General features: G+C 29.9%; 18 protein-coding genes across 19 annotated transcripts; 13 read left to right on the top strand and 5 right to left on the bottom strand.

The window, feature by feature from the left end:
* Positions 1 to 5,730: 5,730 nt before the first annotated feature.
* OCT59_006748 (uncharacterized protein) lies at positions 5,731 to 6,773 on the top strand. Its single transcript, XM_025322966.2, has one exon. The coding sequence runs from the start codon at positions 5,808 to 5,810 to the stop codon at positions 6,324 to 6,326; it is 519 nt and encodes a 172-aa protein (XP_025164862.1). The 5' UTR covers positions 5,731 to 5,807; the 3' UTR covers positions 6,327 to 6,773.
* Positions 6,774 to 7,253: 480 nt separating this feature from the next.
* Positions 7,254 to 9,204, bottom strand: OCT59_006749 (uncharacterized protein). The gene is made up of 3 exons (XM_066141482.1): positions 8,714 to 9,204; positions 7,812 to 8,614; positions 7,254 to 7,736 (listed from the first exon to the last, which is right to left on the bottom strand). The coding sequence occupies exons 2-3, from the start codon at positions 8,601 to 8,603 to the stop codon at positions 7,311 to 7,313; spliced, it is 1,218 nt and encodes a 405-aa protein (XP_065998263.1). The 5' UTR covers positions 8,604 to 8,614; positions 8,714 to 9,204; the 3' UTR covers positions 7,254 to 7,310.
* A 1,193-nt stretch (positions 9,205 to 10,397) lies between these two features.
* On the top strand, positions 10,398 to 10,721 carry OCT59_006750 (uncharacterized protein; the record flags this gene model as incomplete). The annotated part of the gene is made up of 1 exon (XM_066141483.1): positions 10,398 to 10,721. The coding sequence occupies one exon, from the start codon at positions 10,398 to 10,400 to the stop codon at positions 10,719 to 10,721; it is 324 nt and encodes a 107-aa protein (XP_065998264.1).
* A 677-nt stretch (positions 10,722 to 11,398) lies between these two features.
* On the top strand, positions 11,399 to 12,059 carry OCT59_006751 (uncharacterized protein; the record flags this gene model as incomplete). Its single annotated transcript, XM_025312144.2, has 2 exons — positions 11,399 to 11,586; positions 11,657 to 12,059. The coding sequence occupies 2 exons, from the start codon at positions 11,399 to 11,401 to the stop codon at positions 12,057 to 12,059; spliced, it is 591 nt and encodes a 196-aa protein (XP_025164864.2).
* Positions 12,060 to 16,815: 4,756 nt separating this feature from the next.
* On the top strand, positions 16,816 to 17,175 carry OCT59_006752 (uncharacterized protein; the record flags this gene model as incomplete). Its single annotated transcript, XM_025312145.1, has 1 exon — positions 16,816 to 17,175. One exon carries the CDS (start codon positions 16,816 to 16,818, stop codon positions 17,173 to 17,175), a length of 360 nt encoding a protein of 119 aa, XP_025164866.1.
* Positions 17,176 to 29,346: 12,171 nt separating this feature from the next.
* OCT59_006753 (uncharacterized protein) lies at positions 29,347 to 31,228 on the bottom strand (the record flags this gene model as incomplete). Its single annotated transcript, XM_066141485.1, has 9 exons — positions 29,347 to 29,431; positions 29,509 to 29,551; positions 29,997 to 30,024; positions 30,104 to 30,135; positions 30,216 to 30,257; positions 30,614 to 30,633; positions 30,703 to 30,772; positions 31,026 to 31,073; positions 31,210 to 31,228. 9 exons carry the CDS (start codon positions 31,226 to 31,228, stop codon positions 29,347 to 29,349), a joined length of 387 nt encoding a protein of 128 aa, XP_065998265.1.
* Positions 31,229 to 32,131: 903 nt separating this feature from the next.
* OCT59_006754 (uncharacterized protein) lies at positions 32,132 to 33,064 on the top strand (the record flags this gene model as incomplete). The annotated part of the gene is made up of 4 exons (XM_025322969.2): positions 32,132 to 32,190; positions 32,274 to 32,302; positions 32,396 to 32,578; positions 32,655 to 33,064. 4 exons carry the CDS (start codon positions 32,132 to 32,134, stop codon positions 33,062 to 33,064), a joined length of 681 nt encoding a protein of 226 aa, XP_025164868.2.
* Positions 33,065 to 34,640: 1,576 nt separating this feature from the next.
* OCT59_006755 (uncharacterized protein) lies at positions 34,641 to 35,356 on the top strand (the record flags this gene model as incomplete). The annotated part of the gene is made up of 5 exons (XM_066141486.1): positions 34,641 to 34,659; positions 34,756 to 34,786; positions 34,906 to 35,056; positions 35,142 to 35,161; positions 35,242 to 35,356. The coding sequence occupies 5 exons, from the start codon at positions 34,641 to 34,643 to the stop codon at positions 35,354 to 35,356; spliced, it is 336 nt and encodes a 111-aa protein (XP_065998266.1).
* Positions 35,357 to 37,199: 1,843 nt separating this feature from the next.
* OCT59_006756 (uncharacterized protein) lies at positions 37,200 to 38,689 on the bottom strand (the record flags this gene model as incomplete). The annotated part of the gene is made up of 13 exons (XM_066141487.1): positions 37,200 to 37,206; positions 37,287 to 37,318; positions 37,396 to 37,418; positions 37,462 to 37,482; positions 37,569 to 37,621; positions 37,686 to 37,716; positions 37,789 to 37,864; positions 37,954 to 38,021; positions 38,101 to 38,164; positions 38,240 to 38,262; positions 38,419 to 38,451; positions 38,534 to 38,597; positions 38,672 to 38,689. 13 exons carry the CDS (start codon positions 38,687 to 38,689, stop codon positions 37,200 to 37,202), a joined length of 513 nt encoding a protein of 170 aa, XP_065998267.1.
* Positions 38,690 to 38,773: 84 nt separating this feature from the next.
* On the top strand, positions 38,774 to 39,741 carry OCT59_006757 (uncharacterized protein; the record flags this gene model as incomplete). The annotated part of the gene is made up of 7 exons (XM_066141488.1): positions 38,774 to 38,799; positions 38,941 to 38,973; positions 39,052 to 39,091; positions 39,175 to 39,344; positions 39,416 to 39,422; positions 39,496 to 39,527; positions 39,615 to 39,741. 7 exons carry the CDS (start codon positions 38,774 to 38,776, stop codon positions 39,739 to 39,741), a joined length of 435 nt encoding a protein of 144 aa, XP_065998268.1.
* Positions 39,742 to 39,884: 143 nt separating this feature from the next.
* On the top strand, positions 39,885 to 41,102 carry OCT59_006758 (uncharacterized protein; the record flags this gene model as incomplete). The annotated part of the gene is made up of 8 exons (XM_066141489.1): positions 39,885 to 39,889; positions 40,170 to 40,210; positions 40,278 to 40,316; positions 40,387 to 40,427; positions 40,528 to 40,540; positions 40,604 to 40,632; positions 40,707 to 40,715; positions 41,073 to 41,102. The coding sequence occupies 8 exons, from the start codon at positions 39,885 to 39,887 to the stop codon at positions 41,100 to 41,102; spliced, it is 207 nt and encodes a 68-aa protein (XP_065998269.1).
* A 570-nt stretch (positions 41,103 to 41,672) lies between these two features.
* Positions 41,673 to 43,191, top strand: OCT59_006759 (uncharacterized protein; the record flags this gene model as incomplete). 2 transcript variants are annotated; one of them, XM_066141491.1, is made up of 3 exons in its annotated part: positions 41,673 to 41,786; positions 42,213 to 42,321; positions 42,420 to 43,191. In XM_066141491.1, the coding sequence occupies 3 exons, from the start codon at positions 41,673 to 41,675 to the stop codon at positions 42,995 to 42,997; spliced, it is 801 nt and encodes a 266-aa protein (XP_065998271.1). In that variant the 3' UTR covers positions 42,998 to 43,191. The 2 variants fall into 2 exon arrangements, with proteins under 2 accessions (XP_065998271.1, XP_065998270.1); XM_066141490.1 differs by lacking the exon at positions 41,673 to 41,786 and adding an exon at positions 42,111 to 42,125.
* A 3,889-nt stretch (positions 43,192 to 47,080) lies between these two features.
* OCT59_006760 (uncharacterized protein) lies at positions 47,081 to 47,600 on the bottom strand (the record flags this gene model as incomplete). The annotated part of the gene is made up of 2 exons (XM_066141493.1): positions 47,081 to 47,095; positions 47,205 to 47,600. 2 exons carry the CDS (start codon positions 47,598 to 47,600, stop codon positions 47,081 to 47,083), a joined length of 411 nt encoding a protein of 136 aa, XP_065998272.1.
* Positions 47,601 to 48,065: 465 nt separating this feature from the next.
* Positions 48,066 to 50,111, top strand: OCT59_006761 (uncharacterized protein; the record flags this gene model as incomplete). The annotated part of the gene is made up of 7 exons (XM_066141494.1): positions 48,066 to 48,200; positions 48,300 to 48,313; positions 48,387 to 48,499; positions 48,570 to 49,221; positions 49,377 to 49,629; positions 49,693 to 49,872; positions 49,938 to 50,111. The coding sequence occupies 7 exons, from the start codon at positions 48,066 to 48,068 to the stop codon at positions 50,109 to 50,111; spliced, it is 1,521 nt and encodes a 506-aa protein (XP_065998273.1).
* A 7,979-nt stretch (positions 50,112 to 58,090) lies between these two features.
* On the top strand, positions 58,091 to 59,660 carry OCT59_006762 (uncharacterized protein; the record flags this gene model as incomplete). The annotated part of the gene is made up of 5 exons (XM_066141495.1): positions 58,091 to 58,165; positions 58,436 to 58,672; positions 58,747 to 58,758; positions 59,450 to 59,569; positions 59,646 to 59,660. The coding sequence occupies 5 exons, from the start codon at positions 58,091 to 58,093 to the stop codon at positions 59,658 to 59,660; spliced, it is 459 nt and encodes a 152-aa protein (XP_065998274.1).
* Positions 59,661 to 60,223: 563 nt separating this feature from the next.
* Positions 60,224 to 60,704, top strand: OCT59_006763 (uncharacterized protein; the record flags this gene model as incomplete). Its single annotated transcript, XM_066141496.1, has 4 exons — positions 60,224 to 60,275; positions 60,337 to 60,557; positions 60,609 to 60,625; positions 60,695 to 60,704. 4 exons carry the CDS (start codon positions 60,224 to 60,226, stop codon positions 60,702 to 60,704), a joined length of 300 nt encoding a protein of 99 aa, XP_065998275.1.
* Positions 60,705 to 62,079: 1,375 nt separating this feature from the next.
* OCT59_006764 (uncharacterized protein) lies at positions 62,080 to 62,298 on the top strand (the record flags this gene model as incomplete). The annotated part of the gene is made up of 1 exon (XM_066141497.1): positions 62,080 to 62,298. One exon carries the CDS (start codon positions 62,080 to 62,082, stop codon positions 62,296 to 62,298), a length of 219 nt encoding a protein of 72 aa, XP_065998276.1.
* A 1,362-nt stretch (positions 62,299 to 63,660) lies between these two features.
* On the bottom strand, positions 63,661 to 64,733 carry OCT59_006765 (uncharacterized protein; the record flags this gene model as incomplete). Its single annotated transcript, XM_066141498.1, has 3 exons — positions 63,661 to 64,103; positions 64,186 to 64,308; positions 64,613 to 64,733. 3 exons carry the CDS (start codon positions 64,731 to 64,733, stop codon positions 63,661 to 63,663), a joined length of 687 nt encoding a protein of 228 aa, XP_065998277.1.
* Between the last annotated feature and the right edge of the window lie 6,060 nt (positions 64,734 to 70,793).

Genomic DNA, 70,793 nt, shown 5'->3' on the forward strand with positions numbered 1-70,793 from the left:
TACAAAATCGCTGCTAATTTGTCTATAACATTATAATATGAAAGAATTTCAATAATTATTTTCAGAAATTTCTCTTTAAATTTCGTGAGGTTGAATCTAACATTGAGTTTAGCTTAAATGATTTTTTATTTTGCAATTACCTCCACCATTCTGTAAAAACTTTCATGTTTAGGATGTATAGATAATTATTTTCATTCATGATATGGTAGCCCATATAATAAAGTAAAGTCCACAGTATATCATTTACATTTTGAAATAATAAGTCATATATAATCAAGATCTTCTATAATCTCTATATTAATCAGTATTTAGAAATGATCTGGCTATTTGACCTTTTAAATAATTTATGAAATCATTTGTCATTATTCATAATTATTTGTCATTTGGTCATTTCAATTATTTGATTTTGATTGGCTAATATTTATCACATAAATAATCATGTGATTATAATTAAAAAATAAACAAAAATTATAATGTTAGCTAAAATTACATTCAGATAACCAAGATTATTTATCATTAGTTTAAGCATTGAAATGACATGTCATTTGTTATTTGTTATTTGAATCATTTGGTCATTTCAAATCTTTTGCCAAATACTGATATCAATTGTCTTATTTTTACTTAAAAATACCAACTTTTCTTTAAAGTTTTCAGATAAATACCAATCTGTTCTAATGAATTTATTGATCAACCATGAATTGTATAAATGAATTCTACCTTTTGAAGCCATATAACTATTATACTATTCTTTGTTTGAATATTCTTGATCATACATTGGGAACACATCCAAATTATTAAGCCCTAATAAATATCCTGATTTGGCAATATAAGAAATACTAATAAAGAGGATTTTCTCCAAATTTTCACATTGATAAATTTAATTATTTGTTAAGTCATAATTTACACGATACTATGAAAACAATTTAAAATAAATGCTTACTTTGAGAAGCACTTTAAATAGAAAGTCAAAAAAACTGCAAATTTTTTTGTAATATTAATATTAGTTCAGAAAGTAGTCATACTCATCAATCAGGATAATACACTTATTTCTGTAATAGTCTTTCAAATGTCCAGAAAGATTAACTAGAGCATTTTTCGTCATTTTATATTTTAGAATACCAGAATATATCTGATCAAAATTGTTTTTCCTATATTTATTGAGTCTTTCATAAACATATTCATGCACTTCATACAGTTCTACCAATTTTTTGCAAGTTTTACCATCACAATCCTAGTAAAGGAACATAAAAAATAAACAAATTAGCAGAATAGTTAGAATAGTTTACAGGCAGTAATATAATGTTTAAAAAAATTTTAAATTATTGTAAAATACTTTATTTAATAATTAAATATTTTTTAAAGAAAATTTAGGTCTTTAAAAATTTAAAGTAAAATTCAATATAATTTTAAAAGGTCATACTATATATAAGGTAAAATTATGAGACAAAAAGGGTTGGTAAAATTACTAGTAAATCTGAAATTTTGTAAGGAGACTTCTATTAGAAGTAAGTGGGTCCTATCTAAATATTTAAAAATTTGATGCAAAAAATACTAAGTTTTGCAGTTTATAATTTTGCAGAATCAAACCAAAATGAACTTAGCTGACATTATATTAAACTCAGCTAGTCAAGTAGATTCAATTGTAATATTTAGTTACCAACCTATTTAAAAATCATAAAAATTATTTTAATTCATTATTTTATTTTATAAATTTTATAATAATAAATTTTTAAAAATTTTCAAAATTAAAAATTATATATATAATATATTATGTATTTTGCATTTTTGTACAGATATATATAGTATTCTTTACAAGTTGAATCAAGTTAAGTTTTTTGAATTAATTTTTTATATGATAAAATTTGTTTTATGCTAATTTTTATAATACTTTAACTATATTATTTATATTATATGAGTCTATGCAAGTCATTTCAAATCACATATGTGGAACACTAAATATATAAAAAAACCTTTTATATAAATAATTGAACTTACTTATCCTATTTATTAATATTAAAATATTAAGTTTAATTTAAAATAATTTTTTTATAAAACATATAAAACATAGGATTAATTTTACATTCACCTTCAGTGAATTTCACTGGGGTGAATTTCACCTTGATTTGCAATGCATTAATTTTAAATTTACCCCAGTGAAATTCACCAGGTGATTTCATATTACACAAATGTGTGACGCATATTTTGTTTTTTGCTTTCTTGTAGTATTATTTTCAAAATGACCAGCTTTTACTGGAACTTCTTAAGGCAAGATTTTTTTATTTTCTTATTACTTCGCTAGTTTAATGTTCTTTTTCTCTTATGCTAACTTGTTAACTTGTTTTTCAGAAAACAACAATTTCAAATAACTTCAAGAAGTTAAGGTAAGACTCACTTTTATTGCTAGTATTTTTATTTTTCTACCATTCTCTTTGCTTCCACTTTGTTTTTAATTATCCTTTTCATTTATCATTGTCCCTTTCGCTCCTATATCATTTTTCATCACTCCATATTACTTCATATCAGTTTTTATCACTCCATATCGCTTCATATTGGTTTTCATTACTCCATATTGCTCCATATCACTTTTCATCACTCCATACCGCTTCATATCACTCCATATCGTTTTTTATCATTCTATATCACTTCATATCATTTTTATTACTCCATATTGCTTCATATCAGTTTTCATCACTTCATATTGCTCCATGTCGCTTTTCATTACTCCATATCATTCCATATCGCTTCATATCAGTTTTCATCACTCCATATCACTTCATATCAGTTTTCATCACTCCATATTGCTCCATATCACTTTTCATCACTCCATATCGCTTCATATCATTTTTCATCACTCCATATTGCTCCATATCGTTTTTTATCACTCTATATCGCTTCATATCGTTTCATATCAGTTTTCATCACTCCATTTTGTTTTGCAACATTCCACTTTATTTTTCATCATCTCAATTCACTTTGTATTGTTTCATTTTGTTTTACCTCATCCCATTTCTGTTTTCATCAACCTATTTCACTTTCATTTCATTTTTCATTAATAGTTTAATTGAAGTTATGTTAATTTAAAAAGAAACTTTTTGTCAATAAAACTTTAAAAATTTATGCTTAAATGGTCAATAGAAAAAATTTTTTTTACATGTTTATTCAAACACAAAAAAAATTTGATGCGATGAATTTTACTAAATTTTAATATAATAATAAATATCACGTGATATGATGAATTTCACCTCCGGTGAGTGTTAAAATGATCCTAAAACATATGCAATTATTAAAATAATTTTAGTAAATTTTTAAATTTTATTTTGATTTAATTTTTACTAAATTTTGTTGTAATTACTTTTTTAATTTTTCTTTTTATCAATTATTCAATTTTCAATTTTATTTTTTATTAATATTACAGTATTTGGATTTATCAGATATTAATATAATATCATAATTTATAAGTTGTTTTGATTTAAACTTTAGCTTTATTTTTTAATTATTTTAATTTACTTTATTTTGGCTTTAAATTAGTTTTTTTTGTAAATTAATTTAATTTTTCTTAGACTTTTAAATTCAAATTTTCTTAAATTTCTTTTATATATTGCTTTAATTTAATTTTACTTAAAATTTTGTACTTTAGTTAAATTTTAGCTAAAATTTTTTGATATTCTTAATTAATATATATTTATGGTACATCTCGCCAAAATCCATCCCACTGACATTTATTTCACCAAATCGTCCATATTAACATTTATGAAAATATTCATTGCGCAATGAAATAAAAAAATAAAATTTTAAGGGTCTTTTTTTTCCAGGATATTATCGCTTTAACTTTCAAGTAACTGATATTAATTTCTAAGCAATAAATAAATAACTTTAGAATCCCAAAACATTTATTCACAAAAAAATAAGTAAAAAAAGTTTAATGTATTATAAACAACGAGATAAATTTAATAAAAATCATCTAATTTAAAAAATTTTTCTAGAAAAGATTCTTTATAATTATACTATTTTAGTATAAAACAATTAAAATAACCAAATGGAATAAATAATTTTTTGGTGGAATGTTCATTCAGCAAAATATACATTTGGCAAAATGTCCATTTGGTCAGTGAGATGGAATTCAGCGAAATGGGGTTTTAGTGAAATAGTATTTCAGTGAAACATCCCATTGGCGAAGTACCCTTCAGCGAAACATCCCTTTGGTGAAATGGCTTCGGTGAGATAAGTTTCGGCAAAATGGATATCGGTGAAAAGGGGAAATCCTGACCCCCATAATAGCAAATCCCGATTGAATCAAAATCCTGACAGACTGTCGATTTTATGGTTGGCAGGATTTTGTGGTAAACCCGACATTTAACTGAAGTGAACTATTTTGACTAGTATAAGTGCAAAACAGGGATTGTGTATATATATATATACAGTAAATAATATAGAATAAATTTATTTTTTTAAAGTAGACTAGTCAATAGAAGTTTATGCAAATGATCAAAACCATATAAAAAATTTTGTCCGTTATTTCTGTAAAAACCCGTAAAAATGCCATTCACGGAAAATGAAATTATTCAATAAATTCCATGATATAAAGTTACTAATTCCAGAAATATGAGCCTTTTACAGAAAAAAGATGGAATATATAAAACACGAATTGACTTTTTTATAGGGAAAAATGAGATGTAGGTTAAATTTGAAAAAAACAATTCTCAAAACAATTAATACTTGTCATTTTTTATAACAGTATCCCACATGGATTTATGGTAATTATGTAAAATCTATGTTGGTTTTATCTGTTATGGAGTTTTTTTTTAGAATAAAATGGTATATAACTATACTTATGAGCAATGTTGTCATGGAACCGGACAGTCTGGTCCATGTCCGCTATAATTTCATGTCCGGGACATTTTGTCCGCATTATTGCCAGCATTTTTCTTGTTTATTCCAGTCAAAAGATTTTTAAGGTTGGTTAACAGCTTGTCTGTGTCCGCAGAATTCGCGGACTATGGACGCGGACATATTATTTGGGACAAAAAAAATCGCCGGACATACAATGTCCCATGTACAACACTGCTATTTTTATTTTGTATCCTAATTACAAAAATTCACAAAATTATTGGCAGATGTAGGTAATTGGTTATGAGATTTACGTAAGTGTATTATCAGGTAAGGTAGCTTTATGAAATCTGAAATTAACTAAAGATTTATTGGTGGTAACGATTTCATGAACCTTTTCACAAAAATGTATTTAATTTTATTTGTAAAATTATTTACTAAAAATAACAACATTAAATGCATAAAATTTGCTAAAAAATTTACGTAAGATTTTTAACAAAGTCTTGGCAATTTTTACGCACATCAATGCAAGTAATCGATAACATTTAACTTTATTTTGAAGATCAGCAATTGAAATAGTGCAAGAAAATGAATATCCAGACCAAAATTATCTATTTTCATTTTCGTAAACAGATTATTTTATATTATTGTATTATTTTTCTGTATTATAATTAGGAAAATTCAGATATAAAATTAGAACAAGTTGTGCGAACATAAAGTTCCTTATAAATCATAAAATGCTCAGAGATCTTAATTCGTCAAAATGCATACACTAATTAACTAAATATAGAAAACATACGGATGCAATTAATATCAACAAAAAAAAGATCTTGTCCAAAAATATTCTAATTCCTTTTGACGGTAAATTCTCTATATATACTTCCTCGAAAATTCGAAAAAAAAAGAATTAAAGCTAATCTTATTAAAATTTATTTTAATAAAGTTAATTCAATTCTGCTTTAATCAATTCATTAATACAAATGGCTAAATTATCCACACTTATTATTATTCTTGCGATCGTTGCATCTGCCCATGCCGCCGCTATATGGTTAAGTCGCGCAACACCTAAAACCGTAACGGTGGAAAGTAATGATGTATTCTGCTCGTTCCTTCCAAAAACGCCTGGGGAAGAAATCGGGGATAGTGAAGACGATGCTATACCATTTTGCACTCAGGCTAACCCTACCAATGCACCTGGAGCCAAAAAATTTCCCACCGGTTTCATTAAGTCTGCTCACTTTACTAAAGGAACAGGTTTTGTTCAAATAACCGGTACCATTGACAGAACTAAGTACAAATTGAAAAAAAGTGATGGAGGCGGTCAATATGATACTAAAGCACCTTCTGGTGCAGTATGCAAAGGATTTAAAAATTTCGTGAACTTGGTTGAACCTGATATTAACAGATTCTGCATTCGCTGCTGCACTGACACCAAAAAGTGCAATACCGGAAAGAGTACTGAAGGTTGCGCTGTTGTCGTCCCTGGTAATTACAGTTAAAATCAGATATTTTTAATATAATAGTTATTATTACACTTAGTTTAATTATACCATTAGTTAACAATTTATACCTTTACATTAATTAATTTTATAAATTAAAATTATGTGTTTAAGAAAAAAAAAATTAATAATTTTTTTTAGATTTTTAAACTTTGCAAAAATAATGTCAAATGCACTAGTTACATGAATTATCATTAGACTTTATTATTAGACCTTAATAAAAAATTTTTTTACTAATAAAAAAAATAATATTTCGATATTTAATATTTTGCATTTGCATTGTTATATATTGTATGTTTTCTATGTACTTTTTTATTTTTCTGATATTCACTCACATATGCATACATCGGTAAACTTTTATAGTATTATATCAAGATCAATTACCTTATAATCACGTGATGAAATTATGCAGCGACTAAATAAAACATGACAACTGTTCGAAAGTAAAATTACCTAATGCAAAATTAAAAACTATTGTTGTTAATGCTAATTTTAAAGGGCAAAAATGAAGCACTAGCTTGAAGTTGGAAATCACATTTGCGTATCGAAAAGTTTTTTACAAGTTTCATTATTAAATTGCTGCAAAAGAAGTTAGTACCTACTACAGCTTCGTCATTGACAATTGTCGTTATCTTGTTTAATAACACGAATAACAAATTTTGCCTTATCTTGTTAAGCTCAAGTTTATTAATTCTTTTACAAGAATGTATGAAATTAAAATTCTCATATAGACGCGTATTATAATGCAATGTCTCAACATCATTGCTAAAAGTTTGTCTTTGTATTTGTCAGTACATAGACATTATGGAGAGCTTAATATAAATATAGAACAAGTTTATAGATGATTGATTACTTGGGATCAAAGGCTGTAATTGCGGAAATTTAGAATCAAATCAAGCATTATCAATTGCATTATCAATGATCAGTAAATTTATAAAAAAAAATTCATTTTATTTATCATTATTAATAACTTTGTCCGTCCGCTTAACGAATTGTACATCCGCCAAAGACAGATCCTGTATTTTCTTTATCACTGTTTTTAGATTTTTCATTTTTTCTTGCGTTTTGAAATACCCTCCAAAATTTCAAATTCTCATCACTTGCTGCCGTGGCAACTACTTGATTATCAGGACTGATAGTCGAGTGTAAGATACGAGATTCATGAGCTGGAATGTCGGCAGTTTTATTTAGAGTAGGATAAGACCAAATCGTCATATTATGATTCGGAAATCCATGAGTTGATAAAAGTTCTTTAAAATCTTTGGACCAAATGATCGAAGTCACTTGAGATCCTGTATCAATAGATTTTACACGAGCGCCAGAGCTCACGTTCCAGAAATGAATATGCCGATCATAAGAACCTCCTCCTGAAGCAAGAATATGACTTTGCCAAGGGCACCATGCTAAAGCCTTATTAAGTCCAAAATAGCAAGGAAATTAAATTATAATTACTTTTAAATTAGAAGTTGTAAATCATAATCTTACCTTTACAGCAGCAACATGATTGTTTTTTGTTAATCTTGGAGTGCTTGCTCTTGCGTCCCAAATATTCACCCGATTGTCGTTACCCCCGCTCGCCAATTGATCGCCGTTAGAGTTCCATTTTAATCCACAAACTTCACTAGTATGGTCAATCAACTCAGCTACTTTATGTTGAGCAACTCTGGTATCATGATGCCAAATATTTCCATCTTTACATCCAGAAGAGATGATATGTTTATTCCATGTTATTACTCCTACACGTGCTGTATGTCCCAACATAGATCTAATTTTTTGCTCTTTTAAAACATCCCAAATTTGAATATCACCATCGCTTGTTCCTACAGCTAAATAATCACCATTGTAAGACCATGATAAACTAGCGATGTAATCGCTTGGATTAGTTCGTTCAAGACTTGTTACGCCTCCAGTATCAGCGTTCCAAATATAAACGCATTGATCCAGTCCAATTGCAACCATGTTTTTGATACTCCAATCTAATAAATTCAAATAATAATCATCCAATAAGCCTGGCGCATCAAGAACACGTTCCGGTGATGTCAATATACGTCTTTTAAATTGAATTGTAGAAAGTTTCATTGGTTGGTTATACAACTGACGTAGATCATCTTTTTGGCTCGACGGAGGTTGGAGATTGAATGCTAAAATACGTTTTTCGAGAGAAACACCACATGCTTCTGCTAATTTTTCCTGATATTCAAGTTCATTACTGTTCAAATATTGTTCCTTGCCAGATTCTCTTTGGGGTATTCTTAATTGTTCCGATGGTTCTCCCATTGTTTCACGTACTGGAATAAATCGATCGCACTAATAAATATTTTTGCTAATATCGTTAGAACTCGTATTGAAGTTATTAACATATTTAAATATCAATCCTAGAAATAAACCTGAAATTTGTTCTTTTTTCCCTTCGATGGAGTAGCCGGACAAATCCAATCGTTTGCAATCACGTCCAATTTCAAAATCTCTTTTTTGATGATACTTTTAGGGCTTTTCTTTTTACACGATTTGAATATTTTGAACAAATCACTCTGTGAAGCAATAGGGGTTTTAGGCGACCCACCAACGGACTTTGCCGACTTTGCACGAGAAGGTGGCGATGTCAGCCTCGAATGTGTAGGAGTAGTTAGACGCGAACGTGGTGACCGTTTTCGAGGGGGTGTTGTTATTTGTTTAGGGGAAGACGGTTGAAAATGTTGAGGGTTTGAAGTCGCCAGCTTGACAGAATATTTTATTTTATACGGTAATGGGAGAAGACGTTAAATAATGAAAGAATAAATCTTCATTAAAAAAAAATTCAGATGAGTATCGTCGTATTTTTTAAGTATAATATTTCTGCCAAGCGATTAATGTTCGCGTTAACATGCAGAATAAAGATGATGGTAAACTAGTTTATTTTGATTTGTTTATAAACTGATCTAACTACCCAAGTACACCCAAAAAATTTTCGGTAACGTGACTTGTTGAATTTTATTGGTCAGATTTATTTTGTACTCGCAGTTCGGATGATATTTTAACACCCCTATTTACTTTATTATTTACTGTAAGTCGTGGAAAAATAATAATATTTTTTATTGGGCCCAAAATTTTCACTCCACGTGACTTTTAATTTTTGGCCTGAATTATCAAATGTTTAATTGACCAAGATTTTGGAGTTAAATTACATTTAAATATAATTTGTATAACTTTTCAAGATTCTGATATACTTCTTCATTATACCAATCTTTGAAATCTGCCATTTTTTCATTATAAGCTTTCTTATTTGGAACTTATTGCTTAGGGATGTTAATTTGCTAAAAAAAATGAGTTGAGCAATTGAGCTTAATTATAAGTTAAGCATAGCTGTTAGACTAGATTTTCTTAAATGGCTTAAATGATTTATTAAATTCTAATATTGATTTATCTTCTTTATTCACCATATGTATAATGTTTTATTAGAAATGTATGATACATTATTTATTTATATGTTATACATTAATAATTAAAATAAACTTGTAAATACATATTAGTCCTGTTCAAAATAGGGATGTTAACAGTTTATGATTGGATGGTTCGAACCGCAGTTTGATCATAGGACCGATTTCAGTTCAGTTCAAACGTTAAACCAAACTGAAACTGAACCGATAAAAACCAGTTTAGTGAACCAGTTTTAGATCGGTTCAATTAACGGTTACGTGTATCTGCACGCATAACTTTTTACAATAAGAATAACGGATTTTACATTCTTACATTTTTTTATATCACCTTGCATTATTACAACTACAGTCGACTCTGGATATAACGAACCTGTATATACCGAAATTTTGATATACTGAACCAAATATCACAGACCCGAATTTTTTATAATTAATTATTCTGGATATAACGAAACTATATAATAAAATGCTATATACCGCATCCGAACCTATTTTAACCGAACGGTTATATTAATCTATATATTTGATATACTGAAATATCACGTGATAAATTAGTTACACCAATCATGCATAAGACACGGAAAATCTATTTTACCAAGACGCAGATAATCTTTTCTTATCAGAACATAGAAAAAATTTGTTTAAAAATTCCGATATGTCAAGAAAGAGAGTTATCCTTTCTGCTACACAAAAACGTGAACTTTGTGAGACAAAGGAAAAAAATCCTAACCTTTCTAACATTAGTCTTGCACAACAATACCGTGTTGGAAAGTCAACAATAACTGATATTTTGAAAGAAAAAGAGCGATGGCTTTCAATTACGGAAAGTCAAGGAAGTATTAAAAAATTTCGTGGTCCAAAGTGGCCACAACTTGAAAATGCACTCAGTCTTTGGGTTGACAATGCACTTAATACGAAACAGGATATTGATGGTAATATTTTAAAGACAAAGGCGAGTTACTTTGCTAACCAGTTTTAATAGAAGATTTTCATCAATCAGACGGGTGGTTAACTGGCTTTAAAAAACGCTATGGTTTATGCCAATACAAGAAGCAAGGTGAAGCCGCAAGTGCACCTTCTGCTGAATCAATAGAACATGACCGACTTGCTTTACAACAGATTCTTGTACCTTACAAGCTTGAGGATATCTGGAATGGCGATGAAACTGGCCTTTTCTGGAAAATGAAACCTTCTAGGGTATTAGCACGTGGTCCCTTATCAGGATATAAGAAAGAAAAATCTCGAGTTACAATTTTTTGTGCGACAAATGCAACTGGGACAGAAAAAATGGCTCTTTCATTTATTCATAAATACAAAGCTCCACGCGTTATAAAAAATATTAATTATAAGAACCTCCCAGTTTATTATTTTTGAAACAATAAAGCTTGGATGTAAGTTAGTATTTTTAATATGGTTCTTCTTAAACTTAATGAAATAATGAAAAAAAAAAATAGAAGGATCATTCTATTAATTGATAATGCACCAGTGCATCTTATTTTAGACGAAACTCGGGAAAAATTAGATAGTGTAAAAGTGAAATTTTTACCACCAAATACCACCACTGAACTTCAACCATGTGATGCAGGCATAATTCATTCATTTAAATGTCATTATAAACGACTTTTTATTCAAAATCGGATTAATGCATATGATAATATGCAGGATGGTATTGTAGAAAAACTTGATGATTATACAATTTATGATGCTTTGCAAAATGCAGCTGAAGCATGGTCAATGGTATCATCCCAAACAATCTCAAATTGCTGGAAAAAAACAGGTATTCTTCCACCAAATAATGAAATTGAAGAAATTCCTGAAGATTATGATTCAGTAATTTCTGATAGGTATGATATAACAAAGTGTATATGTAGAAATTATTACGAAATTTTATTAATGCACATGTTAAATTTTTAGTATACTAGATAGAGAAATTGAGGAACTCGATATGCTAATTGCTCAACTTCCAAAAAGTAATCTTAATGCATATGAGTATCTTCATATAGAAGATGAAATGCCAGAAGGAGGACTTACTGATCGTGAAATAATTAATACTATATTAAATGCAGATAATGAAGAAGAGCTTTTAATTGATGAAGATGAATCTTTACCTGTATTGGAAAAAGTTAGTTTAGCAGAAGCAGATGATGCTGCAAATAAAATAATGAGATTTTTATATGAACAAGGACCAGAATTTGGTGAAGTAAACAACGAATTAAAAGTTTTAAGAGGGCTGCATAAGCGAATTAAATTGCTAATTGTGGAAAATTTAAAACAAGCTGATATTCATAATTACTTTCACAATAATACTGAACAATAATTCCTGTATATAATATACTTTACATATAATATAATAATAAATAAAATATCGTAAATATCGTATAATAAATAAATTATTGCGAACTGTCACATGTTTATATTTTTATTGGTTAATTTTATATACCGAACAGTTCGGTATAAAAATGTGTATATTATATAACGAACTCATCCTATACCGAACCAAATCTCCTGGAACGGAAGGTTCGTTATATCCAGAGTCGACTGTATGTTGGGAGTTTTTGAAAATGACGATAATAATTTATCAGATGATTCCTTAGCATCTGATGATGAAAGAATTATAAATAAGAAATTGTCAGCAGATGTTTGGGAGTTTTTTCAAAAAATTCAAGATGAGGAAAGTTGGTTAATTACAAACTATAAGTGTATTTTGTGTGCAAAACTTTATTCACCTGGTAATCCAACATCTATACTTCGACGTCATTTAACTAAAAAACATCCATCACATTATAAAAAACCTGAAACCCACCAAACTACTTTACGTTTTAAACCTTACTTTCCATTAAAATCTAAACCTATCACAGATTCTTTGGTTGATTTTGTTGCAACTGATTTGCAACCTTTTACCATTGTTGAAAATCCTGAATTCAAATTATTAATTAATAAATTGAATCCCCACTATATTTTACCTTGCAGACAAACCTTAAAGGAAAAATTCATAGAAAATTATAAAATGAGAAAAAATGTGTTAATTAATGAAGTCTCACAAATTAACTCAAAAATCTCTCTTACTACTGATATTTGAACTTCAGAAATCTCAAAAGATTGTTATCTTGGAGTAACAATGCATTATATTAACAACAATTGGGAATTAAAAAATCTCTTACTTGATTTAATTCCTGTAAATGGTTCTTATATAGCTGGGTTAATTACTAGCAAGCTTTTACAAATTCTTGAAGAGTTTAGTATCAGTAATAATATTCTTGCATTAACTACAGACAATGGAAGCAACATGATAGCATGTGGTAATCAACTAGCAACTGAATTAGATCAGGAGTTTAATAATATGGCTTTTACTCATTACAGATGTGCTGCACATATTATAAATTTAGCAGTAAAAGCAGGAATGAGTCATAAGTGTAGTTTATAATACACTAATGTTGGAAATGAAATAAAAAAACTTTGTCAATTTGTTGTTAAAATCAAGAATTCACCATTATTTTTGGATAAATTATCAGAAATTTGTACCCTTAAAAAAGTTAAATTTCTTAAACCAATTTTAGATATAGACATTCGTTGGAATTCCACATATTTTATGATTAATAGACAAATCTTAATGCAGGGTGTTTCAGAATTACTTGCAACAACAAATGTTGAAGAACTTGGAGATTTATTTTCAACAATATCTGAATAGCGACATATTAAGGTATTTTTTATTTTATAAATTATTATTTATTTTATTTTATAATTATATATTTATTAATTATTATTTTTTTTTTTACAGGAATTAGCAAACCTATGTATGAAGCAACCAATTTATTATCATCATCAAAAAATCCTACACAAGGTGATAGATATAAGATTGGTTTTTAATGGAATGTTTAAAAAATTGGATCATTATCAAAGAGGAAATCACCATACATAAAAGGCAATAGCATCAGCAATTTGTAATAAATTGAAAGCCTATTGGGACAAATATTTGAATCAATCTTCCATTACTTCTTCAATATTAGATCCACGTTATAAAACCACATTATTTAGTCATAATGATATAACTGAAATTATTAGTAAATTACAAGAATTATATTTGTCATATTTACCCTTAAATAATCAAACCATACCATCAGCACCAGCACGATCATCTCGTGATTATTTTCTTAATTTACTTAATCCAAATAATATTCGTCAAGAAGTATCCTTAAATTCTCCATGCCAGTAGATAGTAATACAGGTTCTTTAATTTGGTGAAAAACTTATGAAAAGGATTACCCAGTACTATCTCAAATAGCGAAGGATTATTTAACAATCCAAGCAATGTCAGTTCTATCAGAAAGGGCATTTTCAATTTCGGGATTAACTATTTCAAAAACTAGAAATAGGTTAGATCCTGAAACGGCAAGGGTAATTATATGCATGAAAAATTGGATATCAGAAAAAGAAAGAATGGAAAATTGAATCAATACTTGCAATATGTCTTTTTTTTTCCTTTTTTTTTACATTATGTGAAATTTTGTTGGTAATTTTTTTTCTTATAATAAAAAATTTTTTGACGATATACGATATATTTAAATTCATGATCTGCATTACACAATTTTGTATAAAATACTATAAATATCCAGTCTAAACTTCGGTCTAAACTTCGGTCTAAACTTCGGTTCAAACTCTGGTTCTAAACCTATAACGGTTCAGTTTTGTACTCAAACCACCAGTTTTTGGACCGAAAACTGGATGGACCGAACCATTAATATCTCTAGTTCAAAATCGTTCAGTTGTATTTTTCGATTAGTTTGTATTGTACAAAATTTATCCAATAAAATTTCTTTATTTTTGATCACAAATTGAACATTTTAGTTCAAAATTTAGTTCAAATTTTATTGAAGGGTTAAACAATTTAATATATTAGTATACATATATTTTTTCAAATATCACGTATACGCAAAGAATTACAACAAGCAATAGAAGAAAAACTTATTGAAAATATATTATTAGAATTAGATGAAAACAATACAGATTCAAATGATAAACAGAAAGAAGAATATAAAGAAATTTCAGAATTTTTTATGCTTGATTTGTTAGCTTTAAATGAAGTTTATTATTTAAAACCACGTTTATATAATATAACTGTGTGAAAAGATAAGAAATATGAGGAAATTTTCAAGTCAGTTATGCAAACAATTAAACATAAAATGTGACTTTCCAGCAACTGCCATGACAACATTCTTCTCCAAACTCAGTACAAGGCAAATTAAAAAACCTGTAAAGAAACCAAATAGCAACGCAAATAACAGAATTCCTAGTCACCATCAACTCACAATTGAAACAAGCAGACATAGTTAAAATGAGATTAAAAAAGGCGCAACTAATATTCAATATATCATCTTGCATTTTATTGATGGAACTAGACGGCACAGTTCCTAACAAAATGCTGAACAATCACGCCTACAATGTAATGAGAAAAGCACATAATTACTTATTTAAATTTTAACCATTAACAGACAATGAAGAATGAAATATACCGTTAATAGGATTAAACGTAAGAAACTTTATATATCAATAAGGGGATCCTTTTGAAATCCCGACAACCATAATCCCGATATAATAAAATCTTGACACTCCTATTCCCGACTAAGATAATATTCTGAATGATTAAAATACCGAAAGTATTATATCCTGAATAGTCCAAAATCTGGAATTCAAAATTCCCGAAAGTTCAAGTTACTGATGAGTCAAAATTCTGACACAATAATAACTTCTTAAGAAAAAAAAATTTTTTCATGTAACCATTTATGTAATAATATCGTAGTGATTGCACAATTGCAAGGAGTTATTATGTCAATTACTACTGCGTGATCTCACTATTAATCTGATCAGAATTAACTTTTAATCCTGATCATAAAGTCTCCTTTGTTTTAGACAAAAACTTTCCTCATTGTAAAACACTTTTCATAAACCTTAATTTTCTTCATTATAATTTAACCATATAACTTCTTGTAATAATGGATGAGGTTTGTGATATTGTACCTTCAAATAAGGGAAATAATAAAATCAATGTTCGAGGTTATTTGATGGTAAAGGAACGGAACCGTGAGGCAATATTTTACTGGTGTTGTGCAAAAAGAAAATCAGAAGGGTGTAAAGGCCATGCTATAACAACCTTATGTAATAACTTGCATTATCTTCGAAGTTGTACTGATCATAATCACGCACCTCAAGCAAGTGATGCTGGAGTCGCAAAACTTACTGCTCAGATCAAGCGTCAAGCTTCTGAAACAAGAGATAAACCCGCAAAAATAATTCAAGATAATATTATTAGTATTCCAGAAGAAATTCATCCTTACATCCCATCACCTAATGCTCTTCGTAGAACAATTAGCCGTGTTAGAAAATCAGAAATGCCACCTCAGCCACAAAATATTACTGAAATAAACATACCAGAATCACTTTGTCATACATTGTATGGAAATATTTTCCTAGTTAAAGATTATATGGTTGGTCAAGAACGAATCCTTCTATTTACTACAAGAGAAAATATCCAGCACTTAGCTAATGCATTATTTTGGATTATGGACGGAACATTTAAGACTGTTCCTACCATATTCCATCAAATGTACACAATACACGCACCTGTTAGTGCTGAAGACAATTCTAGGATTCTTCCACTGGTGTATGCACTTATGACTCGTAAATCTGAGGTGCTATACAGGTGGTTATTTGAAAATTTAATTGAGTTTGCCGAAGATAATGATATTGAATTAAAGCCACAAAGTATCATTACTGATTTTGAGTTGGCAGCAATTAATGTATCACGTAGTAAATTTCCTGATACCAATAATAAAGGATGTTTTTTTCATCTTTGTCAAAATGGGTGGCGGCAAATACAAAGATGTGGATTAGCGATTCAATATGGAAATGATGAGCATTTTAGCATTATGGTATGACATTTATTTGCTCTAGCCTTTTTACCCTCTCAAGAAATACCCGCAGTTTTTAATATTTTAAAACCACAAATGCCTCAAGAGGCCAATGATTTGGTGTAATGGTTTGAAGACAATTATGTTCTTGGGAGAATTCGCTGAGAAATGCGAAATGGCCATGTGGTTCGTTCTGCAGTTCCTTTTCCACCACAATTGTGGTCGGTATATGACTCTATCCAATTGGGGATTTCAAGAACCCAAAATGTAGTTGAGGCTTGGCATCGTAGATGGGAAGTTCTGGTTGGTGAATCCCATGTAGGACTTTTTACTATTATTAATGAGATTCAAAGAGAACAGCAGCAGGTTGAGCTTCAAATTGAATGTATTATATGTGGAGAACAAAGAAAGAAGCAGAAAAAAGTTTGGATTGAAAGAGAAAATAGGATTATGTCAATTATTAATGAGCGAAGTAACCGTTCACTTATGAAATTTCTTCGTGGTATTGCCCACAATCTTTCTTTTTAATTTTAAGATGAATTATTTTAGAATTTATATTAGTGAATGGAATTTTACATAGTTATATGTAATATGAGTAGTAATAGTCTGTATTGTTAGATTAATTTATGCTAGATTAGCTTATGCAAATAAATATACTGTAACATGTAAGTCATAAATCAAAATTGCAATTTTTATAAATTTTATTCATTAAATTTATTAATTTAAATTTGAAATCAAAGTGCATATGTATGATTGTATTAATTGCCGCAAATTATATAATCAGTAGGAAATGATCTTCCTAGTAAACAAAAATCAAACAGATATTTAAAATATAATATTGTGTCAGGATTTTGACTCATCAGTAACTTGAACTTTCAGGAAATTTAAATACTGGATTTTAGACCATTCGGGATATGATACTTTCGGGATTTTGATCGTTCAGTATATTGTCTTAGTCGGGAATATGTGCCTCAGGATTTTATTATATTGGGATTGTGCTTATCGGGATTTCGTGGTAAACCCATCAATAAGTGTTAAAGATGCATAGAAAAAATAAAGAATTTATTATAAGAAAAGCTGCATTTATGTCGATCTACAGTGCATTACAATTAGTTAATCAGGATGCTTCATATACAGTCATATATATGGCAACAAATCTGTGACATCAATAAAAGACCAGCAAGAAGAAGGACTCCACAATGGTTCATCTTCATTACTAACAGATATCATACAAAAGACATCCAGCCTAAAAAACTATTATATGATGGATAAAGTACCCTTTGACTTAGAAAATCGATTAGAAAATGATGGAATATATTTAAAAAATGCGCAGACGTTTAGAATGCCAAAAAAACTACCATCTATATATAGATAATAGAAAAAAAGAATTCATTTATATGCAACAAGATCATATGTTAACATTCGGATAAATTAACAAAAAGCATCAAATAGATAAACATACGATACAATACTGGATCACAGCTGACAGTGAGCAGAGAAAGGACAACGAAGTATTATACAAACTAATTAAGCGATGTGAAGGTTACTCACTAAATGACAGAAGGGTCAACAAAGAAATCCGTGGTTGTTGCTTCAATAAAGACTGCACATTATTAACATGTATAAATAGAGTATCCAAATACCAAACTGATTCAGATACTAGAATAATCAAGGACATTATAGAAACCAGAAGCTACCCACAATTATAACAAAATATAGAGCATGGTCCCAGTTACATACAAGTGGCACGGCTCTAATACAAAATATGTTGGTGAACAATGAAGCCATGACACAGCATATAGCGTTACTACAACAAATAAGATCAACTTTTAATCCATCTGACATGATTAATATATATACAGATGGCTCATTAACAAACCACTTTAACAATAGTTCTAACACTTTTACAAAATACATGGGTACAGGCTGGGTGATACTAAATAGTAAAGACGAAGTAATACTAGAGTGTAGTAGTTCAATCACAAACTGGCCTTCATCTATACATGTAGAACTAGGAGCTATCTTGTCAGCTACATTGGTTTTACAAACAGGTCAGAAAGTAAATATCCTTACTGACTCACAAGTTGCTATAGATAGTATCAACTACATAAGAACAAATTTAACAAATGAAAAAAACAAAACACGAATTTGATGCAAATGTAACAACTACAGTATAGTAAGTTGCATAATTAACCTTATCGATAGCAAACGCTTAGAAATAAAGTTAGTAAAAGTCAAAAGTCATTCAGGAGTCAAAGGCAATGAAGAAGCAGATAGGGTGGTGAAAAATGATACTAAGAAAGTAACTTGCATCAAAATTAAAGATTCATAACAAAAGGATCTAATATATGACATTTATTGGGATGGTAAAAGAGTTGACAGACACATCAGAAAATTCATAGATAATTTGTGTAAATCCACATTGGATGCAGCTTGGTCCCTCAATCGTATATACAGATCGGTATTTTCAGACATAACTGACACAATAGAAGAAGAAGTCACCTGAACATTATTTAAAAAAAACACAGGATCTAATTGCATAACATCAATGATAAATGATAGATTTATCAAACACTTGAAACTTTTAAATTATTTGCTTCCAACTTTAAAAATTATGAAAGAAAGAAGATATGACTTATATGGAGATGTAATAAAGTGCAGGTTATGTCTTGAAGAAAATGAAAATGATGATTATATGATATACTGCAAACAATTCAGTGACAAATGGATAACTATAACTAATAATACTGTGTGTAAATGTAATCAAACAATCAAGAACTTTTTATTATAGGAAAAACATATTTAATTAAGTCAGGAAGATATACAACAATTACTTATATGAAATAGAAATTTCTTTACCCATACTATTGATGTTAACCTTAATAATTTACTCATTTCACATATTCACTTAATGATAAGAAGTTTCTTTTTAAAAAAAAAATACAGGGAGCTCAAAATTATTGTCAAGACAAAAAGAATAGCATTAACTATTGCAGCTCTCTTTCTAGAAGTATTTGTCAACAAATTCTACAATATTATTTGGCAACCATGTTGTAAGGTAATATCAGAATGGGAGCATACCAAAGGTATAAAAAAACAAGACTTAAGAAAAAGACCATTAGCACATCAACATATTGTATATAAACGGATTCTAACTTTATAGACAAAGGATAGCATATATGATTTGGAAAAAAGGAAAATATTAAAACATAATGAATAATGGTCAATAGTATTAGAAAAAGCAAGACAATATATAAACCAATTTATTAGAAAGAGAAATAGGGTATTTTGGAAAGTATATAATAACAAAAAAGTAATATAATATAACCCTTTTTTTTTTCTTTGTTTAGAGGGTAGTGAAAGCATATACTGAAATCTTATAATATGGTGATCCTATATAATTCAATAGTAACTATAGAAGGATATAGGTGAATTTTATAAGGTGATGGTAGGACATAGGAGCAATCTCATGGATGGGAAACTGATTTGGAGTTTTAATAAATTAGTTATATAATAGATGCTTTTGTATTCTTATATATAATTAATAAACTCACAAATTGCACTACCTTGCAAAAAAAAAAAAAATATACAGTAAATTGGGAATGAGTATTAAAAAATTTTTATTTAATGTTATTATACTATAATTTAGTAAATATTTCTTTTAAATTAATTGCCAATTCGTCTAAAATCAGCACTGCGTTACTAATAAAATTCAGGGATATTAATGATAATAAAAAAATCCATTTTTTACATCTCACGTGTAGGATAAACTTTCACCCATTTCACCCATTTCACAAATAAAAGTACCCTTCAATTTTTTAATAATTCTATAAAGAAAAATATTTAAAAAAAGTCTTTAAAAAAAGCTTAGAAAGCCAAAAAATATATGTTTGTAATGTAAATAACATAATATAGTAAAATAAAATATTGAAATTTCTTACATTTTAAGGTGTAAATCTGATGCGCGTACATATTATTTTGCATATGAATGTATAATTTTTTTTTGCAAATTCTTTTTTTTCAAGTATTTTTTCAGTATATCATATGACTTTTATTTATAGTTAATATGTCGTCTATAAAAATATCCTTTTCTGAAGATTGTGTTCTAGCACAAAATCAGCAAATTTAACCCCAAATTTTATTAGTAACGCAGTGCCATTCTTAGACGAATCAGCAATTAATATAATTCTTAGCACTTACTATATATGTTAAAAATTTATATCTCAACTTAAAACGTAAATATCTCCAGATCCAGTAATCCAATCGGCAAGCTCTTTCTTTGTTCATATAGACCAGATCAAGGGCTTTCCAAAGAGCCTAAATTTATAAAAAACGGATTAGTGGATCCCAAGATATTTGCATTTAAGCATGTTAAAAAGTTTGTACCTCAACTTTAAATGTAAATATCTCTGGATCTAATGATTCAATCGGCGAGCTTTTTTTCGCCTATAAAGTCCTGAACAAGGGCTTTCCAACGAGCCTAAAATTATAGAAAACGGATCAGTAAATCTTGATATATTTGCGTCTAAAGATGGTAATATAAATTCTGACATAAAATAATTATTTTTATTGTTTGAAAATATCTATTATGATACCATCTTTTATATGATATTTTTATTATACTTTTATAAACATTTATAGCTACTAAGACTATATAAATTTTTATTTTACTTTATATTTTATTAAAATATACTTACTTTTTAATAATATATGTTAAAAATTCCATATATATGAGAAATGGATTTTTTATTAGTGAAATGGGTTTTTTCACACCTCTTTTACATTTAATAATTTAAGTTCGCAAATGTAAATTTTTGTTCAACTTATTATTTAGTTAAGTGATTATCAATCAGATGATTTTTTGGTATTACAAAACAATTTTGAGTAACAAAAATTGTGAAAATCAATAACTCTTTTTAATGCAGAGTTAAAAAATAAAAATAAAAATAAAAAAAAACTCTTTTCCAAAAAATTTTTCATAAATATTTAATAATACAACAAAAATGTTTCTTGTTAACGAACAAGGCACTGATAAGATAGAGATATTTATTTATTATAGAATATAACAATATCAATGATATACAACCAACTTTTACATTTATTTTTATTATTTATATACATTTTATTTTACTTTTATTAATTTTTTTTTGAATAATGTAAAAGGGAAAGATATTCCATTTAAAGAATTAAAATTTTCAAAATACTTCATTAAGACGTTCTAGTTTGGTCTGGTCCGGTCAATTATCTGGTCCTCTATTTACTTTAGTTTTATTGTTGACCATTATTTGAATAAAATATTTAAAAATTTTTTTTAGAGGTATGCTAGTAGACTGAGGGACTTTACTTGAAAATATTTTTGTAGTTTTTTTGAGGTTTTTTTTTCTTTTGTTTTTGGGAATTAAATGGTTAGTTTTCTTTTCATCTTGGCTTTACCCTGCAGCTAAAGTTGCTTGTCGAAATTAGTAAATTTCGTCATGTCGAAATTGTCAAAATTATTTTTCCATTTCGTCATTTGCATTTTGGTCAATTTTAATAATAAAATAATTTCATTATTTCATCATGTCGAAATGTTGAAATTATTTTTACCATTTCAACAATGGCCTTTTTATTTTCGGCAAGCAACTTTACCTGCAGTTAAGGATGGGCCCGCAAATAATTTCCAAAATCCGCAATATTGCGGATTTTGGAGCTGAATTGCGGTTAGTAACCCACAATTCCGCAATTCTGATTGGCTGATAATTAAATTTTTTTCTAATGATAATTTAATAAAAAACACACCGGTTTTATAAATATAAATTTAATCAAAAAAAATTTTTTAATAAATTTATTTATTTATTATTTATTAGAAACAATAAACCATAATTTCTGAAATGGCGCAACTGCACCAAAAACTAAATCAAACACAGACAACAATGGCGAACTTAATAATACTAATCAAAGTTCTGGGCTGAAATCTACAAAAAAAAGTGAAAAAACGTTAATAAACGTTCTTACATAAAAAAAACATAAAAAACCCTGCTTCCCCCTCTAAAAACACCTACCGGTCTCTATTTCCAAGTTCCAGGCCGGAATCTACAAAAAAAAAGAAGTAAAGAACGTTAATAAACGTTCTTACATAAAAATAAAAAAACCCCGCTCCCCCTTTAAAATACTCACCGGTCTCCATTTCCAAGTTCCAGGCCGGAATCTACAAAAAAAAAAGAAGTAAAAGAACGTTAATAAACGTTCTTACATAAAAAAACCAAAAAAAAACCACTCCCCTTTTAAAATACTCACCGGTCTCAAGTTCCAAGTTCCAGGCCGGGATCTACAAAAAAAAGAAGTAAAAGAACGTTAATAAACGTTCTTACATAAAAAAAAACAAAAAAAACGGCTTCCCCTCCCTTTAAAATACTCACCGGTCTTCATTTCCAAGTTCCAGGCCGGAATCTACAAAAAAAAAAGAAGTAAAAGAACGTTAATAAACGTTCTTACATAAAAAATAAAAAAACTCACTCCCCCCTTTAAAATACTCACCGGTCTCAAGTTCCAAGTTCCAGGCCGGAATCTACAAAAAAAAAGTAAAAGAACGTTAATAAACGTTCTTACATAAAAAAAAACAAAAAAAATTGCTTCCCCTCCCTTTAAAATACTCACCGGTCTCCATTTCCAAGTTCCAGGCCGGAATCTACAAAAAAAAGAAGTAAAAGAACGTTAATAAACGTTCTTACATAAAAAACAAAAAAAAAACCCTCCCGCTTCCCCCCTTAAAATACTCACCGGTCTCCATTTCCAAGTTCCAGGCTGGAATTTACAAAAAAAAGAACGGTGTTGTTTTTTTTAAAATGAAAAAAAAAAATTTAAAATTGCGTAACGCAATTCTTATTTGATTTGTACTATGCTATCCGATAATCTAATCCAGATCATTAACTATTAATATCAATAACCGTCGAATTAACTGGCCGGTATATTTTTTCTAAAAAATAAATGACTTTTTTTAAAAAATTTTATTAATGAAAAACCGAATTTTTTTTACTTTTAGTAATAAGAAGAAATCGGTTTCTTTATTAGTTAATTAAAAAAATTACATTTATTAAAAAAATTGTTCTTTTTTTTGCGGGCAATCCGCAATTCCGCAAATAATCTGCAATTCCACAGTTAATTACGAAATTGCGGATCATTTGCGGAATTGCGGAAAAATTGCAGAATTGCGTCTAATTACAGATTGCGGAATTGCGGATATATAGACTTCAAAATCCGCAATATTCCGCAATACCGCATATCGCAAATATTCCGCAATTACTTATTTGCGGCACCATCTTTACCTGCAGTCTAAGATAAGATTGAACGAATTATACAAAATTTTTTTGTTAAGAGGCTTATTGGTCGTATTTTATATTTTCTTCCTTTAAACTCTGGGAAATTCAAAGAATATTGCAATATACCTGAACAAAACACTTTATTGTGTAATGTTACATTTACCTTCTTTTGGAACTTTTCACTTGCATTGGCATTTTAGTTGAACTAATTATTATATCCTATTTTATTTACACCTTTTTGCAATGATCAACATTTTTATTTGTTTTCGTATTTTTTTTTGAAATTTTGGTGTATACAGAGCAGCATCAATTATTCTTTATAGATGTTCGTTTACTTTTTTTAGGATTTTAATGTATTACGCTATAGAATCGAATGTTATATAATTGATCAAATTTATATATGTTCTAATTTTTTTTTTATATATAGCGTTAGTCATGTTTTGTTTTAGAAATCATCAAATTATTTTTTTTTAATGTTTTAGGAGGGTGTTAGATGGGTAAAAAAAAAAGAAACCGTATTTTTTGTCCTGTAGAATGGGTTTAGATTAGAGCAGATCATTCAGTTGTTTTAAGTCTGAAGTATATCTTTGGACTAACTTACTGATTATGTTAGATTAATAGATTAGACTTTAGGAACTAGTTGGTTTAGTATCTGTGTGTCTTTATATCTTTATCTTTTTTAACTTATGTCTCATATTATTTATATATAATTGCCCTTTGTATTGAGATTATTTAACACTAATAAAAAATAAAAAATAAAAATAAAAATAAAAATAAATTAGCTCGATTAACATATCATAAGGCAGGACCCCGGATATCTAATATAAATGTCATAATGGACTTTTGGCCAAAAATACCCCTTTTTACTGAAACTCAAAAAATCGTTTTTGCAAATATCTCAGCATCCAGTAATTCAATTTTAATGAACGTTTTTTTATTTTGTAACCCTCATTTAGCTCTACAATTTAAAAAAAAGTTCATCAAAATTGGACTACTAGATGTTGAGATATTTACAAAAAATGATTTTTTGAACACCTGAAAAATGGGCCAATCTGCCAAAAGTGTGACTTGGATCTCGATCTGCCAACTCTTTCTTGTAAATCCTTGGTCAAAAATTTCGCGGAAGAAATTTTTTATTCTTCATATTAACACATCTCTTATTTTACTATTAAAATGCCTCCCAAAGGTAACAAAAAGGCTGGCAATAACCCTAACGGGGACCTGCCAAGCGACAAGACAAACGAAACAAAAATAAAGACTCTGGCTCTGACGTTTCGAACTCTGATAATGAACAAATAAACAATAAAAACAACCCTTCCAAACGTACCCGTACGATCCCAGATAATCCTATGGAAGAAGACTACGTCGCCGACTCAGCGGCTGATGCTAGAGATAGCAATACTACTTCTCCTCAACAAAATAATACTGACAATTTTTCGTCTTCTCCTCCTAAAGATACTACTGCGCCTTCTGCGCCTGGTTCTGTCACGTCTGATACTGGCATGTCTATGCATGCTCCAAAAGACAAAGAAACTTCCCTTTAGACGTGTCTCCTAATAAGGATATTATGGATACCAATGATACTTCTCCTCTTTCCCTTGACACGCCCACTATTTCCATTCTTAGGCGTGATTATCAGGCTGCTGCGGTGCCTAATACTTCCCCTGAATTTGTCAAAAAATATCTTACCAATCGGGCTATGATTGACGCTGTTAATAATTTCCTTTTGGAAACTTATTACTCTTACACTGGCCGTGCTCGCATGTCTGGTTCTGATGATCTCAAAAGATTAGTCATTCATTTTAATTCAACTACTGAACGTGATGTGATGCCTGCCTTTCTCTCCGACATGATGATCTTGCCAATCTCCAATTTTCACTCACCTGACACGCAAGCTCCGGGCGATGAAGATCTCCGGCAAATTTATTCAAGTTACTGACATCCCTTTTTTCATCAAAAAAGATGATATCATTGCTCTTTTCAAAAAGTATGGTAATATACAATCCTGTCATCTTCATACACGTGCAAATGCTAAAGTCCAACAAGCTCGTATCGTTTATGATGATGCTTTCTCCATCCAACATTTCATGGATAAACAGTGAGCGATCTATTGTTATTCCACTTGTTTACGCATTACGCCATGCTCTCTCACTCTCGATTAAAAGAAATCATGACATAAAATTGTCGCTGTTTTATCTCAGCTCCCTTCTAACACAAACGGAATAAGGAATAATATGTCAAAATGTCAAAATATTAGCATTTTTCTTTATTATTTACTGTGTCACTTAGGATTTTTAAGATATTATCTCCAAAATTAAGTTAATATCGATTTTTAAAATAATCAAAATGGATAAAATTAATTTGATCTTAACTCTCAAAAGTCAAAATAGTTGAATTAAGCCAAATTAAAATGTTAAATGACTATCTTCAATTATCATAAAAATAACAAAAGTGTTTGAGAATATTTCAACTTCTAATCATCCAATTTTAATGATCTATAGCTCATTTGAAAGATTTATTTAAGATGATTCAAATGATGATAAGATCATATCGATAGCATTAATATTGACAGTGCTATCATTATTTAAAGATATAGATGTTTTGCTTATTAGGCCGTTCCAATTTGATTATTTGTTTAATGTCTTTCATCTCCCTCTATTTTTCAAAAAATTTGAGATTTAATAAACATATATTATTAAATACCTCCTTTATTTTTAAAAAAATTTAAAAGCAAATAAACATATAGTAATAAATATTCCCTTTAAATTTTGCCTAAAATTTTCAAATTTTCCTATGTTTATTTATTTAGTTTGTTTTAGAGTTCTGAACAGGTTGACCAAATTCAGGTAACCTGACAGGTTGACCTAAATTTATCAGGTCAGATTTAGCAATTGCAATTCAGTATCAGTTCAGGTTGTAACATAAATTTATCACCTGGCTACTAATTGGTATATAGGATTTTTTCTGCCAGTTATAAACTGGCGGACCAATTAGTATATCCAGGATGATAAAAAAGTTATTTACTGATCTAGTTTAATATATAAATGGGTCATCATCCTTCAGATGATAACCCGCCCATTTATATACTACTAGATTAGTAAATAACTAATACATAACCTGAATGACCTGTTGATCTGAAACTATAATTTTATATAAGTGAGTTATGGTATTATAATTCACTTTCCCAGTAAAAAGTCATCATATGGAAATTGTACAATTTTTGTTTAGTTTTTGTAATTATTGTCCAATTTTCATTCAGTATTTGTATAGTTAAATCAAATTTTATTTTTTTGTAAAATTTAAATGTACAATTATTGTAAGATTTATTACATTTAATAAACAGAAATTGTACAATTTTTATATTTTAAATTTATAACTATTATTATTATATTCATTTAAACAAAATTTGTACAATTTTTTCAATTTATTAAATTCATATGAAACTTATAAATTTGTATAATTAATTATTCATCGCTTTCACTATTTTGTGTAGTTGAAAAAATACTCTTCAGACTACTTTTGTAATGATTTTCACGTTATAAAAATATGTATCACGTGTATGTCAGTATGTGATATAATTTGCAGTTCGATGACTTCAATCAACTTTTTTCTTTTAAACTTTTTTTTTAAAACTTTTTTTTTGCTTTTTTTTCACATTCTTCCCTTTTCCTTCAGTTCGTTCACCCTTTCACTTCCCTTTGTACTTTCCTTCATCTCTCCCTCATTCTTTCCTTTTCCTTTCATCCCTTTTCCCTTTACTTAGCTATTCATTCTCTTCCAGACCCAATTCAAAATCCCCGCCCAACCAAACGTACCAAAAGAACAACCCATATAGAGGTATGCTCTGAATCCGGTCAATCCGGATATCCGGTCATCCATCCGAAATTTGACCGGATTCGGATTGATCCGGATGATTCATCGGATTGACCGGATGGATCATCGGATATCCGGTCAATACTTGCTCACCAATTTGACTGGATGGTTGACCGGATATCTGAATAATCCGGTCAATCCGGTGAATCCGGTGAATCTGAATTCAGTTTTTTCTACTTAATACTTTTTATTAATATTAATTAACAATTAGAATTTTATAATAATAAACATAGTATTTATTTTTACATTATTACAAATGATTTTTAACAAATTAGTTGACACAATATTTATAAAAAGTTTAAGATTTAGAGGTCCAAGAAGGTGTCTCCCTAAAAAAAGAAGCAAAAGGAACGTTAATTACGTTCCTAAAAACAAAAAAACAAAAATACCTTTCCCCCAACTTACCTTTATAACCCATGCCGAAATAGGACCCCGAACAATACATATAACACTGGGATCCAGTTTTGTATAAACTTATTATATAATTTTCCAATAAGTCATATGTTTGATTTTGTATAGCCTGTTAGTAATTTTTCGGTAAGTCAGATATGTATTTGTATAACAGTGATAATCTTTAGATCTTTATTTTGTATAACGATACTTGTGTAAATAAATTATATATACGTATATAAAAAATTTTTCTTTAAAAAAATTTTAAAACTTTGTAAATTTACAAATTAGCACATATTAAATACTTTTGTCTCAGTTTTTATTACCTGTATTTTATGAAGATATAGGTATTTTATATAATTCATAATATATTTATTCCTAAATTTTTTCTTTTTACTTTCGTCAAACTTTGGAGTGTAATTTTACCACTTTAGCCAAATGAAATCGACTTCTTTATTAAGAGAAAGTTGTTTAGCGATGCCAAAACTACTAGAATATAAATTTTCATAGTAATTGGAGTAATACTTATGGAGTACGCGCATATTTTTATAATTATATTAATTTTAAATTTGCTTTTTTCGTTTATTAATTTTGGAGCGTAATTACGGCATTTTAGTCAAATGAAATCGACTTCCATTATTAAGAGAAAATTGTTCGCGAAGGTCAGAACTACCTATACCTAAATATTTATAGTAATCGGAGTAATTCTTATGGAATACGAGCAATTTTTGCACTCTCAATTTTTTTTCGATCACCCGATCAGTAACTTCAGAGCGTAATTTCGGCACCTTTATCAAATGAAATCGACTATCTTTATTAATTGAAAGTTGTTCAGCAGGGTCGAAACTACCTAGATTTAAATTTTCGTAATTATTAGTATAATACTTGTGGAAACATTTGTATTTTTCACAACAGTACTAATTTTTGAATAATGACAAGTAAGTTTTTTTAAAATTTTTCTTAAATTATGAATTTTTGAATTGATAAATCATTAGTGAAATAATAGTTACATAAAATTAATAAATAAAATAATTTTTGTTTTATATAAACTCAGATTTGAAATTGTATAATTTGTAGTAAAATTTGAACTTATATGATGATTTTGTATAAAGCTTTTAATAAAATTAAGTGTATAAAGTTATATTAAAATTTTTGACTTTAGATCTGAGTTATATATATAATGTTCGGGGTCCTGCCGAAATCCAGGTCCAAGAGGCGTCCTCCTAAAGAAAGAAGCAAAAGGAACGTTAGTTACGTTCCTAAAGACAAAAAAAAGATAAAAAACCCTTCCCCAACTTACTTTAATAGCCCAAGCCGAAATCCAGGTCCAGGAAGGGCGTCACCTAAAGAAAAGAAGCAAAAGGAACGTTAATTACGTTCCCAAAGACAAAAAAAACTCAAAAATAACCTCCCCAACTTACCTTTATGAAATCCAAATCCGGGAGGGCGTCACCTAAAGAAAAGAAGCAAAAGGAACGTTAATGACGTTCCTAAAGACAAAAAAAAAACAAAAATTAACTTCCCCAACTTACTTTAATAGCCCAAGCCGAAATCAAGGTCCAGGAAGGGCGTCACCTAGAGAAAAGAAGCAAAAGGAACGTTAATTACGTTCCCAAAGACAAAAAAAAACTCAAAAATAACCTCCCCAACTTACTTTAATAGCCCAAGCCGAAATCCAGGTTAGGAAGGGTGTCACCTAAAGAAAAGAAGCAAAAGGAACGTTAATGACGTTCCTAAAGACAAAAAAAAACAAAAATTAATTTCCCAACTTACTTTAATAGCCCAAACCGAAATCCAGGTCTAGGAAGGGCGTCACCTAAAGAAAAAAGCAAAAGGAACGTTAATGACGTTCCCAAAGACAAAAAAAAACCCGAAAATACCCTCCCCCAACTTACCTTTATGAAATCCAAATCCGGGAGGGCGTCTCCTAAAGAAAAAAAGCAAAAGGAACGTTAATGACGTTCCCAAAGACAAACAAAAAATCAAAATTACCCTCCCCCAACTTACCTTTATAGCCCAAGCCGAAATTGAGTTCCAGGCAGGCGTCCCCTAAAGAAATGAAGTAAAGGAACGTTTAGTGACGTTCCCAAGACAAAAGAAAAAGAAATTTACACTTACTTTTCGAAATTCAAGCCGTCCAAGTCGTTCCGAAGTCCAAGTTCAAGTCCGTCCTAAAGAAAAAAAGGTGTTTTTTTTTAAAAAAAAATATTTATGTTAAAAAAAAAAAAAAAGTTATGAATTTGACCAGATTATCTGATCAATCCGGTCAATCCGGTCATCCGTGTAACATCCGATCAATCCGATGTTATCCAACGGATCCATCCGGATTATCCGCAATCCGTTCATTCTTAATCTGGATGATCCGTTTTTTGATCAGATCGGATGACGGATTGAACGGATTTCACCGGAGCACCCATACACAACCCTATAAAAATATTGTCCAAACACTGTTCGGTTTTTTGTTCAGAAAATCGACCCCGTTCCGAACATTTACTTGACATTTATTGGACATTCATCATGATATTGTACGTTTTTTATGTGGTTAAAATTCTCAATCTCCGCATCTTGTATTAAATTGTAACAAATATTGTATAATAGCGTGCGAGTGTACGGAAAATTGACCCCATTCCGAATATTTATCGGACAAACATTTTTTATAGGGCAAGAATTATCATTTTTAGAACCATTAGTGAATGATACAAGCGAAGAAAATATTAGTAATGCTATTCAACAATTGAATAATTGGAATATAGCAAATAATCAAACTGAAAATATGTGGGATAGACAACACGTAATAAAATGGGTACAAACACGAACCCGTAATGATAGGTTGACAAGAGAGAAACGAGAACGAAATAATTAAGTCTAAAAATAAATTATTAGTATCAATATATTGTATTAATATAGAAACATTGTAATATTTACCGTTATTAATAAAGAATTTTTATATTATCCAACAAATATACATATAAACTTCTGACCAAATTTTACAATAATGCACCTATATTAACGGTTGACATTTCGTGTAAAAAACTTTGCGAAAGAACTTATATTGGCAGAAGGATCTCAGTTTAAAGGTCAAAAAGTCATAGAAAAGCCTTATATATTGAAATATTTAAGGGAGTGAGGTATTTTAATGAAATTAGTGCCATTTGAAAGTTTCATACGTTTTTACTTTAAGTCAAATGAAGATATGTAGTACAAAATTTTTAATTAGTGATTGCCGCTGCGCTGGAAATGTCCAGTGACTAAGCACATCGAAACCTTGGTATTGAGCTTAATATCCTTCTTAATAACTTCCAAGCATAAATCGATAATACTCGAAGGTAAACGTCTTGAAAAAGGCTTTGGAGGTTAGTGCCTCTCTTTGTTTTATTATAGATACACATTATCATGCCCTGCAATCATGTTCTGACACAATTTTAATAAATCCGATATATCAGATGTCTTGATATATCAGACTGATCCGATTTATCGAGATTGCCTGTGTACTATAAATTAACCATACATATATACATAGGAATCCAACAATACTTGTTTTCTTCTTCACGGGTCCATTCACTTGGTGTACGTCATATATGGTCACGTGTTGGCCATTCGTCTGTTGATTGTTAAACATATTTATGAAGAGTTTGAGGGGGCAATACATAATAGAAAATTCAGCAAATTCTGGAAAATCGTAATTTAAATTTAGAGGGGGTATTTAAACATATTTATTATTATATGTTTAATAGAATTCAGATTTTTGAAAAAATAGAGGGGGTTTAAACAAATAATTAAATTGGAGCGGCTTAAATTATATGATAAAATCAAATCTTAAATCTCTTAGAGTTGAGACTACTATTATCTATAACAATAATAAATTTGTTTATATATCAGACTCGATATACCAGATTTTTGAAAAGTTTACCATTGGAACTAGTATGTTGAATTTTATTGTACAATATTTTTTTCACCCTTTATCTACAGCTTCAAATTCAAAGTTCCAATTCAATTCAATTTTTAGTTAGGGGAGTTAAATACATCAATCATTGGTTAATTATTAAGATTTTTTAACAATGGTAGCCTTTGTACTGCATCAAGAAGACAATTAGGTGAGTATCAGAAATGCCATATATTACAATACGAGTGATATTATCTTCTTTATTACAGTATTTACTTTGACAAAATTATGGCCACTTATCTAGAAAAAAACGGTGCTTGCTATGAAAGAAAAACCAATTTACAGGTTCATCCCGAAGACAGAATCTCTATATTTGACCATGTAAATATTGTTCCTATGACTAAACGGTCAAATGTAAATGAAACAACTTGGCAAAATGCCATTTCAAACAACCGATCATTAATAGTCGTAGAAAAAAATGTACCTGGTGAGTATATCTTGATCTATGTCTTGGTCTAGTAAAGATACTTAGATATGTTAAATGTGTCAAATGATTATTGCAGGTCCATGCACAGGCGCAAAGTTTCTTCAAAATACCAATGACATATGCCATGTCATTGGCATGATGTATGAGAAACTTTTAACGGACTATAATACGGACCTAACGAACGAACAATGTTTTAGGTCTATTTCCAGATTACGTACTGCTGCTTTTCATGATGGTTATATTTGGACACGATTTACCAACAAATTGGCAGTTTATGGGATGGAAATGTGGCACATTTCTTTATTAGTAACATATAAATCTAGTCGAAACATTCAAGTTCATAGGCCGTATTGGAATATTAGACCAGATGTGCCGAGGCTAGAACAGCGGCAAAACGCTCTTGCACTTTTAAATACCGCTAATCAGAATAGTCGTTTTGCCGAGGCATTTCAATTATGCACATCTTGTGTGTATGATACTCAATAGGACAAAAGCTTATAAACAAAAATAAATAATAACTTGTGCAAATCAATAAAAATATTTATTATTTTATTTCTCTGATTTAAATTTGAGGAGTATATAAGAAATAAAATCTTTGCTGTAAAGAATCTCATTAAAACAGATTTCACGCTCAAATTTCCATTCCTAACATTTCGCGAGCTTTAGTTAACATCATGATAGCATCTGTCCCTTTATATACATCATAAATTGTTTCCCAAAAAAGTTTTTCCTCTTCTTCCTCGGTTAAATGATCTTTTGGTGCTGCAGGCAAATTATCAGTGTTATTAGGATCATAATTGGCAAGGTTTTCCTCTATCCTTTTCTCCGCCATGTTTGAAATAGCAATTAACCCTTCATGTAATAATTTCAAACCTTCTTCTCTCTGGTCATAACTTATATAAAAAGGGTACTTTGTATCCGGGCTACTTTTCTTAGAAGTATTGGTGACATCATTATTAACGCTTCCTTTGATGAGAACATCACGATAGGATAATTTTGCAGTATGGCTTGTTGGGGAGACTTTGACTTTTCCATCAATAAGAAAGTTAGCTTCATCTCTATCAACTTTTTCTTTCACAAGGACATCGACTTTATCTTTGGAAAGAAAATATGTTAAGGTAACTATGCTAAATTTTAAATAAAGGAAAGAATTATGATAACAATACCTGAATTCAATTCTTCTATTTCATCATCACTTGTAAAGTCCGTAAAACTATCTTTATGGTTGTTGATCAAGTGTTGGCCTAGTGCAACAGGAGTATCAAATCGGGTATTACAAACTGAACACTAAATATTAAAGAAAAAAGTTAATATTGTCGTTCTAGTACCTACAAAGCAAGCAATGTAACGGATAAAATAGTTTTTTGAATCAACCTTAAATGGTCTTTGTTGAATGTGCTTACGTAAATGTTCTGTAAGATACAAGATACAATAATAATATTATAATTTCTACAGTATCGGCGCCAAAAAATACTTGCAAATTTTTTATACCTTCTAACATGATAATACTATTATGAGATTTCTTGCAATCTTTCCACGGACATATGTAAATATGATTTCCCGGAAGAGATTTGTTGCAAGAATTAATGTCGTGTTTAGCGACGTGTTTTCTGAGTTCCTTCACGGTTTTAAAGTACTGTGGTTTGGAATGAGAATCTAACCATTTGCAGACAAATGGCATTGAATTTGTACTTTCAGACATGGTAGCGTGGTTGGTGTTGCCAGTTTGCATAATTAAGTGCATAATTAACTTCACGTAATTATATCCAAGGATCTCTATAAAATCACCCTTATAAAAAGGGGTTGATTATAAGTAGTTGTACAACGTCTTAAACAATAAAAATTCGGTAACCACCTTTGGTGTTTAATATATTCTCCGGTTCATCAATTTTTTTTATCATATTGTTAAACTTATCCGTCTTTAAATTATATAAATTATCATTTGATCGGTTTTTAATTTGAGCATTATATGTTATTCGTCAACAAATAATAGAAATCAATTAGTTTAAAAATAATTGAAGATATAGACTCCGAAGTGAAGAAGAGCTTTAAATGAAGAACGATGCTTATGATGAAATTAGGTTTAAAAAAATTTTAAGAATGCTTCTAAGAAATTTTAAATTGTTGGTTAATTTAATTAAAACCATTCAATTTTTCAAAACAACAATCACCTGTAGAACTTCAACTCGCAGTATTAATAAGATTAAGGTCAAGAAATGATATATTTTCAATTTGTTCTAATTTTAGAATAGCAGTAATTCTGTTTTGCAAATGAGTTATAAAAGCTATTATTTCTCATAAAATAAATGGCCAAGTGGTCAAGTTAGGGAATTTGTTCATGAAGGATTTAAAGCAATTGGAGGTATTGAAGATATTATTGGGTCAATAGATGGGACTCATTTCATTTTACGAAATGCTCCAACAAAGGACAAGAAGTTTATTCTACCAGGAAGAAAGGATATGCTTTGCATTGTTAGAGTATAGTCGATAATAGAGGCATTTCTTAGATTATGATGTTGGTTGGCCTAGTTTGAAATAAGTGTTGGCGAAAAAATTATTGAAGTCTGGACGAGACAAATTAAGGTATGAATGAGATATATTTTTTTGGCTGTAGCTGTGCATCAACCCAGAGCTTGCAAACTAATGACTATTTTTTCGTATAGATTTCTGAAGACCTTACTAACATCACGGAATGCAAACAACATAATTTTCGATCAACTTTACACAGGTCGAAATATGAAAAATCGGTCACCAATCGGTCATATGACCGATTTGTGACTGATTGGTGACTGATTGGATGCCGATTGATAACCGATTCTGCCAATTAGTCACCTATCGGTCACCTATCGGTCATATATTCCAATCGGTCACCTATCGGTCATACGACCGATTGACAGCCGATTTATAGCCGATTTGTATCAGTTTAATTTAATTACATATTAAAGTCAAAAAATTTATATTATAGTCTTGTAGAGCAAATTATATTGTACTTAACCTGAACTTTTGAATTTCTTCGGATAAATATATTAAGTTTGCTATTGACAGTCGGTCACCAATCGGTCACCAATCTGATATGCTGATTGGTGACCGGTTTATGGCAGATTAGTACCGGTTTAATTTAATTACATATTAAAGTCAAAAATTAATATTATAGTCTTATAGAGCAAGTAATATTGTACTTAACCTGAGCTTTTGAATTTCTTCGGATAAATATATTAAGTTTACTATTGACAATCGGTCACCAATCGGTCACCAATCTGATATGCTGATTGGTGACCGGTTTATGGCGGTTTAATTTAATTACATATTAAAAGTCAAAAAATTAATATTATAGTCTTATAGAGCAAGTAATATTGTACTTAACCTGAGCTTTTGAATTTCTTCGGATAAATATATTAAGTTTACTATTGACAATCGGTCACCAATCGGTCACCAATCTGATATGCTGATTGGTGACCGGTTTATGGCAGATTGGTACCGGTTTAATTTAATTACATATTAAAAGTCAAAAAATTAATATTATAGTCTTATAGAGCAAGTAATATTGTACTTAACCTGAGCTTTTGAATTTCTTCGGATAAATATATTAAGTTTGCTATTGACAGTCGGTCACCAATCAGTCACCAATCTGATATGCTGATTGGTGACCGGTTTATGGCAGATTGGTACCAATTTAATTTAATTACATATTAAAAGTCAAAAAATTAATATTATAGTCTTTTAAAGCAAGTCATATTGTACTTAACCAAAAGTTTACTATTGAAAATTGGTCACTAATCGGTAAGATTTCTTGCGAAACTGGGGGGTTTCGGCGGGATGCCGCTGGTCTAATGAAGGGTTACCGGGCAAATTTCATATACCCGATAGCCCTATTATACGTTTTTGGTTTTATCCTGAATGTCAACGGATCGATCCACCCGATTTGTGACCAGTTCTTGGCGCGGTAAGAATATGAATATCGGAAGAATTTCAGCAATCCGATATTTCTCTTAATCTTTACCAAACTGTTACGATATCAGGTGTATATTTACTACATTGAAACCTGATTTCTTTTTATTATTATTATTTATTTATAATAAATATACTATTTATTTATTTATTTAAACATACATATTTTTTATTTCATTATTATATTTAAATTATATTCGTTAACGTTAATTTACCCTATTCTATCTATTTATATATATTATGTTGTTAATGGTTTGGAGCATTCATTGTTCCAGTTGGTTCGATTCCAACAAACAACTATTCTGCAAGGATTTGAAGAGCCAGTAAGAGGTTGATCCTAAATAAAATATAATAAATAAATGTTAGTAATTGTATTTTTTAAAGAAAAAAAAAACAAAGTTTTAAAGTATAATTTTGAAACTCACCATCCAAGTACGATCCAATGATCCCGAAGTCAAACCTATAATATAGTAAGAAGTATCATTAATAAACATTTAAAGGTATATGTCGAAGTCTATACAAGCATTGAAGAATCGGTCTAAAATATTGTTCCTAAAAAAGAACGAAAGAAATGTTAGTACATTTCTTAAAGCTAATTTCGAAACTCTTCATAAAGGAATGACCTACCAGCGAAGCAGAAACCTAAAAAGAGAGAAACGTCACCTAACGAGGTTTAGAGTCTACAAAAAAAAATGAAAGTAGAAGGTAGTATACGACTATACGCCTTCTATTCAAAAAAAGTTTTTTGTTTTCAACTAACCGGACCAAGATGGCATCTAACAGGCACAGAACCTGCAAATAAAAGAAAATAGAAGGTTAGTACATATCTACACGCCTTCTATTTAAATTAAAATTTTTTTAAAACTTGCTAGTTCAAAATGGCGTCCGAAATCTATAAAAATATTATTTTAAAAATATCGGTATTTCTTATACACGTATGCGTAATTCCCGACCATCTACAAAAGAAAAAAACGAAATGTTAGTAGCCATTTCGTTAAAAGAAATTAAATAAATTAAGGGAAAAAAAGATATATACATTTACCATATCGAAATCCGCATCCAAAATGAGCCGTTCTTCTCTTTATTGCTAGAAAGCTACAAAGTAAAAGAAAAAAAATTAAAAAAAATAAAGTTTTTAAAGTTTCAAAGCTTCGCTCACCTATCCAACACCCAAAAACTGAAGCCGAAACCTACAAAATAAAAGAAAAAAAAGTTAAATAAATTTTTAAAAAAAAAATTTTAAAGTTCTCTTCAAAACTCACCTATATATCCAAACCCAAAAATCAGAACTGAAGCGGTAGTGCTCCAAACGAGTCGATGAGTCGAGTCAATCCAAGTCTAAATTGATACTTGACTCGACTCAGGTCAGCTTGATTAATAATATCCTACAAAAAGAAGAGAACGTCTCTTAATTACAATAAATACACTGACCCCCACACATCCACTTCACATTTACCTCTATTCCCGATCACTACCCCGAAAGAAGAGAACGTTCCTAAAGAAATAAGAATTAGGTAAGTAAGAAAAAAACAATAAAATTAAAAAATGAAAATGAAAAAAAGAAATATACTAACTTTCCGCGTCTTTCACATTCTTAGAAATCACCGAAATTGCCGTTCCAAGAGAAGAGACCCGTTCCTAAAGAAATAAGAATTAGGTAAGTAAGAAAAAAACAATAAAATTAAAAAAAGAAAATGAAAAAAAGAAATATACTAACTTTCCGCGTCTTTTACATTCTTAGAAATCACCGAAATTGCCGTTCCAAGAGAAGAGATCCGTTCCTAAAGAAATAAGAATAAGGTGAAAAAAATAAAGAAAAAAACAATAAAATTAAAAAGAAAATGAAAAAAAATATACTTACTTTCCGCGTCTTTCACATTCTTAGAAATCACCGAAATTGCCGTTCCAAGAGAAGAGACCCGTTCCTAAAGAAATAAGAATTTGGTAAGTAAAGAAAAAAACAATAAAATTAAAAAAAGAAAATGAAAAAAAAAGAAATATACTAACCTTCCGCGTCTTTTGCATTCTCAGTAGTCACCAAAATCGCCGTTCCAAGAGAAGAGACTCGTCCCTAAAGAAATAAGAATAAGGTGAAAAAAAATAAAGAAAAAAGAAAAAGAAAAAAAAAACAAAAAATTTACTAACCTTCCGCACTTCTTGCATTTCTATAAGTCTACTGAAAGGCTGACCGTTCAGTCATTGTTTCTTAAAATATAAATGATACTTTTTGTTGAAAAAAAAAACGAAATGTTACATGAAAGAGTTTATAATTCGTTTCTGAAAAAAAAAGATCAGATAATCATTCAATTTGAGTCGATCTTTTCTAGAAATGTCAAATATTAAAATTTTCCGTATTTTTAAATATTTTTTTTTGTTTTTTTTTAAAAATTTTTTTTCTTTTTTTTTTTTTGTAGGTATCGGTTGGTTCGGCTGGGATCTTTGATCTGGTAGGTTTCGGGGTGAAGATTTTTTAAAAATTTTTTCTTTTTGTTTTCTTATTTTAATTTTTTTCTTTTTTTTTAAAGGTATCGGTTCCTTTGTCAGGATCTGGGTTGGAATTGTATGGTAAGTTTTGAAGTTTCGAGATTGACTCTATTTAATTATTATTTTTTTAATCTTTTTCTAATTTCTTTTTCATTTTTTTTTAGAAATCCAGCTCCTTTGGCCGTATAATTCACAGGGTCGAACAAGTGAAACTAATCGCAACGTTAGAAATGGTCAATACCAAAGGCCCAACACAACAACTTGGAATACACCCGGGGGTAGAGCAGCTTAAAATGCGGTTCAGAAACAATACGGCTGGAAAGATTATGATAAGGTTGATAAAGTTGATTTTATTTATTTGATTTTATTTAGTTATTTTTAGTTAACATAGTTATATTATTATAGCCTCAACGTGCTAGAGATGCTTCAGTCAATGTGGGCCCGGATTGGAAAGTTCTTGAAGAAATTGAATTTAATTGGCCAAGCTTAATTTAGATGTAGAGAATGTAGAAGACATGTACGTATCAAATTTTAATATCGTTGTTAACACTATAGAGTATAGACAAGTAATTTTTTAATTTATTTATTATTTTTTTTTCATTAGATCTTTACATGGCTTTTTATATTATTATGACAAAAATTATGATCTTATTCGTACCAAATCAGAAAAACCATTAACCCCTAACGATAAAGTTCAATATTTTGATTCTACATCTAAGGATCCTATATAACTTTTAAATTTAGAAAATATCACCGTTAATGAAAATTTATTGATAAACCACTTGAGACTGGGGACAAGGATAATATTAATTCTCCAAGTGCATTATCATTGGAAGCAACCTTAATTAATCATTATTTGCATTACAAGTAGTTAATGAGGTAAGAATCATTCCTATACATGGGGGCGAATTAGGTTCAAGCCATGACGAAAATATTACGGCACATTATACTAATTCGGCATTACACCGGGTGTAATACTTGAATCTTTGAACAAAATTTGGTATAATAAATTTCACCAATACGCCATCTAAATGCCGAATTATCTGGAATAATTACGACCCCATGTATAATCGTTCCTATTTGTCTCATGTTTTCTAATTTTTTATGGAAAAATTATTTTTATTTTTTTTGTTTTTTTTATAATTTTATTTTTTTTCAGAAATTCGGTTCCTTCGGTCTTAGGATTCGAGGTTGAATTTGGTAAGTTTCGAAGCAAATACTTTGAAACTTATATTTTCTTAATTTTAATTTTCTTACTTTTTTGTAGATATCGGTGTATTAGAATCCGGAATTGAATTTGATTTTGGTAAGTTTATAGGCGTAGTTTCAGATTGTTTTCATCATTTTTTTTTTATTAAAAGTTGTTTATTTTTTAGGTCTAGGTTTTTCAAAAATTCAGGCTGAACTTTCTTGGAAGGTAAGTTTCGAAACTTTTTTTAAAGTTTTTGTTTAATTTTGAAGAAACTAACCGTTTCCTTTTTTTTTGTCTATTTTGTAAAATCGTCTTCGGTTTTTAGGTCAACTTTTCGGGTAAGTTTCTTTAAAATAATTGAATTTTTTTTTCTAACTAACGATTCTTGTTTCTTTTTTCAGCTTCGGGCGTAATCTTCTCTCAGTGTATAGTAATTTAGTGGACTTTTAAGAAAACGAAACATGAGGACTTTCTTTTTTCAAGGTTATTCAACTTTGCGTTCAGGATTCTTTTGTAAGTATTTCGATTTGATTCGACTTGTGATTTTTTTTGCATTTATTTGGACTTTGATTTATCTTGGAACATAATGCCCCTCGATTTTGTTATTTATTTACCTTTGGATGATAATGTAATTACCCTTTGATTTTGTTGTTTTTACCTTTAGATGTAATTACCTTTTGATTTTACTTTTTTTTTACCTTTAGACATAATTACACTTTGGGCATGATTACACTTCGATTTTATTGTTATTTACCTTTACATTTCAATCTTCTTTATCTTTTAAATATAATGTTTTATATTAGTTTACTAAGTAAGCAATAAATTAATAGATTATCTTTAAGAAATTTACCATAATCTTTTTTTTTGTAGATTGTCTGGGGTATTGAGTTAAGAATTTAAAATGGTAAGTTTCGTTGCGTAAACCTACCATCTTTTTTTTTATTTTCTTTAGCAGAAACTCTAAATTTTCTTTTCTTTGTTTTTTTGTAGGTTCGAAAAGTATGATTAATGTTTAAAAATTGTAAGTTTTTTTTCGTTTTTGATAGAAATATTAATGGTGTCTACTTTTATTTGTAGATACCTGCTTCAGATTAAAAAATGTAAAGATGAATGCAATGCAATTTTAATTGTCTTACGCGCGTGTAGAGAATCAATTTTGATTATATTATTATAGATTTTAATATAGATGTTCAACATATTTTTATGATGAACATTTTAGGAATGAACATGCAATGAACATTTTTCCCGTGACTTGCTGATGGCTTGTATACCCAAACTAGATTATCTGATTATCAATCTTTTTTTTTTTAAGGTGTTTTTTGCTTTTTTTTTACGGTCTAAAAATTTTTTGAATCTTCTGAAAAAAAGTATGTAGCGTTTTTTTTATTTATCCTTCTTCAAATAAATAAAGTGAAAATTAGATTTTTAACGAAGTTTTATTTCTTTAAGATATCTTCTACTACTATTAGTATGGATGAGGTTGTAAATGTACTTTGTGGATTAAGCAAATTACATTGTAAAGTTTTATTTGGAGAATCAGAAAGATTTGAAGAATGGTTAAAGGAAAAAGGAATTAAGAATAAGGTAATATTAGATAAATGTATTTTTATTATTCATCTTTTTTTTAAAAATTATAAATGGCATAGATATATTTAAGTATGCTCCTAAACAAATTTTATAATATATTAAAGTTTTAATTCTTTTTAAAGACCTGTGGAAGGAGGATAGAAAGGGTATTTAATATAAATATACCTCCTAACCAAATTTTACGCGAGAAAAGAATTAATTCTTTCTTATTTATAAAAGAAGGATGGGAGGAATACTTTATTTATGTCAATGTTATTTTCCAAAAATAAGCACTTTTTTTTTACTTGTAATTCTTGCTAAAATTTTATAATTTCAGCCAAAATGATTGTAATGCATGTATGTATGAGTTGCTTATTTTTGGAAATTAATGGTATTTTTTTTTTAACAATATTAACGTTAAAAAAAAAATTTTTTATTTTATAGGATCCTTTATCAACATTTTCTCGACATTTAATCAATACAAAAAATGAATATTTATTAGATATTTGGAAAGAGAGAGTTAAGATTACTCCAAAAGATTTAAAACACAAAGGTGATATGGAGTTGACTACTGTCCTGACTTAGCAAATAAATATCTAGGAAAAAGGGTTTCTTGTTTTGACAGTGGTGATCATATTAATTTGCTAAAAGATTTAGAAATTAAAATAATTGGTAAAAATAAGTCAGTTATTTTAAAATATAATGGTAAAGCTGTAGGTGCGGTCATACGTGATGCAGCAATAAAAAAATTATCAAATCATTTTGGAATAAAAATTAAATCGATAATTGAAGGTCATCCTATCATTAAACGTGGAAAGGCACATGCATCTTTTGGAAAAATGGTTGGTGACGGATTTCGTCCCAATCGTTTAAATTCTGGTTATGACAAATATGTTTATAAAACTTCTAACCCTGAGGAACAAAAAATACTTTGTGAGAATGGAATTACTTTGGCTAAATGGTTGTTTGAATTTGGAAAACAACATTTGCACTGGTCTGTCGATTCTTATGAAAAATTTAAAAATCAATCAGAATTAGATGATAATGAAATTATAGGTGCAGTATTTTGTACTGAAAATTATGAAGCAATTGGACATATAGACAATGACCGGTCAGAATATGCTGTGGGATATGTTTATGAGGAAGGAATAGTTAAAGATGGATTTTTTTTTACCCAGAATATGGTATTGCAATTGAAATGTCGTCAAATTCCATTTGGTGCTGGTTGACTAAAGCGGTACATGGTACATCTAAACTTGACTTAAGTGATGGTGGAACCAGGTATACTGCTGCACTTACTTTATCTGAAAAAACGGCAAAAGCAATTGAAAGAAATAACGATAACATTTAAAGTATTGTATTTGTTTTTTTTTTATTTTTAAAATTTTTTGTTATTTGAATAAAATTGATTACATAATCACATAAAATATTAGTTGTATGTCTATTAGTATATATTGTATCATATATAAAATGGGAATTCTAATTTTTTTCTACATAAAAAAAATGTAAAATTCTAATTTAATTTTCAGAAATTATAATTTTCCCCATCTCAACTGATCCTGCATTCTTTCTAATTTTATTATATGGTAATGATCGAGAAGCAAGAATTTTAAATTTAGCAAGTTTTTTTTATTATTTAGACTTTTTTAAATAATTTTAGGGAATGGAGAGAAGGAGGTCATGGTCGTGGCTGTAGTAGTCATGATGGTATGCTATTTTATATAAAATCTTTACTACCAAATGAATATTTAATCCATATTTAATTTATTGAAAAAAGAGAGTTGGGAATTATCCAGATTTTGGAATATCCGTCCAATATGTTTATACAAGATTTTCATATGACTTTTTTTTGTTAAACGACTTTGATTTTTCATTTGATATTTTTTTTTTAATTTATAAAAAATAACTTTATAATTTATTATTTATTAAATATGAGAACATTTATTATATGATTACGTGACAGGATGAGAGCGAATAAATTTGCCTTTTTTTTGCTATGTATCATGCTATACTATATTGCGCAATTGATTTTCTTATTGCTGAATTTATTTGTTGCACCACATATTGATAACACGGATAAAATATGCATACTCACTGGCACCTCTAGTATTTATTTTACCTGTTAATAAAAATGTGGTTTCCGATTGTAGTTAATTATTGGCAACAACTAGTTGCCCTTCAGAATTGACCAATAAATATACCAACTGAAATGATTATTTAAACATCCTTTTATTTGTATGTGACGAAAATATAAATCGGAAAATACAATTTACTTGTCCAACTTGATAATATTCAAATATATAAATAGTTACAAGTCGGAAGATTTCTTTATTAACTACAATAATCAGCATACTTCTGATACTCTTCCGATTTATATCCAATTTGTAATTGATACCGATTGCTCTCTAATTTACATATTAAAGATATACTCCAACCGACAATCATGCCGGTTAACCATCATTTTACCTATGTTAGGTAATTCTCTCGATCTCTTTGGATGGAACTTAATAGGTGAAAAACAAGAAATTAAACTAAAATTAGTTGATAAGAAATCAGAAAAAGAAGTGGGGAAATTTTCCAGACAGAAGAAATAATAAACGAGACTTTATTATATGTGAAATTGCCTATTGATTGGTATTACAGCTTGATATGAAACAAATTTCTTTTTACCAACTACAAAATTACAAGATACAAATCGGCTATATATGTAATGAATTGGGATTAAGCAATCCCGGCGTAAATCATAAAAATTATTTTGCCAGAGTTCAATATTTGAGTTGTTTTCATTTTCATCGATACTTGTATAAAATCGTATATGCCGGTTTGGTGCTGGTTCGTACCATCTGATAAATGCCAACAGATGAGTCGTAGGTTCACCTGATATTCTGATTGTATGCTCAAAATAATATTGCACCTGACCAGGATATAAATCGGTCGTTTCATTTCCTTGGTTTTCTTGGACGAATTTCGCCAAAATATATGCATTTTTCAAGTACTGAGGTGACATTGCTGATCCAAAAATTTCTGCTGCAATTAGCAAAGAGGCGAAACTGATTAACTATGTTTGGTACAACAATAGAGCCACCTGAATTGGTTGATGTTGACTCGGCAATTGTTAAAAATTGGTGATCATAAGCACTATTATAGTAGTCGGTTAATATTTTATAAACATCATTAGGCAAAGCAACCCGATTTTTACTTGGTTTAAGCATTTCTCCAGGAAATGGCTCACTACCATTAATTGTATCATCAATTTCTTGACAAAAAATTTGTCTAAATTGAAGTAGTTCACCAAAATCTAGCTCATCGTAAGCGGCAAGAGTGCCAGTAGTGCTCCGGGATCTTAATAATTTTAATCCTTCAGAAAGTTTAACATCATCTGATCGACAGGATATAAGATTATTGATTCTCCAATTCTGCATAATAATTCGTAGTAATTCCGGCTCAATTTGACGACGGCTATTCGGAAAGGAACCTAAAGATAGTAATTATATAAGTCAAATAAATCTAAATGAAATTCGATCTGATCAGCCGATGAGCCAATCATCTGATTCGGTTATACGCAGTTATGCTGATCATTTCTTTTTGGGTGATATTCGTTGAAAAAAAAAAAAATCTAGAAATTTGTATAATATTTAATCCAAAAAAGGAAATTAACAGACATATCACGTGACTTTGACTGGATAACGCTAAGCAGATCACACCTCTATAATCTCATTATTTGGAAAAAATACCTAAAATTCCATTCATCCTTTCAAATGAATAGCACCAAAAGGAATATAGTGGGCCATAATCTTTACAGCATTCTGCAAGATGAAGGCTTAGATGAATATTTGGAGAGATCATTCCCGGTCTATAATCTTTTTCAATTAATATGGCAACTTTAAGCAAACATTCATGAGCTTCATTCAGCATATCATTATTGATAATTCTAGAGACCAGTAAAGAACAAGCTCTAACAAAATTTCCTAAAATTTTCTGATCAGATTTACTTAGCAAATTCCATAGAAGTGGAATAGCATAAATTAATATGAAAGTTTTCCACTGATCTGCTGTAAATCCAGAGAATCCATTTCCGGTTGCAATTTTATTTGGAATTTGACCCATATTTGCAGGTAATTTAATTTTTTCTGCCTTTTTTTCCATTGCCTCAAGGTCAGATTGAGTAATTTTTCCACTATCAATCCATAGTTTTTTAACGATCCATTTTGCAATGCCCAAAAATAAATTATGCATTGGATCAACAACTAAATGTCTAATCGGGTTGTAATAGGGCAATCGGAGCATTTCACCGACCTGACATGTGTTCTCTTAACAAATTTGTTTCTACTTTCTTCTGACTGCTGTTTTTTCCAAATTACAGCATTATGTCGATGTACTTCTGCATCTCTCATTATGAACCAATCTTTCATATCTTCAAACCCTCCAAAATTTAATTTTTGGCCGCCTTCATTGTTCGCTTCCTTATAACACCTATGGCATCCTACAAGTGCTGATATATGACCACCTAATTTTCTAGTAGCTGGAACATCGCTATTGCAACAAATTACAGCCATTCTAACATTCCTACCACTAGGATAATTATAAGTGGATGGCAAATCAACTCCATCCAAAATTCTAGCAATTCATTTACTATTGGAGCTAAATAATTATTAATTTGATGTAATTTGGCTTCTTCTGGTCCAGGTAGAAGACCAAGAGTTAACATATTCTCCTTCTTAAATCGAAGGTCTCGTGGAAGGTTACAAATAACTCCATATATTGCACCAGAACTATATACAGCTGAATCGAAAGGTTGGAACCAATCGAGATTGAGCATGATTCCAAGGTGGGAATCAGCTTTTTCAGGTGAAAAAAATGGGAATATCTGATCATTTGGAAACGATTTCCAAATTTCTCCATCATAAATGTCTGTTATTAACTCATTATCTATATGCCGATCGGTCCATTTTCTAAGTTGTTGTTCAAATTCTGGTCGCTGGTATAAGGTAATTATTTGCATTTTTAAATTCGGTAGAGGAAACAACATTTTGGGACGTCTTTTATACCCTTTATTGATTGGTATTTTCTCAGTTAATACTGTTCCACAGGGTTCCCAGCAGTATTGTATAATGTATGGCAATTTGTACATGCCGTAAAAATTTTTGAGCATTTATTGAATTTAAATAGTTTTTTTGCGACATATAAAGAGGATGGAAAGTCAGCAAATCTTGTCCTATTGGCATCCTCTAGTACTTGGCGAAAAAATTTGATCAAAACGTCGATAGACACATCTGACAAACGAAATCTTGATTGGTATTTAAAAATCCATATTAAAATCCATGAATCTGCATAATCGATAGTAGTATCAGAATATTCAAATTTTGTATCATCGTCAAAATCGGGGGCAGTAAATTGAATTTCATCGTCACTATCTCTGTCGTTTTCACTACTTACAATTGATTTTGTACTTTCATCATCATTTGAATTTTCATCACACTGATTTGCATCCAGTTCTTGAAATCGATCTTGTCTTTGTCTAGCATAGTGTTCAAAATCGGCTTCATAATTATCATCACCAGACGATTCTTGTTCCGATCCAATTTCTTTTCTTGATGATCCTTCTATAATAGGTTTATCGATTTCCATTGCGATAAGTTGCTGGCTAGGAGTCATGTTAGGTTCAGGATTAGACAAGAGCATATTCATATTTGCCGAGAGAACAAATCCGGAAACATTAAAAGCTAATTGAGTTTCTAATTCTTCATGACTCTTTTTTGTCCTTTCATCCACTATTTTCCCATTGCATGTTTTACAGTAACATGGTAATTTATTTCTAATTTTCGTGGACATTTTATGGATAAACTATTTTTAAAAATCCAGGGTTGTACTGATAATATTTTTGTGAAAATCAGCAATGTGTCACGTGGTTTTATCGATTAAATAGATAAATAAATTTACCCCTATTTTGCGTTTAATACTTCGCGTTCTTTTATACAACTTTTAAGTATATTATTACCAGTTAGTCTGTCTAGAGCTGTTCGGAAACTTTTAGTTATTACGTGCCTGGGCTTTTACTTTCAAAGCCTTGGCTTTATTATGTGATCAAACTTCTTTAGTTTGTTACATACCGGGCTTTTGCTCAGGCTTTTTTATGTAACCGAACTTTTATCCGCTTACCCGTTCGGAAATTTCAAGTATCTTGGCTTTTACTTTCAAAGTATTAGCTTATTATGCAACCAAATATTTATCCATTTTATTTTTTAGGTATTGTTATGCGTCTAGGCTTTTACTTTAAAAGCCCTTATTTTTTTGTGTATGAAACTGGGCTTTATCTTTTGTCTTTTCGGAAGCCCGGGTCTTTTTTGCGCACCCAGACTTTTATCCGCACATCCGTGGGCTTTTATAGCCCCTGGGCTTATACGTTCACACAGAGCTCAGTGTAATGAAATTGTTATATTGAGCTCCAAGCATTAAAGATGAAATCAATATACTTATTGGCTGACTTTTATTATTTATTTTATTTTATTTTATTTTATTTTTTATTAATAGAAACGGACAGATATGTAAGTGATTTCTGTACTAGTTTACTACCAGTTACTTATTTACAATTATTTATTATTAACTTTTTTTAAACAGGGCAAGTCAGCAAAAAGTTGAGTCAGATACGTCAGTGATACCTTATACCGATTCTGATGACTCAATATCAGATTCGTTAAGAGAGAAATATAAAGGGTATAGGCGTAAAAAAGGTGCATAATGAATTTGTAATGCATATCCAAGAAATTTTTATAAATCAGTCTGTCACATACAACATTATAGGCCTGGAAAGTACCAAAGTTAGTTCTTCGAAAGGTGCTGAACCTAGCAGTAACATTACCAGAAAAAACAGAAAAAAGTTAAGGAAAAGTCAGCGGGTTTCTGATAGCGAAGATTCAGATGATGACGTCAAACAAGGGGATTTAAGAAAAAATTGTCAGATTTCTGATAACGAAGATGCAGATAATAAAATTAGACGAAAGGATTCAAGAAAAAATCGGTGGGTTGAAGATGCGAATAATAAAGTTAAACGAAAGGACTCCAGAAAAAATCAGCAGATTTCCGATAGCAAAGATGTAGATGATGATGTCAAACAAGGGGATTTAAGAAAAAATTGTCAGATTTCCAATAACGAAGATGTAGATAATAAAGTTAGACGAAAGGATTCAAGAAAAAATCGGTGGGTTGAAGATGCGGATAATAAAGTTAAACGAAAGGACTCAAGAAAAAATCAGCAAATTTCTGATAGCGAAGACATGATAATGATAACAAGCCGAAGAAAATCAAAAAATCGACAACTGAATTCTGATGAGGGTAAACGAAAAAGGGCAGAAGAAAATAGTAGTTTTGAAACTGAAGAAGAAAGTATTGAAAAAGAAAGTCGCCGACATTCCAATAGACCGTTGATTAATGCTGAATCCGTTGGATTCAAGCGGTACAATAATTTGAACGAAATGGAAAAGGATTTGAAAGAAGCTTTACGTTTAAATAAATTCTACAGTTATTATTGTTTATTTTTGTTATACTTTAATTTATTAATTGCAAATTGCAATAAATTATCTAGCGAGATGTTTTCTGGAATATTACCAGAATGCCGGATGAAAGCCAATTAGACAGAAGTAAAACGTTCGAATCTCAAAAGAAGATAGTAATTGAAAGAATAATTCCAACGATCAAACAACTCTTAGATCCTAATATTTACCCGATAAGCGAGAATGTTATATATCAAATTATTAAGAGGAGACATCACAGCCAACGGAATACATACCGAATTAACAACAAGGATGAAGAAGAGAAAAAAAAAGAATTAAAAAGAAAACATAGAAATACACGTCGATCAGAGGTAAATTAGTATGCCGCCAGATTTAATTTATTTAATTTTGTTATATTTATATAATCTATATAGAAAAGGCGAAAGAGGACGAAAGTGATAAACAACCTAAAAAAGAGTAATGATCGCTTGCTGGGCCAATTTAATTTTACTGAATTGGAACCTATTACCAAACAAAATTGTTATCACAGTCCAGAAGAGTCGGATGAAGATAATAATATTATCGTGAAAGACCTTTCCTGGCGTTCGGACACTGTAAGTGAATTTGTTAAAATATGTAATATTTTAGACCAAGTGTGCTAATTCTTTTTATAAATAAGCTTCACAAGTTTCTACGAAACTATCTGGACAAGGATGCAAAAGAAGTAAAACGAGTTCGAACATATGGTGACCATATAGCAGACGAACGAAAACCCGTTGAGGCACCAAAATGGACACTTAAGGGATATAATGGTGAACTTAAAAGGGCTGTGTCCATTGCTTGTGACGAATAAGTTTTAACTTCACAAATAAATGTTTACATTTTCTGATGTAAAACAATAAGACCATTGTAATAACATAAATTTGCATTTTTCCATTCCAATAAATATGATAAATATCAAATGTGAATGCCAAATTTTGATGACATTTACCGATTATGTACAGCTTATGACAAAAAAAACTGGAATTAAATATTACTATGATGATCGTACCAAATTATAATAATGGGTTCCTTTGCTAAAGAAAATGAGGCTTCTCGGGTCGTTATGATTGGTTCGCAAAATTTGGGTTATATTATCTGGAATTATAAGTTAATTGAAAAGCATAAGAAATGGGAATTAAAAGCTTTTCTTGTTGTGCGGTGGAAAAAAAGAATCATATGCAAGTTTCAATTTTTTGATGGGGTATCAGCAATAATCCAACTTCTTGAATTTGAGAATTGAAAGCAATAATTCTGGTCGCATTAAAACTATAATTATTATCACATGATGTCGATCATCACTGATAAAAATAGATTGGCCGGTTTGTTTATTTATTTACTCAAAAACAAAATCTTTTTTTCCCATATAAACAAATTTGCGTCCAAACTTTCTCTGATAAATAATTTACTCTGAGTTTTGTAGTTTCGCAACAGCAAAGAGCTACAGATATTTCACAATAGGAATTATTTAAACTATTAGAAGTCTGATAATACCGACAAAACTATCTTGTATGAACCAAGAAATTGCACGAATGCCGTTACCAATAAAGTTAATCAGAAACCACGAGATAACCTAGACTTATTGGAAACCAGATAAATCCATAACAAATATAATAAATGCTCTTATTATTGCCTATTAGTATTTAAGATTTTTTGGCGGTAAGAAAATATAGCTCATTCAATAGTTATTCCGTTCTTAATAATGAAATATAAGTTTCCATGACCAATTGTAATACTAATGACCACCTGAAAATTCACCATTATGGAAATTTATATATAACCAGTTACAAAAAATAACGCTAAGATGAAGAGGTTCCGATTTTTCATTTCTAATGATATCTAAAGTGACTTGCATTTCAACGATCAGAATCAAGTGTATACTGATTTTGATGAACTTTCATTGCTAGTAGACACTCAAGGTTATGGTACTTCAGTGAAGATGCTTCTTCTGTACTCTAATTCTACTTGCTAATATTCTTTTTAACTAAATTTTCTTTTCTTTCGAACATATAAGCTTATTTTCAGTTTTTTTTACTTTGTTTCATACTGTGAATTTTTATGTTTATTTTTCATCTGAATGGTAAACATATTTTTTATTTATTTTATGCAATTCTGCAACCAAACTATTTAGCTTGAATAACGTAAGTTTTCTCCCGATCCTATATACTTCAGCGTGAATTAATTAACAATTAATTTCATCTTTTTGACGTAATTTTATGTATTTTTACAGATTTAATTAGCCGAAATACCAAAATAGGTTTGGTGATCAGATGTTCAGATTTGATTGGAATATCAGATCTTTTTTTTATTATTTATTAAAAAAAAATCATCTTTTTCAGTTTTTTTTAAACCATATTTCATTTATTTTTTAAAAAAAACTTTCTTTTTCGGTTTTCAACTGTTAAACCGATTTTCATTATAAAAAAAACTAATTTTTTATACAACTCAGACTATTGAATTACGGTATGTGAGTGGAGGAAGAGGGATAATACTTTTGTTTTTTTTTTTAAGAGAAACGTTTCTAACGCTTCTCTTTTTCTTTTTTGTAGAGTTGTCAAACGAATAATACGAGTTATACGACTGGACTTTGAATTTATGTAAATGGGGGATAATTAATATTTATATTTTTTTAAGAGAAACGTTCTATTTCTCACACTTCTCTTTTTCTTTTTTTGTAATGTTGCCAGATGAATAATACGAGTTATATGACCGAACTTTGGAATTATTAAGGTAAAAGGGGACTGAGAGAGGGGTTTTTCGTTATATTTAATTTTTTAAGAAACATCACTAGATTTTTTATTTATTTCTCTGTAGGGTTGCCGGATGAATTTATGAACTGGACTTTAGGGTTAAGGTAAAAGGGATTTGTGGATTAGGTTCTGTTAGGACCAGTTCTGAACCTAATCCCAGGACCTAATTCTGAATTAAGTTATTTATAGATTTTATGAATCTAATGATAACTACATCAGAAAATTTTTACAGGTGATATATCACTGGTCAGAATAGTCCATTTCGTCCAGATTTCAAATTGACGAATGTTGGACGAAAGTTGATCTAACTTTGGCCGATCGTTGCCAAAAAAATCGTCAAAATTATTATGGACGATTTGCACAGTTCGCCTGCCACTTGGCAATCACTTAATCGGCAAAAATTTGTTATTATCGGCAAAAATTCGTTATTATTGGCAAAATTCGGAAACAAAACTATTCGTCAAACTTTTAGTTATAAAATATACACAAATCGATCTCGAAACACATTTACGAAAGATTACCAATTTATTTCTTTTGAAATGCCGGATTTAGTTTATTCATAATAATAATAACCGATTTTATTTAATAATAAATCAAAACAATTAATTATATATTTATTTTAATAAAATTTATTAAATTTATTACCAAAAAGCAGTCAATAATAAGAAATTAATATTTCGCAATAAATCTATCATAAAATGATAAAATTAATCAATCATTATGTTCGGTTTGAGTATTATCATCAGTTTGTGACCGATTCACGATTTTCAGCCGGAGTATCAGGACCAGAAAAATCCGTATCGACGGGCGTATTTTGAGTTTTGTATGCCCATTCCGGAGCATTTTTAGGGTGTCGTGAGGTGATACAATAGCTTTCGTCATCATAGTTTCTCCCCCTCGTTAATTGCGCCATCTGTAGAGAAAATACGTAAGTATCCAAGACGTTTCAGAGAAAATTGATAAGCTGTAAAGTCATAAAGTCATTAAAACAAATAAAATTAGTTAATGTTTTTAATAAAATACGATAAAAAAAAGATTATTATACCTCATCGGAACGCCAACTAAGGTTATAAATGATAATTTTTCTTTTACCATCCGGTTGTTCTTTATCCGTTTCTGAGTCTTCAGGTGAATGGTAGCGAGTATCTTTCAGAATGTTTAGAACCTCTGTCTTATCATAATCCTTTACTCGATCGTCATTACGTTTAAAAAGGGAAATAGCACCCTTGACTCTACGCGATTTTTTCTGAAATATAACGAATGTTTAGTATCAATTTCGAAATGACAGTAAAAAGACAGATTCTACCTCGCTCAATCTGTTGTTTTTATGCAGTCTTCTGTTATCTTTATCAATTACACCTCGCTTAACATATAAAAGTCGTGCTCTACGATGCTTGTGTAAGGCAGCTAACCAATCGTTTATCTGCTTACACTGGTCGAAATCAAAACTTTCGACCGTTAAGAGCTTTCGGCATAAATTTTGCTGATTGGTCATGTGATTCGTCACATTTTTTGACCAATGGTAAAAATCGGTAAAATCAATCACAAATCGACTGATACTGATTGTTAAACGAAACCTCGTTCAGTCTTTTGGTGAAAATCGACTTATACCGATTGTTATACGAAAAATGGTTACTTGAGATCGTTCAGTAAAATTTTGCCGATTGGTCATATAAATCGACACATTTTTGCCAAATGGAAAAAATCAAAAAAATATGTTCTTTTTTAATTCGAATTTATACTTGTTTACATTATTTATATTCAGTGCATAATCATTAACGAAAAATTTTAATTGTAAAAATGAATTTCAACTCGTCTTTCGTTAAGAAATTATAATAAAAATACTACAAAAAAATCTTTATTTGGAAATTTCATAAAAATTTCGTAAAAATAAAATTTCGTCTAATAAACGTGTCTCTTGATAAGTAATTATGAAATTTTTTTTTTTTAAAAAAATAATAATAATTCGGCCGATTTTTACTAAAAACACTTAATTATTAACAAATTTGGAGTTTGCGATTAATTGGATTAATCGCCAAATATTCAATAGCATTACTCCGAGTAGAAATTCGATATTTTGATGGTATAAATCGACAAAGGATATTATGTACAGGAATAATACAATCGCGGCTTTCATCATAAAATTCAGATTTCCACAACTCGACGTTACAGCTCTTGTCTTCATCATCAATATGAAAATAATATCGACTTTCACTCGTACTAGCTGGTCGATACCAATGAATATATGCCAAATTATGTTCCATTTGTCCATTTGGCAAGTCGACTGTATATTTGAAAAAGTATTGAATTTGTCCAGGATAACTGTCGACTTCCCCATCACTAGTTATAAATTTGGCTAGGACATACGAGCTTTTTGTATGTCGAACTGACATTGCAGAGCCAAATACTTCAGAACCAATTCGGCATCTTCCAAATTGATTTATCTTTACTCGAATTGTTATAGAATCTTGGATAATTTCATCTGCTGGTTTGCGAAACTTGTACATTTCGATATAAGAAGCATTATAAAAAGCAACCATCAGTTCGAGCATTGATTCGGTCATTATTGCTTCGGAACTAGGCTTCAGCATTTCTCCAGGAAACGGCTCGCATCCAGTAATAGTCGATTCCTGTATGTTTTTAGCATTTAGCCAAAACCGCTCTAGTTCATCTGAAGAAAATTGGTCCGCAGCCGATATTGAACTAGTTGTGGGTCGATCTTCAAGCAATTCTAAACCTTTCGTTTGAATGTCAGAACTAATGATATCTCCAATTCGATTATCATTCATTATCCGACGCATTATTTCTGGTTCAATTTGTCTATTACTTGTTGGCAACGAGCCTTAAAAATTATTAAAAATAAGACTAACAATGTAAACATCTGAATAAAGTAAAAAAAGTAAAAAAAAAGAATATCTTACCGAGTATTCCATTCATACGCTCAAATGAAAAACACCAAAATGCATATAATGGACCAAAATAATCGCACAAATGGAGCGAAAGGTGAAGATTAGGCGTAATTTTTACTCTTCCATAGTGTACTTCAATAAGCTTAATTATTTTAATTAGCCTCTCATGAGCTTCTTCCATTAATTCAATTTCTAAAATTCGGCTTACTAAAATAGAACAAACTCTAACGAAATGTGTCAAGATTTTTCGATCTTTTGACGGTAAATGTTCCCACAATGAGGTAGTTGCGTAGATCATAAAGAAAATTCGCCACTGATCGGCTGTATAGTTCGAAAACCCTTCTCCGCGCTCAATATTTCCGGAAATTCGTTCCAAATCAGCTGGTATTTTGAATTGATTCATTTTTTCTTGAATCTTCTTTAGATCGTTCGGGATTAAAACACCCTCGTCGATCCAAATCCTCTTCATTATCCACCTCGCAATTCCTAAGAATAAGCAGTGCATTGGATCTACAATAATAAAACGAATTGGGTCAAAGTACGGCAATCGAAGTAACTCCGACCACCTAACTCCTTTTTCACTAACGAAATTCTTTCTTGAATTGGTGGAATTGCAACTTCGCCATGCAAGAGCATTCCGACGATGTTTGGTCGAATCGCGAGTAATGAACCAATTCTCCATATCCTCCATACCTGCAAAATTATGTTGGTGGTCTTCATAATTTGCTCGTTTCATACACCGATGGCAAGAAACCAAAGCTGAAATATGCCCGCATATTTTCCGAGCAGCAGGGATATTGCACGAAATTAGTACTAAAGCCGCACGAATATTTTTCCCGTTTTGGCACTCAAATGTTCGATTTAAAGTTATTCCACTCCATAGTAACTCTAATTCATTGACAATAGGCGCAATATAATGATTAATCTTGTGCAAGCTTACTTTGTTCAGTCCTGGTAGTAGACCGAGAACCAGCAAATTTTCGCGCTTGAACCGAATGTCACGGGGTAAATTACAGATAGCCACGTAAATTACCCCGATACTATAAAATGTACCATCGTAGGACTGGAACCAATCAAGGTTTATCATTAGTCCTAGATGTGAATCGGCTACTTCTGGTTGGAAAAATTTGGCTGAATTTTCATCGTCAGTTTCTCTGAATGTTTTCCAGATTTGACCGTCATATATATCGATCAGTATGTTATCGAATTATCGATGATTTGACCAATGTCGAAGTAACCGTTCAAAGTGAGGCCGACGATATAGAGCTTCCAATTGTTGATGAATCGGTATAAACGGATATATTAATTCTGGCTTTTTAACCTCTCTCTCAGCCAAGACCGTTTGACACGATTTCGTCCTTTGAGACGCAGAATTTGGAAATTCGACGTGACTGCATCTTATGATACCGATACTGTCATTTTTTTGAATTTCGTCCATGTCTGTCTTATTATATAATTTATGACATTTCGGACATGGCATGAAACTATGGAAACGATCTTTCAGGCCAAGTTGAATTTTTGCCAGATATAGAGAGTCAGGAAAGCTATCGTAAATATCTCCACCGATTTCTTTTAACACTATTTTCATGAATTTTAGTTGAGATTTGGTCGCTGTTTCAGGGAAATTGAACTTTTTTCGAAAGGTCATTATCCACAATAAAATCCATGAAAATTTATCATCTATTGTCGTTTTTTCTTCCTCTTGATATGACTTAAAATCTGGCGGTGAATAATTTTCAAAAGTATCGGCAAAAGTTCTATCATCTGACTCATTGCCATCAGAAGAAGAAGTATCAGTATGTTGTTCATAATCAGAATTGCTCAAATCTTCTGTTCCTGAATGTTCGAGCATAATTTGTGGGCGATTTGCATAGCTTCTTGTACGGCTTCGAGGTAAAAAAATATATTCGTTTTCGTTGTATTCTGGAGTTGTCGAATTATCTTTTTCATTTAATGGAATTGTTGTCGAATCTTCTTCAAAAGGAGTTATTACCGAAATTTCTTCATTTAATGGAGATATCAAAATATCTTCATTTATTGGATTTTCTTCTAACGAAGTTATTGTCGAATCCTCTTTTTGATTAATTAGTAACAATGAAGCCAAACCACTATTAAGATTCGAGTCAGTTGTGTTTTCCGCCGCTTCGTGAAGCATTTTGGTTCGTATTACAACCAGTTTTCCATTACATTTGTCACAATAATAAGGGACTTTGGTTCTTTTTTTGCTAAACCTTCTAGAAGATAGTCGGTTTGCTATCCTTTCCGAACCCATAATTTGATTAATCAATCTTCTTCTCATCATGTTTTATAAAATTTGATAAAGAATTGGTTATAATTAATATGTACTTTAAAATTTAACGAAATTTTGACAAATGAAGTCAATTTTTCTTTTGAAAATTAAAATTTTATGAAATTTTTTTTTAATTTGAAAATTTCGGTTAAAATTGATCCGTTAGCAATTGATTTAATAAAAGTTTAATTTCGAGATTTTGATTTAGTCGATTTAATTAAATTTTCAATCATGAGAAATTTTTTTAATTTGAAAATTTCGGTTAAAATTGATCTGTTAGCAATTGATTTATTAAAAGTTTAATTTCGAGATTTTGATTTAGTCGATTTAATTAAATTTTCAATTATGAGAAATTTTTTTAATTTGAAAATTTCGGTTAAAATTGATCCGTTAGCAATTGATTTATTAAAAGTTTAATTTCAAGATTTTGATTTAGTCGATTTAATTAAATTTTCAATCATGAGAAATTTTTTTAATTAATTTGAATATTTCGGTTAAAATTGATCCGTTAGCAATTGATTTATTAAAAGTTTAATTTCGATTAGACTTTTTTTAACGATTAATTAACTTATAAATCAAATTTCGGTTTTTATTTTTATCAAATAAACTTTTTCCCAGGAAAGCTTATTTTGAATTTATAAAGCTCCATCAATCGAATTTTTTTCGCAAAAATAATTTTATTTTTTTGATAAACAATTCTCGTAATTTTTATAAAATCTGCAATACATTTTTATATTGATCAACTTTTATATAAATCGAACAATATTTTTCATCATTTTGAAAGAAAGTTCTACTTTATTTACTAATTTTACTATTCTTCTGTTTATTAAAATCTCTATAAAGAATGAAACGATCTGGAAAAAAAAGTGTCGAAAAAAGTCGTCAAGAGTCTCACAAACAAACTTCTTCACAGGAATTTGTAAGTTCCGATTCTCCCAAACAAACGTCGATATCAAAACAACAATCCGCAGCTTCCGGTTCCGGTTCTACCAAAACTCAAAAATAAGCGTCGAAACAACAATTCGCAGCTTCCGGTTCCGGTACTACCAAAACTCAAAAACAAACGTCGATACAGAAATCCGCAGCTTCCGGTTCTGGTTCTACCAAAACTCAAAAACAAACGTCGATATAGGAATCCGCAGCTTCCGGTTCCAGTTCTACCAAAACTCAAAAATAAACGTCGATACAGGAATCCACAGCTTCCAGTTCCAGTTCTACCAAAACTCAAAAACAAGCATCGAAACAGGAATCCGCAGCTTCCGGTTCCGGTATTACCAAAACTCAAAAACAAGCATCGAAACAACAATCCGCAGCTTCTGGTTCCAGTACTACCAAAACTCAAAAACAAACGTCGATACAGGAATCCGCAGCTTCCGGTTCCGGTAGGACCCCGCTTACTTCTAATAGAGGTCTCCGAAAATATAAGGTAAAATTTATATTAAAAAAAAATTTTAGGTCTCTTAATAGATAAAGGTAAAATTATATATATGACAAATAAAGGTCTCCAGATATGTAAGGTAAAGTTAAAATAGGTTTCCGGTTTTATAAGGTAAAATCAAATATAAGTTTACAAATGTTTCGGTAAATAATAAGGTAAAATTGTATATAAAATTTAATATTTACCTTATATATACTAATTTGAAATATTGTACAACAATTATTACAATATTTGGTAATATACGTTTTATAATTTTTTCTCAAAATAAAAAATTTATTCTCTTCTTTATACTTGTAAAAACCATTTTATAGTTTTAATTTTATTTGCATTAGCACTATCTTTTTGAAAATTATTACAAAAATTAGCTTTTAAAATATAAAAATTCGTACAGCAATTAGCAACTTCAGAATTTAATTTCAGTACTTTGGTTAAATCAAATCATATTTTACTATCTAAGAAAGTTGTTTAGTAAGGTCGAACTACTTATATTTGAATTTTTATAGCAGTTGGAGTAATATTTATTGCATACGAGCATTTTTTTATTTTAATATTAACTTAAAATTTACGTTTTTTGTTTATTAAATTCGGAGCGTAATTTGGGCATTTTAGTCAAATGAAATCACCTTTTTAAGCTTAAGTAATATTGTTTGGCGAGATCGAAACTACCTGAATATTAATTTTCATAAGAATCAGTTTAATATTTACGGAATACGAGCAATTTTCGCACTTTTAATTTTTTTTTATTTTCCCGATCAGTGATTATAGGGCGTAATTTGGGCACTTTGGTCAAATGAAATCACTTTTTCATGCTTAAGTAAAGTTGTTCGGCAAGGTCGAAAATATTTAGATAAATATTTTCATAGCAGTTGGATTAATACTTATGGGGTACGAGCATTTTTTCATCATAATACCAATTACGAATTTATTTTTTTTAAAAAAAATTAATTAGATTTTTTTAAAGAAAGTAAGTGAATAATAGTTTCGAAGTAAAGTTAAAGATGTGTGTCTTTAAGATTTTTTTTATAGTATTTTTGTAATTCAAAGTACTTTTTTTACTAATAAAAGTTATTTATCTTTAAAGAATAAGAATTAAACTTAGTAAAAATAAAAAATTTTTAAAATTTATTGTAATGATTATAAAATATTTTGTTTATTTAATATTTAAAAAAATTTAGGTCTCTGAAAATCTAAGGTAAAATTTAATATAATTTTAAAAGGTCACTATATATATATGGTAAAATTATGAGATAAGAAAGGTTGGTAAAATTACTAGTAAATCTGAAATTTTGCCCGGAGGACCTTTATTAAGTAAGTAGCTATTCCAGTTCTTTACAAGACTCAAAAACAAACGTCGATACCAGAAGCTTCGGAAGATAATGGGCCATTTCGCTTAGTGGTACCATCCAGCTTATCTCCGCAACAAAGTAGGATGGTACCGCCGATTCGTAATGTAACCGTACGTAGGGAATTAACGCGTTACGCGATGCCGAAGCCGTATAGGAGCATGTACGCATCGCCGAACCATATAGGAGAGAATCAATGCCAATTATACGTGAACCTTATAGTAGTAATTGGACTAGAGATGTAAATGGTGAGCTACAATTGACTTTTGTATTCATTTTAGAGTTCTGGTCGACTTTAACGTTTTTTAGAAACGTATGATCTCCGAAGAAAAGAAAATACTACACAAGGAATTGACGAATTAAATCGGCAACTCGATAATGCAAATGGCGAGTTGCGTGACCTACGGCTAGATGTTGGCCAATTACAATCGTATAACAATATACTTAGTCAGGAAAATGACGGCTTGCGTCACGACATTCCATCGACACCGAAGATATCGAATTTGAAGAGGATCAATGACCAACAAAGCGTAGGAAAAGAAAAAATCTTGTGCGCGATTCTGAAGATGAAATGGAAGTAGATGAAGAAGAAGCTAGGGTTCGTCCAAAATTCCTCTTTCAATGTATGCTTTTAACGCTCGCTAAACCGATATTTTGTTCAATTTAGGCCAAGATGAAGACGATTCTAAAAACTTTTCCGATTGAACTAGAATTAATATACGATGAAAAGTTTAGCAGTGAGTCGAATGATGAAATTCTTCAACAGATTATACCTCGATTAATTGAAGTGATGAAGCCAAGATATACTCACGATACAGGCAAGTCAAGTGCCGGCTTGCCGCTTTACATAAACATCGCAGAGTGCGTTTGTTATATAAACAACGTGGCACTTTAGACAAAGATAATCGTCGTCTACATCGAAACAATCGGTTAAATGAGGTAAATAATTTCTTTATTATTTCAAAAAAAAAAATCTCATCATTCGTCAAAACTTTAAATATAGAAAAAAGCACGACGAGTTAAAGGCGCAAAATCGCTTTTCGACAAAAATGACGAAAAACTGGAGAATTATGATCGAAAAGAATTTTTGAATGTTTTAAGCGACAACCGATATCACTCTTCAGAGTATTCTGAATCGGATGAGGAGCAACCAGACGGTAAAAGACATATCAATGTTTATAATCCGTCTTGGAGATTTGAAGAGGTTCGATAACTTATTTGTCGTATTTTTATTTTTTATTTACAAAATATCTTGGACCAATACGCTTTCTCTCTTCAATCTGCACAACTGATACGAACGCGAAATTATGATGATGAGATATACAGTGGCCTGCCAAAAGTGACCGACCACCTAAAAATTAATAAAATCAGTTATTTTCATTAATAATTTTTATATTTATTTTAAAATTAGAAATATAAAAACCTATTTTAAAAAGTATTTTTATACTTAATTAATAATAAAATTGTGTATAAATATCTAATTTTAATGTGAAAAAAAAATTGACTTTTTAACCAGAGCAGCTAGAGCAAAATAGATAGCAAAAATCGATTTTTCAACTAAAAATTAGCTTATTTTCAAAAAATCAGAAAATTTTAATCAGCAGTTCCTGGAAAAATCTGCTTTTAAATCATGAATTTTGGTGAAATTTTATAATTTTTATATGTAGATCATCAATTTTGCCGATTTTTAGGAGGGGATTTCTCAGCAATTACTAATCAAATTTTTCTGATTTTTTGAAAATAAGCCAATTTTTAGTTGAAAAATCGATTTTTGCTATCTATTTTCTTCAAGCTGCTTCTGGTTAAAAAGTCAATTTTTTTTTTCACATTAAAATTAGATATTTATACACAATTTTATTATTAATTAAGTATAAAAATACTTTTTAAAATAGGTTTTTATATTTCTAATTTTAAAATAAATATAAAAATTATTAATGAAAATAACTGATTTTATTAATTTTTAGGTGGTCGGTCACTTTTGGCAGGCCACTGTATAATATCGTCTCTCGTCATCCACGAGGTGCTCCAAATTGGACCTATGTGGAGCAGAATATGCCGGCTGATACCGACTTTTCTGAGCCAGAGACGCCGATTCAAACGATGGATAATCTAATAATGGCGGAAGATGCGGAAGTGTTGGCGGAGATGGACGAAATAGAGGTAATAGAAGATTCGGAACTAACGGGAATGGAAGAATCGGAACCAATTGGAGTGGAAGAATCGCCAGAAACGAAAGATGAAACAGAAAAATGGTATAAATTTGTACTTTAATTTTTGTTTTGAGTTTTTGTTATACTAACTTTTTTTCGAATTTTAGATTGATTCATCAGTTTTTTTTTGGATTTTTTTTTGAAAATTATGGGTTTTTTTGTGGAATTGTGGATTGGATTTTTTTATCATTTTCGTATTATTTTCATAGGAAATTTTTATTATTTTATTTTCATATTATTTTCGTAGGAAATTTTATTATTTTAGTATTATTTTCATATTATTTTCGTAGGAAATTTTTATTATTTTAGTATTATTTTCATATTATTTTCGTAGGAAATTTTTATTATTTTAGTATTATTTTCGTATTATTTTCGTAGGAAATTTTTACTATTTTTGTAGGAAATTTTTGCGATTTAATTAAAATAATTGGTAAATCAATCGAAATAAAATCGCTGTTTTAAAACTTAAATTTGCTAAATTTCGTCAAAATTATTATGGTCGATTTTATTTATTTTTGCAAATCGGCAATTTAAATCAATATCGATTTTTAGACGAATAGTCGATTGTTTATGACGAATTTCATTTGCATGGCAGGTTCAAATTTTATTGATATGTACAGCCGATTTTTTTAACTAATTCCGAAATTTTGCCAATTTCTAATTGCGAGTGGCAGGCGTTACGGTGCAAATCGCCTATAAAATTAGTTGCCGATTTTTTTGGTACTGATCGGCTAAGGTCAGACCAAATTTCGTCCAACATTCGGCAATTTAAAATTTTGCCGAAATGGACTATTCTGACCAGTGTTATATGAAGGACTAAATCGAGGCTTCATGGAAGCAATCAATCGTGGTATTAATTGTCGTAAAATGTCTGCGTTCGTCTCGTTTGTAAATTTTTCGTCGTATCTTAACGTTAATTCGGAAGGCATCATTTTTAATATTACCTTCATTTCAGTCTATAATAATTTATAAAAGATTCGTAAGAAGGATATTCAAATCGTGTAAAATGCAAAATCTGTCGATCTCTAACGAACTCTAGCATTTTCTTCGTCAGTTTCAGAATCGTCGTCTGATTGATCAATTTGACGTCTCGCGACTTTTCTTTTTTTGCCAGGTCTATTATCGTTGTCGTTACTTTCACTTTCTGACGATTTGACATCGGCATCATCTTGGCTCGATATTTGTGATTTGAGATTATTAATCTCAGCTCGAAGAACTTCATTTTCGTGATTGATATACTTATTATGGGAATGTAATTTGATATAATCTTGCCGAAGTTCATTTAATTCACCTTTAATTTCTTTTAACTCTCTATAGACCTCGCACATTCTGCCTTGTAAATAAGCATGCTCATCACGGAGCCGACTATGTTCTAAATAACGTAAAATATTTGATAAAAATTTGTTAAGTACATTAAAATGTGTCACAGTTCATTATCTCTCTTCAACTTTTCATAATCACTATTATTGTATCTATACGCCAATGATTCTGATGGTTCAACGGAACTCGAAGAAAAATCATATGGTAAAAACTCTCGTGATAAGGAATCCCTGTGCGGCATTCGAGATAAAGACAATTCTCGTGGTTTAATAGTTCTGGTATGTTCAAAAGAACTTTTCAGAAAATGCGCACTGGCCATTTCTTTATCGGTATGGGATTCTTCCAGATCTCGACTTGTTTTTGACTTTTGACGAGATTCCATTAGAACTTGACTTATATTAAGGACAAATGGATCTCGATAATTTTTTTGGTAAACTTGGCCGGTAGCAGGAGTAGTTGACGTTTGTCCACGAGCCACTTCGACGATTTCTACTTCATCAGACAGTTCGTCTCTATTTGCTGCGGATTTTTCGTATTGATTCGTTTCTGTATTAATAAATTTTTTTGATATAGTAAGTACACCTTTGAATAACGGAACGGAATAACGCAAAACAATCAATATATCGACTTTTTTTGGGGGTAAAAGTTTGTCCAGTATTAGGAGTAGTTGAAGTTTGTCCACGATCCACTTCGACGATTTCTTTATCGGATGGTTTATTTTTTGCTGCAGATTTTTCGTATTGATTCGTTTCTGTATTAATAAATTTTTTTTGATATAGTAAGTATATATGATACACCTTTGAATAACGGAACAGAATAACGCAAAACAATCAATATATTGACTTTTTTTGGGGTAGAAGTTTGTCCGGTATTAGGAGTAGTTGAAGCTTGTCCACGATCCACTTCGACGATTTCTTCATCAGGTGTTTTATTTTTGCTGTGGATTTTTCGTATTGATTCGTTTCTGTATTAATTAATTTTTTTGGTATAGTAAGTATAAATGATACACCTTTGAATAACGGAACGGAATAACGTAAAACAATCAATATATCAACTTTTTTTTGGGGTAGAAGTTTGTCCGGTATTAGGAGTAGTTGAAGTTCGGTCCCGGTTCACTTTCTTAGATGCTTTGTGAAGTTTTCTTTTATTTGACGATTTTTTCTTGTTTCGGCTCATTTCTATATTTTAATAAATTTTCTTACGGTTAAAATAGGAAATTGCAAATCAAAAGTAATTATATATTATATGGTCGAAAGTTACAAATTACCAGTTATTATGAAAATGAAATAAAATTATCTTAAATTTCAATGAGATGAGAAGAAAATAGAAAGAGAACGTACGAGTTAATGATCAGATGAGTTTTTATAGAATTTATAAGTTTATTATTAAGCTTTTGACAAACTTTCACAAGCTGATTTGATAAATAAAAGTTTATTTATCGTATCTTCCGAACCGAAATGATCATTGATTTTAATTTTTCAACAAAAATGATTTATTAAGTACAATATACTTTGCAAATTTTAGTCGATTTAATTTATCGAATTGATATCAAAATATTCGATTTAGTACGACCGCAGTTAAATCAATTAATTAATTAAAAATGATTTATCGAGTATAATATACTTTTGCAAATTTTAACCGATTTAATTTATCGAATTGATATCAAAATATTCAATTTAGTACGACTGCAGTTAAATTAATTAATTAATTAAAAATGATTTATCAAGTACAATATACTTTTGCAAATTTTAGTTGATTTAATTTATCAAATTGATATCAAAATATTCGATTTAGTACGACCGCAGTTAAATCAATTAATTAAAAATGATTTATCAAGTACAATATACTTTTGCAAATTTTAACCGATTTAATTTATCGAATTGATATCAAAATATTCAATTTAGTATGACCGCAGTTAAATTAATTAATTAATTAAAAATGATTTATCGAGTACAATATATTTTTGCAAATTTTAGTTGATTTAATTTATCAAATTGATATCAAAATATTCGATTTAGTACGACCGCAGTTAAATCAATTAATTAAAAATGATTTATCAAGTACAATATACTTTTGCAAATTTTAACCGATTTAATTTATCGAATTGATATCAAAATATTCAATTTAGTATAACCGCAGTTAAATTAATTAATTAATTAAAAATGATTTATCGAGTACAATATACTTTTGCAAATCTTAGTTGATTTAATTTATCGAATTGATATCAAAATATTCGATTTAGTACGACCGCAGTTAAATCAATTAATTAAAAATGATTTATCAAGTACAATATACTTTTGCAAATTTTAACCGATTTAATTTATCGAATTAATATCAAAATATTCGATTTAGTATGACCGCAGTTAAATTAATTAATTAATCGAATTGACGTTAAATTTTTACAAATTGTAGTAAAGTTTTAAACGATTATTTGATTTATTGAAGCGATTAACTTCAAAACTCGTCAATTGAAAATGACAAGAAGGAGATCGGTTTCAAGCATTCTTGGCAATCAAAAAAAAAAATGAACGTAGACGTTCGTTCCAAAAACCTCGCAAAAGGAAGAAAGTTCTTTGTTATTGCAATAATTGTAATGGAAAATTGGTATTGGAACGAACAAAGCTTCTACACGAGACAGGAGGCGAAACGAATGATTCGAATAAAGACGAATCAAGTGAGGACGAAGCTCTAAGGTTGCTTGCCGAAACCTGTTTGGCCTAATGCCGAAAGGTGAAACCTCTTATATAGTGCCGAAACGCCGAAACGCCGAAACTGCGAAACCTGTCAAAATTGCGAAACTGCCGAAACATGCCGAAACCTCTATAATAGGTTTTCTCCGTAGTTCCGGCATAGTTGATCATAAGATTTGCATATAGTTACGCCAAGTTACACCAATTAATAATATAATTTAGATGATCAAATAATCTACAGATAAAAGATTAAACTTCAATATTTTACCGTCGTCTTGGTTCTTTTAAGCTTTATCTAGTGTTAGAATTTTCATTTCTAACTCCCATATTAATATTATGATATTACACGTTTTTACAGTTTTTTTTTAAGGGGCTTATATTCATTAAAGGAAAATGCGTAACGTGCATTTAATAAACCCTGAATTCCGTCATCTCCTTTAACACTGAACTAAAGTTTCTTTTACTTTCTTCCGTTTTCTTAATAATAATATTAATAATAAAAAACTGTTTCAAATGACTGATCACATAGAAGATTCACCCATTAAAATGAAAAATAGAGGAGGTCGGCCACCTAATAGCATTTGGGAAGATATTAATAAAGGAGAAGCTGTTGGTTCTGGCAAATTTGCCGCCTCCTGCAAGTACTGTAAGAATACATGGTCACGCGGTGAAGTTTCAAAGCTCGAAGAGCATCTTTCAAACCATTGTCCAGATGCGCCAGCAGCAGTTGTTAGAAGGTATATGACTAAAGTAATGGAACGGCAAGATAAGTCCAAGTCATCCAAAAAAGAAAATACTCTGAAGGTCAAAGTAACATGGATGATTACCATGATTCAACAGAGCTTAACGAACAAAGATGTACACGAATTAATCGTGCATTAGTTAAATTTTTTATTGCGTGCGGAATTGCGTTTAGAGTAGTGGAACATCCCTTTTTCTATCTTTTATGAAAAGCTTAATGCGGGTACAATACACCAACGAAGGAAGTATTAGTAAATCAACTCTTGAACGTCAATTGAATTAAATCGTTGAACTTAAAGTTAATTCTGAATTAGAACGAAGGAAACAATTTAACGTTAGGTTTGTTAAATTAAATAGGCTATCATACGTCATTTTTATTTAATCTTACTTACTATATAATATTAATTTATAATTTAGCCTTTGATGGTTGGACGTCTGGTACACATCGTTCAATTTGGAACTTCATTGTAATGACTCCGTCGCGTAAAGAATATCTTTATCAACTTTCTGATTTGTCTGAAAATTCGCACACTGCAGAATATCTAGTTACGGTAATTGAAAAGGTTATAGAAGGTATTGGAGAAGATCGAATATGTGCTGTAGTTTCCGATAATGCGGCCAATGTTCGTAATGCACGAAAAATTATACATGAGAATCATCCAAAGATTGAGAATGTGCGATGCGTTGCACATTCTATCAATTTAATTGCATGCGACATCGTCAAGGAGAAGTTTGGGGAACGTTTATTAAAACGTGTTAATATTTTTGACAACTTTTTTAGAAGTTAAATCGTATAATGCAAAAGCTTGCTGAAATAATTAAAGAAAAAGGAATTAGTGGAGGAGGATTAAAATTATATTGCAAGACACGCTGGACTACTGCTAGTGAATCCGTAAATTCAGTAATAAATTTGGAATCAGCACTAGAAGAAATGGCCAGCGATCACGATAAAGTGCTAACAAATGATAAAATAAAACCGATTATTCAATCGAGAAATTTTTTTTCAAATTTACGAGTTCTTGGGTTTGTTCTGGATCCTCTAAGAAAAGCGGTACTTTCATTAGAATCGAGAAGAGCTACACTTGCAGATTGTTTCCGAGCTTGGCAAGACTTGTACTACATTAAAAAAGTTACCCAAATCATTAAATCCTGCATTCAAGTCGTTGTATCAAAGTAATAAATGAAAGATTTGATGAATTCGATGATGATAAGTATATTACTTGTTTTTTTATGGATCCCAGATTTAGAAACGCGCCACGTTAAAAAATGCGCCCTCATGAGAATTATCAAATGTGCAGCTTAATCGGGAAAAAATTTAGGTTTCGACCGTTACGAAGCTGAAACTTTATGTGATCAAATACAGAAATATATTAATGAGCAAGAGCCATTTGACCTAGATATCGGTTTTGCTAAAGATAATCCCGTGAATTGGTGGAAATATATTAATACCGAACCAGAACCAGATGTCCTGCTAAAATTGCAAGTTATCTATTTGCAATATGTCTAACTCAGCAAGCTTGCGAACGTGGATTTTCGACTTTAGGATGGCTATTTCATAAACGTCGCTTAAATCTTAATGTGGATAAACTAGAATCCATGTGCAAATTAATTTTGTATTGGAAATCCAATTCAAAAACTGAACTTGGATTTTATGGAATTGATCAAAAAAGAATCTTTCGTCTTAGTGATGATGAGATCAATATACGTATTGCAGAAGCTTTTGCAGAAGATGACGATGAGGAATATAATGAGGAGCAAGCTTCTACTCAGAGATTAACTACAAGCGGCGAAACAATACCCGAAGACAATTGCCGTGTAGTAATCGAAAGTCTATGGATTGATCAATTTGTTAATTTATCGCGTGATTCAATTACTAGTGAAATCGGCGATATTCCAAGAGATATATTGGATGATTCAGATGAAAATAATGCGGAAGATGATGAAGTTGATGATAGTGGTAATAACAAGAGACCCGGAGAAGGTGACTATGATTATGATATAGATGATGTATTAGGTATGGATGACGGTGATAATAATGACGATAATTATGATGATAATGAGGAATAATAATAATGAGAAATAATTACAATAGTTAATCCAATGAGAATTAATTCTAATATCATGTGATTTAAATAATGATACTATTTAGGAAATAAATGATGTAATTATGCAGGGCAAAATATTCGCGATCAAAGTCCAGTTAACATATAATTATGCAGGCAATGCAGGCAATTGTAATTTTATATTATATTTTAAAACATTGCAATTTAATTAAGGAATAAGGATAAGCATATTATATTTTAAAAATAGTGCAATTTAATTAAGGAATAAGGATAAGCATATTATATTTTAAAAATAGTGCAATTTAATTAAGGAATAAGGATAAGCATATTATATTAGAATCAATAAGTTTTAAGGACTTCGTTAATTAAATTTATTACATTAGATCAATAAATTTTAAGAACTGCGTTACAAAAAAAATTTAGAACTGCGTTAATTAAATTTATTACATTAGAATCAAAACTGTGTTTATTTTGTTACAAATACTTTAATTATGTAGAATGTTATTATGTTCATCAGTTCATGTTTTAAACATTATAACGAATTTTAAAATTATTATAAATATTATGAAATTTGAATTTTTTTTCGCAATTCAAAACCAAATTGTATTTTAATTTTCAAATTGTATTTAATTTTCAAATTTCAAGTTACGAAAAAAATCATAAAAATAAAAAATGGCAGCATTAGTACCTTTTGTCCCACCGCCACCACCAGTATTCCAATGGACGATTAACGCGAGCAGAAGCGATTAATCGCGGAGCGGAAAGCTTACATCAGCAATTCGAAAGAATTGCAAACCGTCATCATGTAAATGCATGGACAATAATAGCAAATAGGGTGTTCGTTGCAACGGGATTTGCAGCGACACCCAGGCAATGCCAAACAAAATGGAATGCCTCAACGAGGTTATGAAAACCTCAGTAGGATAATAAATAATAATGATGACGACATTATATTATAAAAGAAATTTAAATAGTTTCGATAGAGCGTGTTTTGCTGATATGAACGATGAATTCTGGTTACAAACCGGTAATTATTATTAATTATTATTTTAAATTAATTTTATTTAGGCAATTCATTCAATTCATTAATATTTTTATTGGATTTTAGATCTGTTTAGACGAGAGTATCGACGGACAGCGTGATCACTGCGCATGATCGGCGTCGATATGAATCTCAGATTGCGAAGGGAAAGAAGAAGGTCGCGATCTAGGTCTCGATCAAGTAGATCAAGAAGTAGAGATAGAAGACGAGATAGAAGTAGAGATAGAGAACGAGATAGAAGTAGAGATAGAAGACGGGACGAAGTAGAGATAGAAGAAGAGGTAGAAGCGAGGTACGCTAGAAGATAAAGATATTATTAAATTTTAATTTTTATTATATTTTTAATCGTGTATTTTATTAGTTTAATATTAAATATTATAAAATAAATATTTACAATACAAAAAATCATATTGTCTTTAATCTTTATTCTTATAAATTGTTTAAATGCGAAAGCTCTAATTAAATCGTATAGAAAGTATTGCCGAAACGAAACGATTTCGGCAGAATTCATTTTTGATAGGTTTCGCAGTTTCGGCATTTCTTGATGATTTCGCGAAACTAGTTTCGGCAGTTTCGCGTACGCCATTCTGCAGCCAAACCTACGGGTTTCGGACAAGGCAATACCTTACGAGAAGGCTCTTTCGATAATTCAAGAAACTAGTGAACAAGACATTACCGAAAATATTGAATTACTTCAAGT

The sequence above is a fragment of the Rhizophagus irregularis genome, chromosome 14 (assembly GCF_026210795.1).
Source record: "Rhizophagus irregularis chromosome 14, complete sequence".
NCBI classification, from domain to species: domain Eukaryota; kingdom Fungi; phylum Glomeromycota; class Glomeromycetes; order Glomerales; family Glomeraceae; genus Rhizophagus; species Rhizophagus irregularis.

Bases quoted from the DNA above. Each gene is read 5' to 3' on its own strand.
- OCT59_006748 (XM_025322966.2), top strand. From the start codon at position 5,808: ATGGCTAAATTATCCACACTTATTATTATTCTTGCGATCGTTGCATCT.
- OCT59_006749 (XM_066141482.1), bottom strand. From the start codon at position 8,603: ATGGGAGAACCATCGGAACAATTAAGAATACCCCAAAGAGAATCTGGC. The intron at 7,737-7,811 runs GTAAGATTATGA...GGACTTAATAAG, and splicing joins ATCATGTTGCTGCTGTAAAG to GCTTTAGCATGGTGCCCTTG.